Source organism: Hesperophylax consimilis, chromosome 17 (assembly GCF_061612785.1).
Source record: "Hesperophylax consimilis isolate HC1 chromosome 17, BYU_Hcon_1.0, whole genome shotgun sequence".
NCBI classification, from domain to species: domain Eukaryota; kingdom Metazoa; phylum Arthropoda; class Insecta; order Trichoptera; family Limnephilidae; genus Hesperophylax; species Hesperophylax consimilis.
In genome coordinates, this window is record NC_142852.1 from 16497762 (window position 1) to 16564906 (window position 67145).

General features: G+C 35.3%; 4 long non-coding RNA genes across 4 annotated transcripts; 2 read left to right on the forward strand and 2 right to left on the reverse strand.

Annotated features, from left to right (window-relative positions):
* Window positions 1-24526: 24526 nt before the first annotated feature.
* Window positions 24527-28075, reverse strand: LOC149416099 (uncharacterized). Its single transcript, XR_016303555.1, has 3 exons — window positions 27912-28075; window positions 25281-25596; window positions 24527-24606 (listed from the first exon to the last, which is right to left on the reverse strand). It is a non-coding gene; the product is annotated as an uncharacterized LOC149416099 (long non-coding RNA).
* Window positions 28076-30763: 2688 nt separating this feature from the next.
* On the reverse strand, window positions 30764-33443 carry LOC149416100 (uncharacterized). Its single transcript, XR_016303642.1, has 3 exons — window positions 33378-33443; window positions 32659-32820; window positions 30764-32138 (listed from the first exon to the last, which is right to left on the reverse strand). It is a non-coding gene; the product is annotated as an uncharacterized LOC149416100 (long non-coding RNA).
* Window positions 33444-39026: 5583 nt separating this feature from the next.
* On the forward strand, window positions 39027-42379 carry LOC149416101 (uncharacterized). The gene is made up of 3 exons (XR_016303510.1): window positions 39027-39090; window positions 41244-41559; window positions 42163-42379. It is a non-coding gene; the product is annotated as an uncharacterized LOC149416101 (long non-coding RNA).
* A 3316-nt stretch (window positions 42380-45695) lies between these two features.
* LOC149416102 (uncharacterized) lies at window positions 45696-53703 on the forward strand. Its single transcript, XR_016303644.1, has 3 exons — window positions 45696-45839; window positions 48024-48298; window positions 53282-53703. It is a non-coding gene; the product is annotated as an uncharacterized LOC149416102 (long non-coding RNA).
* Window positions 53704-67145: the final 13442 nt, after the last annotated feature.

Here is a 67145-nt window from a genome sequence, read left to right on the forward strand (position 1 = left end):
CTATCTGCACATATAGACTGAGCCACGGTAACGCGTGACGGGGTACAGCTAGTTGTTATAATAAATAAATAAAAAAACAGTTACGAATTCGTCGGAATTAATTAAAATTTAAACCTCTAACTAACCCCGTTATTAGAGTCTTGTGTCGCCTTACTCTATAGAAAGTTATAAACCTATAGAGATTCGTAATGCGGGGTCCTACAAAAAATTGCCAATTCTATCTATGATATAATGTCTTATTAAGAGTGTACACGACAAACCAGACAAAACCACGCGTTAAGAGGAAGCTACAAGCCAAAAATGTGTATATTCTTGGTATACCTTATATTGTAGGCAATAGGCTTGACAAGCGGAGTCTAGAAATGTTCGATTTCAAGCATACAACTGGTTTTTATTTATTTTGTAAATAATTGTATTAGAAAGCAAAAAAGTTAAACATGTGAAACTGTCACAGATAATCTAAGCTATAATACTGTATTTTAAAAAGGTTGTTTCCTTTTTGTTTTCATACGTTTCTATTGAAAAATATTTTTTTTAGTAGTTTACATTTATATTTTTTATTGAGTAAATTATTTTTTTATTTGTATTCTACTCAGGCGAAGTGATAGGAAAACCTTCAATTTATCTAAAAGATATTTTTTGTATTCATAATGTACACCAATCCGTTATAAAGATTAATCAAAATAGTGATTTGGCTTTAAGGTTCGCCTTAAATGTCCTTACTGCAACACTTACTCAAAACAAAACATTTTTACTAACCGCGCTTCATACATGTTTAACACTTTACACAATGAATTCGAATAATTTAACACAGCGCCTCGCTTTTTCACTCACCGCGCTTCATAAATGTTTAACACTTTACACAATGAATTCGACTAATTTAACACAGCGCCTCACTTCTTAATTCACCGCGCTTCATACATGTTTAACACTTTACACAATGAATTCGAATAATTTAACACAGCGCCTCGCTTTTTCACTCACCGCGCTTCATAAATGTTTAACACTTTACACAATGAATTCGACTAATTTAACACAGCGCCTCACTTCTTAATTCACCGCGCTTCATACATGTTTAACACTTTACACAATGAATTCGACTAATTTAACACAGCGCCTCACTTCTTCATTCACCGCGTTTCATACATGTTTAACACTTTACACAATGAATTCGACTTAGATATTTACCACAGCGCCTCACTTCTTCATTCACCGCGCTTAATAAATGTTTAACACTAAACAATGAATTCGACTAATTTAACACAGCGCCTCACTTTTTCAAACACAAAATCAATAACACACACACAATACACATTACTCAACATAGAATAGATCCATAACCCTTTTCCTTCCATTCTCTTTTTCCCCCCTCCCAACATCACAAACCAATTGGCTAGTATAACTTATTCAATACAAAAAATATGATATATCAGTAAAAACCTCTTATTGGTTTAAAAAAATTAATGATCATTGTAAATATCAAAACTGTTGGTTTTCAAAATTAGAAAAATAATCTCTCTTACTGGCCTAGTTATCCTTAACATGTTTTTAACACTATTTAGGTTTTAATTTTTTTTTGTTTATTTTCAGGCTTTCTTTCCCTTCCCTCCCCCGCATGGGTACGGGCCCCCACCGGAACTGCCGCCATGTGAAGACGGCCGTCCGGATCCTATGTTCTTCTTTTTCTTCTTTGGCCGGGGTCCAAACCGCCCCCCCTACCGCCCCCCCTGCCAACCAATAACAACTACTACGACAACAACTACGGCTGGGCCTTAAAACGCTGTATGTACATTTGTGAAACGAAGCGCGAAACGAATAAACCGTAAGCGGCATTTCGCGCCGTCAGCTCACAAGTGTATACGTAGCATAACATTTAGATTTTAGTTGATCAACTTTTATTGAACGACAAAAGTTGAACAAGATTTCTTACTAAAAACTTGATCAACTTTGTTGATAGAGGGTTAACACAGCTTGTCAATATAATTTTAAGCAAGGGCGGTTCTAGGCTTTTCATGTACTAGATTGATGAGCTCTCCACTAGCAAGCCAAAGGCTGTGGGTTCAAATTCCGGCGCGCGCAAGAAAAATATTATTTGATTAATTTAAGATTATATTCTAAAATTGATCATTTAAAATAATACATAGCACATTCCAGAGTGGAAGATACTCTCAGTATCGCCCTTACTGAGTTAATTGAGAATTGAAACGTTGGTTGAAACGATTTTGGTGACCAGATCTGACTCTCCAGGCTCCTCCCCACTTTCCTTTACCCCATCTCCTTCTCCTAAAAACTACCTTCCGCCTCACAACATACCCTAATTGGGGGATGCCATAGTCTCACTGGATCCAGACGCTTAAAAGCAGTTGGGACTCTTGTGCGGTTTCACTTATAAAAAACAGCCTCACAAATTAAAAAATCTTCATACAACAAAATTTAAATAAACAATAATTGCTAATTGAGAGTTGATCAACTAAATCTGAAGCGACTGGAAAAAATGTATTTTTATCCGTCTTATGTATTTTCCCCAGAGTAGCTATTAGCTATTTTTAGTCATAAAAAAATATATAATAAAGAAATACGAAAATATTCTTGTGTTTTTCTTGTAAATAGATAATACCGCACAAGAGTCTCAACTGCTCTCAACCGTCTGAAGCCAGTGAGATTATGTCATCCCTAATCACGGTATGTTGTGAGACTGAAGATAGTTGAGAGGGGAGGAGATGTGGAAGAGGAGGGTGTGGGGATCACCTGGCTATTCAGATCTGGTCTTCCACCAGGGCGATACCGAGAGTATCTTCCGCTCTGGAACGTGCGTAATTTGTGAAATAAAACAAATTATTCCGTTACATTATTTAAGAAGTCTTGAGCAAACGTACATGTGTTGTACATGTTATCTTATATTATTTACTTTTGATTTTTTTCAAAAACAAACTTTCCAAACAAAACTAGGTAAAATAACCTTTCAAACGTGTTTATTAGAAATAAACATTTTCATTTCTTAATAAATAGATTTTGGAATTTAAAATTGTAACGTTAAAGAATTGTGCAAGTTTGGATTGCCAGGGTAGTGCCCGATTATTGTTTTGTTGAGAGTTTTTTCGGGTGGCTGCCCTGCGATCGGTTGGACGAGCGGGCAAAATAACGCGGGTAGGAAGATCGGGGAACAATACGGGAGAGGACGATTCCGCGCTGGGCGTTGCGTTTTGCGAGACAAAATTGATATTGAAAATAATCGAAAAGAGCACGCGGATACCATGAACCGATCCTTCGGAGACTTTCCGTGTAAATTAACCAAAGATAAAAGAGACGTTTTGACTCCTGCGCGAGATCAGCCGGTTCTTAGTTTGAGTGTGGTTGTTCGGTGAGATTGAAATGTTGAAGGATACAGACTTTCCGTGTAGACTAACCAAACATAAAGCAAACGTTTTGACTCCTGCATGAGATCGGCCTGTTCTCAGTGGCGGATCCAGGGGGGGGGCCCCAGCCCAGGGGGGGTCATGACTACCTAGGTCCTGGGCCCATCCAGGACCTAGGTGGACCACTAATTAAAATTGTTAAACATAATGTTTTTATATATTTTTTGTCACAATATAAATTTTATTTAAGTACTTTCAATATTTAATTAATTTAATGTAATACTTTGTTTGACGGCAAACGCATTATTCGGGAACGAACGCATCGAAAATTCGAATGTTACCGCGTCACCGCGCACCGCCACCGGCGCGCGCTTCGGCCGCTACCTTTCATATTATTATGACACATTTCGTGTAACCACGTGTGACGCTTGCGCGCGCTTTGTTTCGACTAACGTCTGGCGTCTAGCAAAACCTAACCTCAATCGGAACGACTAAACTTTATTAATAAAGTTTTTACTTTTATTTGTTTACTAAGTTAAAAAAATAAGTTCCAATATAAGTAATAGTGTTCTTAAAAATTGTTGCTGCAAATTCAATTCATTACAAGAAATGGTAAGTAATCTAATCAGTTTCTTCATTATGCCAGTGTATGTGTGTTTAAACTCAAATGTTATTTGTTAATGTTCTAAGGCTGGGGTTAGACTAGTAAGTTTTTTTCCTGTAAATCGCTCTTGAAGGCGAGTTTGGCCAAATTCCCAATGTAAACGACACCAAAAGTCACTTAACGTAATTTTAGTAAGTTACAGAACTTATTCTTTCGGAAGTTTTTTGACAGGTCTGGACAGGTCTAACGCGCCCGCGCGAATTACCAGCCTTCCTATACTTCCTAAAGCAATTCTTAAGGCGAGACACAACCTCGTTCATCGAGGTTTTGCCCAAGGCTAACATTTTAATTTATTTCGGCGAAATTATAATTGAATTTAAAAAAAATAAAATTATGCCGCACGAGGGATGCAAGTTATTTATATTTTAGATGAATAAAACAATACCTTACAATTAATATATTTTACGTTCAACGATTTTAAAACTTTATAACCCGTGTATAACTATAAAGTTAGCGGACTTAGCGGTAAGTACCAGATTTTATTTTTCTAGATGATGAATTAATAACTTCGGAAGTGGACACATTTTTAATATTTGTAACAAATTCTTCAGAATCAATTAAAATGAAGGCTGAAGACACACCTGACACCATGTTATATTGTGGTGAAATAAGAACACGATTAATAATTGTAATCTGTACTGTATTGGTTGACAATTGACATTACACGAGCCTACGCCGCCCGGGCTTGCGGAGCAAAAGACAATCTTAATGATATACCTAGTGTTACCATATCCAACAATACCTACTTTTTACTTGTATATATTATTATCAAAATTAAATTATAACTTCTTGTAACTGTAACTGACCGGACCTAAGTCCTCCATCACAACACAAGCAAGCATTTTCGGCTTTCTGTGGTGGTGGTAGGAGTTATTGTTGGGTTATTCGTAACCCGGGAATGTTTGTCTTTCTTTAAAAAAAAAAAAAAAAACTTGACCACGACTACGTGACCCCCCCCTGGCGCCAAAGCTGGATCCGCCCTTGCCTGTTCTTTGTTCGAGTGTTGTTGTTTGGTGAGATTAAAATATGCAATCAGTTATTTGGATTAAAAAATGGTTTAATTTGTGAGTGTTTTTAAGTGTAATTCCTTGGAGACTACACTGGATTACCAAGCATGCTGTCGGGGTGACACAAAGATGAATCATCATTGTCCCGTTAAACGTTCAATGGAGGCTGATTAATTGAGGATGGCCTCGCGCACTCCTTCCCACGAACCTCTACCCGGACCTAACTCACACGGAGACCTGTCGTCCCACTCACCGCTGGCGGACTCTCCAAACACCTTCAGACATGATAACATGATCAAGGTTCTTCAATGCTTTCACACATTCTGCCTCCTTGCCTTAGCCCCATCATAGCCCTGGTGATTGACGAGGGTCCATGCTCCATCAGACGTGACAAAATGTATTTAGAATTTAAAAAAACATACATGTTTATTAATCCGAAAAACGTATGGAAAACCTATGAAACTTCACATTTTGAAAACACATTCCTTTTTAACATCTTTCATTTGTTAAACACAACAGAAATCTCTTATAAGAGCTTAAAAATGTTGAGATTTATAACTAGGCTAAACAGAAACATTAACAATATAAAGTGTATTAAATTGTTATATTTTGCCGATGTAAGAAGTCAACTTAAGTACAATTCTCCTGTCTGTAACCCACATTATATTATACATATACAAGCTGTTGAATTTTAAAATGGGTATTCCAGCAATTATGTTGAACTACAACACTCTGTTAAATTATATGAATATGCTCAAATTATCAGACAGAAGAATTTTCACTGACTTGGTATGAAATTCTAAATGATTTAGTTAATAGTGGAGGTATTGCTAAAATTGAAAAGCTTCCGGATTCGACAACGTAATAGTCAGGATTTATTTCCGTGTAGATATTCTGGGACTAACTACCATTTGTATTTCTCTTTCCCCAGAATACTAATGGAGGGAAACAATTATACCAAGTCAGTGGAGATCTTCAATTTATCTTATAGAATTATAAAACGTTGATAATGAAGCAATTCAGTTATGTACAATAAATAATTTATATTTATTTATATTCATATGTAAAAGCCCCGAAACAGGGCATTAATTAATTTATAAATAAATAATTAACTAAGTAGCGCACCCGAGAGCCTTATTCCTCGACTATGAAGGTCATCCTTAAAATTTTCATTTAAATCACTTTCACACCAATAATTTAATAGCTCAATGTGAATTAGGTAAGAATAATATTTTAATTTTATATGTATACTTTACCCGCTATAACACATCCCTAACGTGGCGGGCTAAATAATAAGAAAAACGTGTTTTCATTTTACAAACTTAATTACAGGCAAAATAATACTCTAATAACGGGGGTTGGCTCGACGCTCACATTCGAATTATTTCTGATGAACGTATTACTAAGATCGCAAATGTTTCTAGAGGAGTCTTGAGGAAGTTATTTATATTAAAGATTATTAAACAAACGACCTTCCAATACTATTTTTTTTATATAAAACGGTTTGAAAACTTTATAAAACGTTTCCCAACTGTTAAATTAGCGGTGAGCACAAGATTTTATTTTTCTAGACAGTGAATTAGTAACCTCCAAAGGGATCCCTCAAGAAACATTTAAGATTTAAGTAACACGTTCATCAGAAATGATTCAAATAAACCCTACGGAAAGATTGATTTTCTAGGCCTGCGGGCAAAGTCGACCGTAGGTCCTTTCGTTATATTCCGAATATTGATTTTATGCGATTTCATCACTTAAAATCATTCATAAATATTTATTCAAAACGAAGCATAACTGTTATGTTTCTTGTTTACTTGTATAACTAATAATACAACTGAAAATTTAATAATAAAAAGTTGGATTTGACAACAAAGAAAAAATCAGTAACTATTGGCATTTTATTAAAAAAAAATGTATTTACTTTGAAACATTCAAAAAGAACGTGTTAATTTCCGAACAGCAATTGAAATTAACCGCAAGTTTTTAAAATGTTGCCTCTCAGTTCAAAATTATCCAAATAGGTGCTACAGTAAAATACACCAATCCATCATCAATAGCCAACAAGATTTATTTCGGGCACACCATGATAATCAAATTGAATATGTGATTATACTGCTAAACTTTAATATTCAACCGGAGGAAGATGAGATTTCGTAATGACATTTTGTATGAGATGTCGTAAATGACATATTTTATTGAACATACCAGAATATGGTTACACTCAAATGTGAGTTTTAGTATGAAGAAGCATACTATAATTAGTAGAGCTTTTGTATTTGCATTCCAAGCACGTTAAAGGTTTTTTAGCAGTTTGGGTTTTGGTATGACGTACCAAATTACTTTTTGAACAGGAATTGTACGTGAATTCCAAGCACGAGAATGGGTTCTAGTATGAGAAACCAATTCTCTTTTTTGAGAGCACTTGTACGTGCACTCCAAACACGAAAATGGTTTTTCTCCAGTTTGGGATCTAAAATGAGTAACCATTGTAACCATATAGGCTTTTTGAGAGCACTTGAAAGTGTATTCAGAGCACGAGAATGGTTTCTCTCCAGCGTGGGTTTTAATATGTCTAACCCGATTTGTTTTGAACCCACTCTTGTAGGTACAAAAAGGGCAAGAAAATAATTTATTCGGGTGTTTTGTACAGTTAATGGATGTTTTGGAAGCGAAATCTGAAAATAAGAATAAAATAATAATGATATCGTGGTTGTAACAACGCACATTTTATCTCATTCTTTCTCTTTTGTAACTCTTAGCCACAAGTATATCTGAAAACATGACGGGTCGTTGTTATTTTTCCCTTTTCATGACAAAAAAAAAACAGAAAACTTCGCAAACCATAGTTAAAAATATATATATGTCAAAAAAGACAGGAATTCGAATCCATATATGCAAACGTAAAATCACCCTCGACAGATAGAGTGAGATTTGTAGAGGTCCTTTATCAAATGGTCAAAAATTGAATTAGCTGCCAATTGATAGATAAACCTAATAGAGGTCCATTAAATGGAAGACTTGGGAACCTAGGCATCGAGACCGAAGCTAGTGGTTTGAGTGCACTTCTGCTGAGCTGTTCCCGTCTGCAGTCTGCGGGGTAAACAAACCCACCGTTTGAAAGGGAACATGAAGAATAAGTTTACCTCAACATTGGTTAACTCAAGATGAACGAAGTATTACCTACTTATTATCAGGAGAGTCAATATCTATTTCAGAGTATGCGCCACATTCGTTCCTCTGTCGCTGGAGTCCCCGGTTCACACTTGTTGGCAGTAGCGTCTTCTGTCTCCTGTTTGACAATCCCGAACTGCAATATTTCTTCATAAGGGGATGTTGAACTCTCTTCTCCGGGGATTGTCTCCGGTTCGGACTCTATGACACCGACATCTGAGGCTACTAGATGCATTTAAGGAAAAACTGCTTTGTCAGCCTGATGTTAGCAAGATATTCTGGAAAACAAAATTGTCGTAGGTATGTCTAATTCACGTCGTACTCCTCAACTGAGTTGTCATGAATATTAAATCATGATAGTAAACTTAATTTGTAAGAATGCAAAATTGCTACAATATTTTAATATTTTACAATTTGATCGAATGAATATAATAATGTTATCTAGTAACTGTTATCTAAATAACTGTAAAATGAGTAATGGCAAGTATCTTTATGTATGATCGCAAGATTCAACTCGAACTAAATGCAATTTAGACAGCGTCTTTTTAGACTTGCAGAAAGGCAATTGATGTCGCACATTAAAAAAAATAAAATAGGTTAAATCTAAAAAGACGCTGTCTAGATTGCATTTAGTTCGGGTTGAATCTTGCGATCATACATAAAGATAGTTGCCAATAAAAATGTGCGGTGAAAAAATGAAGACAATGTTGGTAGTTCTTATTCGAAGTATGATACAGTTAAAAGTGACCGAGAGGGATAGGGTACCATTAGCTCAGTGGTAGAGCGGTGTCCCGGCAAGACAAGGGTCCTGGGTTCGAGTCTTAGATGTGACCGTATCCTTTTCTGATTTTCTGTTTCAGATTTTCGTTTAGTAATCGCTAATATTGTCTTCAATAATTAAATATTACAATTTAAGGTTTTACTCAATAAAGTTATTCCGAAAAATAAATTATTGAATTGAATTGAAATTATGTAAAATGTGCCTCGTGTATCGGTTACTTTTAAGCGCGGCTTGGTTAGAATGTCAAGTTTAGGACAGTTTAGCACACAATCAAATTGTGTATAAATATGATTTTAATATATGAAAATGCTTCTTGTTTTTTGCAAAACCAAACCAATGTCAACGTAAAGCTTTAAATATCAAAGAACGCAATTTTTTTACGCGGGTTGTACGACACAATTTTCGTAAAGGTTTGAGGGCACTATCCATATAATTATGACGACTTAAGCGTTGAAAACAAACTGTTTTTGCTTTGAAACTTTTAAAATGTTTCATATATCTGTGTGATCCATCTTCAATTAATATCATAGAAATAACTCATCGCTCATGAATCATCAAATACCACTATGTTTTAGTAATAATGTTCATGTCCTCAGATGTTTCCTTGCCTTCCGCAGTAATCACGACGGCATATTAGGGTTCTTCGATTTGTACCGTTCATTCTCTTAGTATTGTGGTTCATTTTTTTTACGAGTTATACCTTGTCATATCTTTTATTAGGAGATCAGTAATTTGTTCCTGGAAATTATTTCTAGGTTTCTTCTAACTCGTTATTTCACACTTTGGAATCCTTTACTGTAGTTATATTTTGAAGGTCGCTTTTTAAATTTTTAATTAACTTTAGAACGACCATTATGTGTTCAACTTTAGCTTAACTCTACAGGGAACAAACAAAAAACATAAATTTAAATATATAATCGTATATTTATTTAAAACGAAATAAAAGTGTTGTATTTCTTGTTTACTTGCATGACCAATAAACAAGAAATATAAACCTGAAAATTTAAGAATGAGGAGCTGGATTTAACAAACAAAAGTCAGTAAATATCTTCATTTTATTAAATACAACATTTTTATTTACTTTGAAACATTCAAAACGGACATGACAAATTCCAAACGACAATTAAAATTTCAGGTAAATCGTTTAAAATATTGCCTCTGAATCCAGTGATTTGATCCATCAAAAAAGTTGAAATTCTCCAAAATCATCCATGTAGGTGTTAGAGAAAGATACACCAATCCACCACGAATAGCACACAAGATTTCGGGCACGCCAGGATTATCAAATTGGATAAGGGAATATGTGTTTATACCGTTAAACTTTAAAATAAAGCCTTACGCAATAACTACATTTACCAGAGCATTTGTGTGTGCATTCCGAGCACGCGAAAGTTTTCTAAGACGTGTGGGTTTTGGTATGACGAACAAAATAGATTTTTTTAGTGGACTTGTACGTGCATTCCAAGCACGAGAATGGTTTCTCACCGTCGTGTGTTCTAGTATGAGAAACCAAACTGCTTTTATCAGAGCACTTATATGTGCATTTCGAGCATGAGAATGGTTTCTCTCCGGTGTGCATTCTAATATGACGAATCAAACGGTTTTTTCAGAGCACTTGTAGGTGCATTCTGCACATGAGAATGGTTTCTCTCCAGTATGGGTTCTAGTATGACTAATCAAATGGCTTTTTGTAGAGCAATTGTACGTGCATTCTGAGCACGAGAATGGTTTCTCTCCGGTATGCGTTCTAGTATGACGAACCAATAAGCTTTTTGTAGAGGACTTGTACGTGCATTCCAAGCACGAGAATGGTTTCTCTCCGCTGTGCGTTCTAGTAGGACGACGCAATAAGCTTTTTGTCGAGGATTTGTGTATGCATTTTAAGCACGAGAATGGTTTTTCTCCAGTGTGGGTTCTAGTATGAGAAACCAAATCACTCTTTTGAAAGCACTTGTACGTGCATTTCGAGCACGAGAATGGTTTCTCTCCAGTGTGGGTTGCAGCATGATACACCATACTGCTTTTAACAGAGCACTTGTAAGAGCATTCCGAGCACGAGAATGGTTTCTCTATTGTGTGCGTTCTAGTATAACAATCCATATTGCTTTTTGTAGAGGACTGGTACGTGCATTCTAAGCACGAAAATAGTTTCTCTCCAGTGTGGGTTCTAGTATGACGACGCAATAAGCTTTTTGTAGAGGACTTGTACGTGCATTCCAAGCACGAGAATGGTTTCTCTCCAGTGTGGGTTCTAGTATGAGAAACCAAAACTCTCTTTTCAAAGCACTTGTACGTGCATTTCGAGCACGAGAATGGTTTGTCTCCAGTGTGGGTTGCAGCATGATATACCATACTGCTTTTAACAGAGCACTTGTAAGAGCATTCCGAGCACGAGAATGGTTTCTCTCCGGTGTGCGTTCTAGTATGACAATCCATGTTGATTTTTGTAGAGGACTTGTACGTGCATTCTAAGCACGAAAATGGTTTCTCTCCAGTGTGGGTTCTAGCATGTCGAACCATGTTGCTTTTTTCAGAGGACTTGTACGTGCATTCCAAGCAAGAGAATGGTTTCTCTCCAGTGTGAGTTCTGATATGTGAAACCAGACCCCAACTACTCGCGCACTTGTACGTACAAGAAGGACAGGAAAATACTTTCTTCCTGGTGACAGATTGTTCTGAATCCCAGTGTTTTGTACCATTTATAGGTTTTTTCGACGAAACTAAATCTGAAAACACAGAAAAGAGTAATAGAATCGTGATTGTTGGACAGCTAAAGTTATTCATATTTAAAAATGCAACAGCGCTCATGTGACCTTAATGTACGAAATCAATTATTTTGCTTGAGACGGTAGCAAGGAAACTTTTCCAAGCATTTATACGGAAGATGTAAAACAAGGGCTATAGAAATATAAATCTACCATAGCATCTTTAATAACATCCTGGACAGGTAGGGTTAGAAAAGTAGAGGTCCTACATCAGATATACAAAACCCGTTTAAAAATATAAAAAAAAATAAAACTATAATAAGAATTAAATAACCTAGTTTGAATACCACTTGATTTGAGTATAATATATGAGCCAACCAGTATCGATTCGACCTGAACCTCAATCAGGGTGTTGAGAAACATAACGTTTATTCTAATTATTCTTATTAAAATTAAGTATACTCTCTCGCAGTGATTGCTTTATATGAAAAAAAATTATAATTTAACGAGTCACCAATTGAAATATAACTCAAATCACTTTATATTGCGCTGTTTCGGGCTAAACTTTGCAGGATAAACTAACCTCTAACAGTATATGCAACCGGAAAAATAAATAAATGGCTTACCAAGACTTTGGTCAATCCTTTCAAAACATTCCTTTTTGATATCAGGATAGTAAATATCTATTTCAGAGTGTGCGCCACATTCTTGCACATATTCCACTGCCGCTTGAGTTCCTGGTTCACACTTGATCGCAGTAGTATATTTGGTCTCTCGTTTGACTATCCCGAACTGCAATATTGCTTCATGATGTGATGTTGGACTTTCTTCTTCGGGGATTGTTTCCGGTTCGGACTTTATGACACCGACGTCTGAGGTCACAAGATCCATTTCAGGTACACTGCTATTCTGGAAAAGGATTGAGTGGCCGATTTATTATACTTAAATTTGAACGAGGATTGTCGTATGTAGCTAGGTTAGGGATAGCTACTGATATACCGGGCCTCAAAGATTGTGTGCGACGTCCTTTTTTGAGATGGGTACCAAACGTAGGACTAAGATCTAAACAACCGATTTTAGAATGTAAAGTCTTATTGTGATTACAAATCGTTATAGTGAATTGAATAAAAGGCTCACGAAGTTACAATTTAATCAACAGAATATTAATTTGTGATATATTAGTAGATAATTCGGCATTAGAAAAACGATGACAGGCAGGTAAAATAATGCCATAGAAAATTAACACCAAAGACAAAACGGATAATAGCGCATAAGTCAAAAGTACTCAGAAATATATATATGGCAGCACTCAAATCGTTCATAATTCTTTTAATGGCAAACACTATGTATTTGTTTATCATTATATTGCGGGTTCCAAATCATTAATACAAATTCTAATATTGAGGGAACAAATATTTTAATTACAAATGCGGTTGTGAAGGGTTGAATCAATCTTGGGATGTTTCCTTCAAGTTTGTACCTGTCACAGATGGAATTTTTGTCTGAGCTGAAAAACGTCGCGCAGTCCATTAATATCCCAAAATCTCTTTATTCAATGCATCATTTCAGATCAACGCAATTTATTTTTAAGGGAATTTATTTATTTATTAATCTTAAGATAGCTCACATCGTCGTGTGTGCTAATAGTTTCAGAAACATAAAAAACTAAAGTAATTTTCAAACAATGGATCTTTAAATGTTTAAATATAAGTATTCAGTAACAATTCACGTCGTACCTACAAAGCGTCGCGCTCTGTCAACCTATCGTTTTATACATGGAAATTTTTTTTTAATAATTCCGCCGGAAGAAAAAACTAAATCGTAGAAAAAAACAATTTAAGTTTATCACGTGGTAGTGTTCTCCCGTGATTTTTCTAACATTTAACCTTTGATTTTTTAATATTATAAACCATTGATCTCACTGTTTACATAACCGAAGTGTTGTGTGCAACGTATCAAGTGCGCGGATTGGACGATTAATTATGAGCTCTCTTCTCAAGGCTCCTATTGGTTGCGATTGTGCTGCGAATCTGTGATACCTATTGTTTACAATCGAAACTGTCTTTAATATAAATTCAAAAACACTGTCGCAATCTGAAGCTTCTGATGATGAGAACTACATCATCCCCTTGAACTCACAAGGAATTTTAAAAGAAACTGAAAATGCCCTCAAAACTTTACAAGATACCTTGGGAAATACAAAGGTTTCCAAGGAGTGACAGCTGAACATTGCCAGTAATATAGCCTGCGTCCTGGTATCTGTTGGACAACTAATTTTGGCGAGAGAAACTCTCCGAGGTGAACTCGCCTTAGCAAAAGCGCAAAATAAAGTAATGCTAGCAGAAAAAATGGTGGTAAAACAGGAAAATAAGCAACTCCAATCCAAAATTATTCAGCTAGAATTAGACCTAGGACCAGTGATGAAAAGAGTGGCAGATGCTACGGAAGCGAGTCTCTCTTTTGCAGAGGTTGCAAGTAAAAAGTGAACTTACCTCGACCATTATCGCGTTTGAACGTCCCCATAGGAAAACCGAGGCCATCCGTCTGTTTCTTTCAAAATTACCATCGGTGGAAGATAGCGAAGAAACAAAGAAAATAATCAGGGAAGCACTGAAGCCATACCAGCTAGGAGTAAGAATTACCGGAGTAAAAAATATACGAAACAAAAGAGTAATCATCCATACGGCTAGTGCTGCGGAACAAGAGAAACTACTAAGGTCGGAAATAGTAACCGAATCTGCGACTCTGAGCGCCCAACCCCTAACAAAAAGGCTACGAAGGGTCATCTTCTTTAACGTACCAAGGGAGTTGTCAGATGAAACTTTTCTTGAGTGTGCCCTAAATGGAATACAAAATATCGAGGAGACAAATGAAACCATAAAAAAATGTAAGCTTAGTCATCTAGCTGGCCCTCGAACTGGACCTGCATGCCATAGAATCTACGTGGTCCCCACATACCTGAGACATGCGCTGGTCAAGCAAGGACGCGTATTTGTTGATTGGACAGTTTGCGGTGTTCGTGATTTTATTGGATTAACTGTGTGCTCAAAGTGTCAGATGATAGGACATTCTTACAAGTTCTGCAAGGAGACGACGAGATGTGGGCACTGTGCCCGGGAAGGACATACCCGTGAGACATGCCCTTCTGCTACTGCGGAGCCAGTCTGCGCGACATGCACGAGATTTCACAAGCCCGAAAACCACCCGACCGGAGATAGGGTCTGTCCGGCTGACAAGGCAGCCCTTCAAAAGGACTTAGCTAAAATTGACTATGGCGTCTAATATTGATTTTGAGACCTCAGATATAGAATATGAACGGATTGAAAAGTTCGAAAACTGGACCCAATTCAAACATGAAACAGGCGATAAAGCAATAACTGTCGTTAATTTGAACATTAGGTCTATCTCCAAGTACTGGAATACATTCTTACTAAGTATTTATAGTCAACTAAATAAAATTAATATTATAATACTCTGTGAAACCTCGATAGACGAAAACAGTGTAAATCTATACAAAATATCAAGATTTAACTCATTCTATTATTGCCGAACAAAAAGATCGGGAGGCGGGATTATGGTTTATATTAAAGAAAACCATATATTCGAAAAAAAAGATATAATAGATACTACATTCGAGTGCGTCTATGGAACCTTCTCCGTAAAAAAACACAAACGCATACATCTATTTGCATTATATCGACCCCCGAACACGAACAAAAAAACCTTCCTACAACAGCTCGAAAATATAATACGAAACATTGATATTAAGGAAACCATCAGGATACTTGGAGACAATAACTTAAACCTATTAAATAAACACGACTCAATAATTCTGCAATACGAAAATTTAATGACTAATTACGGTCTAGTGAAATGTATATATGACATTACGAGAGAAGCGGTGGTAAATACCTACACAACTGCGACGTGTCTGGATCACATATATATTAGACCAAAAGAAAAGTGTGAAATTAACTCATGCGTATGTGAAACAAGGATAGCAGATCATTATATAACTGCCGTGTCTGTGTACCTTTATACTAAGGACAAAAGCAAAATATCGCACCATGAATACAACACTGTACTATCTGAAAAAAAAGAAATGATTACAAAAACTGATTGGAACTCAATTCAAATTCACACTGATCCGAATATCATATATCAAGACATTAAATCACACTTTAAAAAAATCTACGAAAAAAGTAGTATCACAAAATTAGTAAAAAATACGTATCGCTATAATCAAAAAAGTTGGATGAACGATATTCTCATAGAAAATATACAAACGAGGGATAAATTATGGATAAAATGGAAAAACATGCCAACAAACAAGAAATATGAAAAAGACTACAAAAATACAGAAATAATCTAAATAAGCAAATATTAGATGCAAAAAAAACATACTTCAATAACAAATTCAATAATTGTTTTAAGGATTTAAAAAAAACGTGGAACGAAATAAACAAAATATTAGGAAGAAAAAACAAATCCAGTTGTGACGCAGTTATATCTCAATACTTCTTGAAGACCAAACCGACGGATTAAGTTGCAGAAAATTTTGCTTACCTCTTTGATGAGGGTGTAAATGAGTTACTACACAAATGTGATGTCCGTGCGTCTCCATACCAGCTAGACGATTTACCGCATTCTATGTAACTACCCAGAGCTAGCGTAAAACAAATCGAATCTATTATCGGAATATTGAAAAACTCAAAAACACCAGGATTGGACCAAATACGTAAATGTAAATGTAAAGAAAACAAAATGCATGTATATCAGATCACCAAGTTTTAAAATGTGGAATATTCCCAAACTAACCGCACATAACTTTGAATGCATCCATAAAAAAAATAATATCTAACTGCCAATGTGAGAAAATTGATTTTTTCAACGAGTATACTTATCTGGGATTAAAAGTAGATAACACATTTAAATGGGATAAGCAAGTTACTAAAATATGTAACCAGCTAAGAGCTCTAGCAAACAGTTTCTATAAATTAAAATTTGTCTTGCCTCATAGCACACTCAAACTAGTATATATCTCATTAGTGGAATCTATTCTTAGATATAGAATTAGAAACTGGGGAAATACAAGCATGACATATATTAAGTTTGTTCAAAATTTGCAACTCTATCATCGAAAAAAATTGTATCACCTAATATGTATAGACAAAGACACAATGTGCAACTCTTATATTGTGCTGAGGGCCTGCTCCCTATAAAAGGTTTATTTTGGTTCCTTACCATTAAAGATAACTGGGGCGATAGTACTTATAAAAAAACCACTGGTACGTCATAGTCACAGCAAACGTCTTACAGAAAAAAAGGGCTGAAAATACCTAAAATAACAAATAAGTATGGAAGCCGAACGCTGGAGTATTGTGTACCAGTGATTTTTAATAAGCTCAAAAATAAATTTGTTTTTCCAGAAAATAAGAGTTTAAGCATGAAAACTGTAAAGATGTGGCTTATAAATGAAAAATCTGTATATCTATAAAAAAATAGAGCAAACAAAGAAGAAAAGGAAAGACATTATTTGAAAGTTTTAATTCTAATATAAATGTATGTATTTATTTTTTTTTTCACTAACAAGCTTTTTATTACAAGAAATATAAATTAAAATAAAATTTTTCCCTTAGTTAACTAGAATTATAATTCTATTACATTGTGCTACAGTACGATGTTATCCACTTTCAATGTGTGTTATAGTATATGTCTTACTTTTGAATGTGTGTTATCTGTGTGTTATATTGTCTTGTACTTTTGAATGTACGTTATCGTATTGTCATTCAAAGTGTTAGTGTACTTGGGACGCTTTAGTGAGTTCTATGATTGTATGTAAGAGTCTGTTATTTATTTGACTTATATTGTATTATAATTGTATATTGAGATAGAACCTGCAGACAAGCAGCCATGTGGCAGCTTCGTGGGACTATCTATACATTGTCTAAAAAAAAAAAAATGTAAAATTTTCAGTCAATAAAGATCAGACTAAGAAAAAAAAAATCTGTACTAGTATGTGGTTTAGCAAGATCGTTGTATGATCGAGACATTCTAGACATAGGATTAAAATATCCAGTGTTATTAGTGAAAATTTCAATCCAAAATATGTCAAGGTTTCTAGTGAATTTCGGCCGGCGTTTAACTTCATTTGATAGATTAAGTTACAATCTACTTGATTATTCACAGTTTTGTAAAGCATTACGAGGTCATTAATGTTTCGTCTTTTAACTAGACTCCCAAATTTGAAATGTTTTGTCTTTGTTCCTAATCGTCTAGTACTGGTGGATGGTGGACACCTGATTGATAAGACAAAATCCGTGTAAATTTTCTTTGGACAGATTCAAGTCTAGATACCTGTGTAATATAGTGTGGATTCCAGACTGTTGATCCATACTCAAAAACACTGCGTATTAACGAATTTAATATAATTATTAGGCTCTTATAATTCTTATTACAACCGAGTAATTTATTTGATTTACTTAACCCATATTTCGCTGACGTTGCGAAAACGCAACAGTTTGGTTGCTGGGTCATATTTTGAGAACTTGATAAGGATTCACCATTATTCTTTCAGTTACTTATAGAAAAAAGTTTGACTTTACCGTAAGAACTTAACAGATAGAAACATATTTGCTTCAGCGACTAAGTAGACGCCCCCAAAGTTGGACAAAATACGACGATCAGATAAGCAATTTTTAAATAATTATTATCGTTGAAATATGACCAAAATTCTTAATATATTTTAGCCTTTTTTAATACATAATCGATTCCTATTTAATAATATGTACACTTAAATTTTTTTTTCCAAATGTACTCATTTTACATAGTTTATTTAAGTGATGCGTTAACGCAACGTCAGCGAAACACGTGGGTAAAAACTTAAGAATTATTTTATTCATAATAACCAGCAACAATCGCTATTATTGTGTTTTTTCTTTTGAATAAGATGAATCCAAAGGACTTTTTTTACCATACAAGAGGCTGACGACTTTATCGCAGAGAATTGGAATATCGACGATGAAGATGACGAAGAAGATATTCCAGATGTGGTGGTTTTACCCCCTAAAGCCGCCGAAGTTACTGATAAAGAGGATTTTGATGACAATGAATTACACGAAGACGCTGCATTTAGCCATACGCTCAGGGATACGGCAGGAACTTTGGAAGTCCACTCCAAGGGGCTGATGAGTGAACCTTCAACAACTCCATCCCAACCCCAACCATCAACATCTTCGTCGTCAGTGCCAAGGGAAATGCGTTGGAAGTAATCGAAACCTAGTTATTCGCGAGTGCCAAATAACGTTGAGAACAGAAGAGTTGAATATGTGAAAAAATAATTGTGGGTAAATCTTATACCGAGTTCTTTGAACTATTTGTTTTATGGTGATCTCGTTAACTTAATTGTACAACAATCAGCCATCGTTCTCTCCGTACTCGAATGATCGGCATCCTGGTGATGATGGCTCACCAGGAGTCGTGTATAGGCGTGATCACCGTCCACTATAATGGGTGTCCACACTTCTTGGGGCACTTTACTGAGGGCTCGTAAACGTGGGTCCATCCTCAGTAGGCCGTCGGGTCCAAGAAAGGGGTTCAATGCTTTGAGCCGACTGTCACTTGGTAATGTAGCTCCTTTCTGGAGCTTATTTATCTCGATGGCAAATATTTCATTTTGACATATATTCACCCATCGGGCCTCTTCTTCTTATCTCATCGTTTCTTATGTGTTTATCAGGTTGTTCATGGATTTGGCCACGACACCTTTTGATAAAACGATGAACCCAGCTGGTAGTCCGGGTTGGGCGACGCCATGACGAAAATCGTTTGATTTCGGGCAGTGTCTATGCCATATTTGTAGTGAGACCAACGTAATGGGGCCTTATTTCTGATTTTATTCATTAAAAAACAAAATAAACACACCATTGACTATCAATAACATAAATAAAATTTACAGGATTTTTATTGTACCTACACTGATATCGATTCTACCGACAAACTTTATAAAGTTAGACCATGACCACCTTATCAAATAACATTTTTAAACAGCTCTGAATTATACGGCATGCGCTGTTAGTAGACGAACCAATGATCCCTTATTGAGGAAAGCATTAGTGTAAAATGTATATTCATGGCAAGCCTATCAAATTTGGATATAAGTCTTGGATTAGTCGTAGATTTGCGACAGCATCGAGGTCAAATAAAACAGGGAGTAGTGATTTTTAAAATAAAGGAGAAAATAGAAATAGATGTCGTATATATCATTCACAAACATATTATATGTGTTCAGAGTGTAATGTGGCATTGCACCATAAATGTAACAAAATTTACCATACCGGAAAATAATGTTTATTGTAATATTTGTGTATGCTAATTTCTTATTATGTCTTTTGGAAAGGTGCAATTTCTTACTTATTCCTACAATATCTTAAATTTTAGTAACTGTTAGTAATATGATTTATAAATTAATACAAAGAAATCCACTTTAAAAAAAAACTTATTTTGTTTCATACATTTACTTTTTACCCCCCTATTTCGCTGACGTTGCGAAAACGCAAAATCTCATATTTTAAGTATAAATATTTGCATTTTTTAATTTTTTAATTAGTTTATATGCAACATGTCCAAATTTCATCAAAATCTGACCACGGGAAGTGATAGCGGCGAAATATGGGTTAAATGTATTGAATGTGTTGGTTGAACTTTAGTTTGTTGTCATAACTTTGTACTTAGCAATATTCAGTTCCATTTTGTTGGCAACACACCAAGCACGTAAGGCGATAAGTCATTTTTTAACAGTTCACAATCTTCCATAGATTTAATTGCTTTATATAACTTCCTTCACATTGAATTCTACGAAAAAGTGTTTTTTGTTAGTATTATTGTTATGATTATGAGTTTTTAATTATATGGGGGTGGGTTTGTAAGCTGCTCCCCAACTGATAATGTCATATTGTAGAATAGACTTTACGTATGTTCAATATATTGAGTAAAAGTTTTTCTTTGACAAGAAATTTAAAATTCATATGAAATAATTTCCTAATTTTCATTTTTGTATGACAGATCTGATCTTCCCAATAGAGGTTTTTCTCCCACACTTTAACAGAAATGCCCGAATACGTATGCATGAAAATATATATATACAGAAACACATTCATACATACATATATGCGGTTGTATATGAGTATTTATATATATATACTAGGGTGTCCCAAAAAAGTTAAAGTTGTTATTTTTGAACGCATACCCTCTAATTTTGTTTTAATAATGACAAAACACTTATTAAAAAAATTTCGTTTACTTTGGACAACTGCAACCCGTGCCGACTTGCATCGAAAGATGTCAGTACTTGTACATTAAGACGCCAGCGAGCAAACGTGTTGATGAGCTTGTAGTAACTTGCTATTTTGTTAGTAAACGAAAATCACTCGTTCAGGCAAGATGTTGTTAGATTTGCGCACTTCTAAAAAGAGTTTATTTTTAATAGGAGTCGTAAAACACCAAATATCGGGTTCTAAACTGCCATCTAATGGACAAGTTCTTGAAGTTTTGTTCTACAATATCCGGAAAGTGAATTTAACTGTCAATATATACCAAATATAACCATATTTGGTATTAAAAGCTGTGTTTGAAGTAAAAATCAGTCAAGTGACTACAAGCCCTGACATACCACTCTTCAAAAAGTTAGGAGATAACTGTAAAAATGTTGATCCCGATAAAATTCAGTGCTACAGAGAAAATCTCACATTGCACCTAACCGCTTCCGAAATCGATGATTTGCTTGACTTTTACCGTACTGCACTGACAACAAAAATACTTGATGACTATTGAGAGTTTTTAGAGCTCTGTGTGATAGTTTTAGGAGGAGATACAGCGAGAAAATTTAAGATTCGGCCTCCAGGTGCTCGATGGATGGCAAAGGCGCTTTATTCCTTGAAAATATCATTAATTTGTGCGCAATTTAAAATTACCGGTAAGGATAAGGCGGCACTTTTAGACGTTTGCCTGTTCATAGTAACATCCTATGTCAAGCCATGGTTACAATGTATTATAGCAGTTAAAGCTCCTTACCAGGACTTGTGCTTTTTGAAATCGATGAAGGCTTAGGAAAAAATTGATGAAAACATCTCAATGGCAGCTTTATTTCTGTTCAGTAAGCAGTTATGGTATTTGACCGATGAAGGATCTATTTTATCGCTGTTTGACGCTGTGGATCAAACAACTAAATTAAAAATGCTCTAAATATCAAAAAAAAATTATTTATCAACCCATGACAAACGTTACATCCCATCGAAGGAAGATCTTGATGGTAAATTGTATGGTAAGTTTATTAAGTAGTTTAAATTATGTTTTGTATTGAGGTTGTTGTTCATATTTCACTATTTCACTATTCGTATTTAGGTGTGAGATGGTACAATATATTATTGTCCAAAAATAAAATTAGTGTAACCGAAACTGTGAATTATGAACAATTCAAAAAGTTAATTAAGTCCCTAAAATTGGATAATGATATATTGTACCCCTAATTTTCTTACACTTACTCAATCTGTAAAAAATATATATTAATTTGATTGTCTTTAAAAAAAAAACCACTTTTCTAAATTTTTCTTGATATATTGTACCCTTAATTTCCTCACGCTTACTTAATCTGTAAAAAGATGAATTATTTTAATTATCTTTAAAAAAACGATTTTCTAATTTGTGTACCTATGTTAATATTATGTTTGTATTTATTTCAAAAGTTTTTGATTATTGTTAAATCATTAGAACTAAATGTAAAGACTCCTCCCATAAACACGAGCTCCTGGAGCTCAACTTATGGAGAAATAGAATAATAATGAACAAATTATTTATAAGTCTGCATATTGTTATCATTTATAATGTTAAATAATAAATAAATAAAAAAAAAATAAAAAAAAAAAAAAAAAAAAAAAAAAAAAATATCATAATTTAGTGACTTTTGTTTCAGAGAAAAATATTTACGACTTCATTTCAGTCAAGAGCAAGAAGTCAGAAAGAAAGTGTCACCGCTGAGGGTAGTGAATGATACAGCTGAAAGAACTGTTAAGTTAATGCAAGATTTGCATGGCTTAATCTCACGGTCGAAGAGGAACAAAAATAATTTTTGTTACGATGCGTTCAGGAACACCGGAAGATTTATCCTGACTGTAAAAAACAAACTATGAAGAAAAAATTTAATCAATAAACCATTTTTAAATATAAAATACTACATAATTGAACATTTGTGCATTTTTAAATTTTATTTATCCGACAAAAATGAAAGTTGAAAATCCTTCCATATTAACTCTGTACCATATATTTGGCATAAGTCGGCACGGGTTTCCGGTGTTTAATCAAAATAATATTTATTATATGAGTTATTGGGATCAAATGGAATAAAATAAGAGGGTATGCATATTTAAATTCATGAAAAAAAATTTCTTCCTTATGTCCTGGGACACCCTAATATATACACACATTTACATCCGCATACATACATATTCAAATATATATATATCTAAACATACAATATCTAAATATCTTACATGAATATATATATATATATAAATATATATCTATAAACACACGAACCAGGTTCCACCGTGAGAACAGGAGTGAATTTTAAGTCGTCCGTTTGTAGAAAATGAATTGTTGCAGTTGGAACATGAGGAAGGTTTTTCTCCACTGTGGGTGAGCATATGGCTCCTTTGATGGCTTTTTCGAGAACATGAAAAGTTGCATATGGAACTTGAAAAAGGTTTTTCTTAACTATGGGTCAGCATATGTCTCTTCAATTTTTTGTTTGAAGAAGATAAAAAGTTGCACTCAGAACATAAAAATGTTTTTCTCCACTGTGAGTTAGCATATGACCCCGTAGAAGGCTCTTTTGAGAACATGATAAGTTGCATGTGGAACATGAAAAAGGTTTTTCTCCACTGGGTCAGCATATGGCTCCTTAGATTGCTCTTTTCAGAACATGAAAAGTTGCACTCAGAACATGAAATAGGTTTTTCTCCACTGTGAGTTAGCATGTGGAGCGTCAGATATCCCTTTAGAGAACATGAATAGTTGCACTCGGAGCATAAAAATGTTTAATCCTTATTGTGAGTCAAATGGCTCTTACGAGAACATTAATAGTTGCACTCGGAACATGAAAAAGGTTTTTCTCCACTGTGGGTCAGCATATGTCTCTTCAAATGGCTTGGTTGAGAACTTGAATAGTTGCACTCGGAACATGAAAAAGGTTTTTTTCCACTGTGATTTAGCATGTGGTGCATCAGATATCTCTTTTGTGAACATGAATAGTTGCACTCGGGACATGAAAAATTTTTTTCTCCACTGTGGGTCAGCATATGTCTTTTCAAATGGCTCAGTTGAGAACTTGAATAGTTGCACTCGGAACATGAAAAAGGTTTTTCTCCACTGTGATTTAGCATGTGGTGCGTCAGATATCTCTTTTGTGAACATGAATAGTTGCACTCGGGACATGAAAAAGTTTTTTCTCCACTGTGGGTCAGCATATGGTTCCTTAGATTACTCTTTTGAGAACATGAAAAGTTGCATATGGAGCATGAAAAAGGTTTTTCTCCACTGTGGGTCAGCATATGGCTCCTTAGATTGCTCTTTCGTAAACATGAATAGTTGCACTCGGAACACGAAAAAGGTTTTTCTCCACTGTGAGTTAGCATGTGGCGCGTCAGATATCTCTTTTGTGAACATGAATAGTTGCACTCGGAACATAAAAATGGTTTATCCTTACTGTGAGTCAATATATGGTACTTCAAATGGCTCTTACGAGAACATGAATAGTTGCAATCGGAACATAAAAAAGGTTTTTTTCCACTGTGAGTCGGCGTGTGGCTCTTCAGATGGCTCTTTTGAGAACAGAAAAATAATGGTTTTTCCACAGGATGCGTCTTTAGATCTGTCGACAAATTAGGAAAAAAATACGTATATAGGAAGCTAAACAAGTCTTATAATCTACGTACAGCGTAAATAGGCTTAGTAAATTCGTTAAACATATGTAAATAAAAATAGTGACCGGATAAATCAAAACACTGACGATTTAACACACATTTTAAGTGATATAAGTTAAGTAGGTTAGGTTAGGTTGGGTTTTTTTTCATCGTTTCTATTTACTTTATATCACTTTTAAAATGTGTGATAAATCGTCAGTGCGTTGATTTATCATGGAACCAAAAATGCTTGTACTAAGCGAAACCGGTAATTTTAAGAAAATAAAATAAATAACTTGTTTTTCAAAACAAGCAGCTGGAATTATTAAAACTAACATAGAAACGTGGTTTGATCTGCAGTCTGGGAAATGCTTTCAAAACGTTCTAAGTAGTTTTTTTTAACATCGCGAAGGCCACGGAAATTTATACCCCTTCATCTTCTCGGGGTACAAGATCCGCCTTGATGGTTAACGCCTTTTTTACAGGTTGTAAATTTACGCAAGGTCGAATGGATGGAAGACGTGCAAACCATGTCATCAAAATCGAAGTTAATAGCTCAAGTTTACTTCTTCCGAACTTTCTGCAGGGTTACTAACTCAAATCAGTTAAGAGAGGGAACTGGAAGAATATCTCAATTGCTTACCTAGACTTTGGTCGATCCTTTCAAGATGAACGAAACATTCTTTTTTAATATCAGGATAGTCAAAATCTATTTCAGAGTACGTGCCACATTCTTGGGCATGTTCCTCTGCCGCTACAGTCCTCGGTTCACAATTGATCGTAGTAGCGTCTTCTGTCTCCTGTTTGACAATCCTTAACTGCAATATTGCTTCACAAGGGGATGTTGGATTCTCTTCTTCAGGGATTGTCTCCGGTTCAGACTTTATGACACCCACATCTGAGGTCACAAGATCCATTTCAAGTAATCAGATTTGTAAATCTTATGTTAGCAAGATATTCTGTAAAACAAATAGTCATAGGTTTTCAGCTTATTGTGGTGGTAGTAGGAGATTTTCAAATATTGTCAGGTTATTCGTAACCCGGGAATGTTTTTCTTTCTTTTTAAAGTTAAAATTAAAGTATGTCAAATTCATATCGCGCTTCCCAACTAAACTGTCGTGAACATCAAGCCGAGACAATAGACTTTATGCAGTTTCAATGCAAAAATGCTTCTAGATTTTAATGTTTTACAGTGAATAATGACCAAAGACTACAACAGGCGTTTATTGATGGCTATGCAAACTTTAATCATAATTTCGAATTGTTTGAAATTTTATTTTATTGAAGTGAAACTTCTTTAGGCGCGTAATGAATTTTCGGGGACGGAGTAAAACCGAGTCACGATCGAAACGAAAATGCGGGTACCCCCACCACCGATTAAAGTTCATTTGATCTAGTCAAAGTTTTGAAGTAACATATAAATGCTTCTTACCTCATCCCGACAACTGGCGTTGGTGGTGTAATGGTCAGCATAGTTGCCTTCCAAGCAGTTGATCCGAGTTCGATTCTCGGCCATCGCACATTATTTTTTTGTTTTTAACGCCTTTTTCATTCAATATCTTATTTTTTAGTAGGTCAGAACATTTTTTAAAAGAAAATAATATTGCAAAATAATAAAAACACTTATCTCACTGTGATAAAACATTACTCCGCTAGAGCGCGCTTTGCGTTATTGTGTTGGATTAAAATTATTATCTAATCCGTATATTATGATAATTGTATTACATTTATTTAATTAATTTATTTATTTTGATAATATGTAATAATTTTCAAAGTTTTGAAGTAACATATAAATGCTTCTTAGCTCATCCCGACAACTGGCGTTGGTGGTGTAATGGTCAGCATAGTTGCCTTCCAAGCAGTTGATCCGAGTTCGATTCTCGGCCATCGCACATTATTTTTTTGTTTTTAACGCCTTTTTCATTCAATATCTTATTTTTTAGTAGGTCAGAACATTTTTTAAAAGAAAATAATATTGCAAAATAATAAAAACACTTATCTTACTGTGATAAAACATTACTCCGCTAGAGCGCGCTTTGCGTTATTGTGTTGGATTAAAATTATTATCTAATCCGTATATTATGATAATTGAATTACATTTATTTAATTAATTTATTTATTTTGATAATATGTAATAATTTACAGAAAAAAAAATTAAAACTATCTCCCTCTGATAAAATATCCGTTCGCTAGAGCGCACTACGCGATCTTGTGTGGGATTCTATTTCTGTACATTGTACATTATTTTTAAAAATATATTATATTGAAGTGAAACTTCTTTAGGCGCGTAATTCGGGGACGGAGTAAAACCGAGTCAGGATCGACACGAAAATGCGGGTACCCCCACCACCGCTCACCGTTCACTGTCCCTCTCTCACCATATGCGCTTGTTGAGGTGGGGGAGCCGCTCACGAACGTTCTCTCTCTTCTCTTCTTTCCTCTCTCTCAGACACCAGCGAACTGCGCCACGCCAAGCATCAGCTGCTTGGTTAGTATACTGCGTCGTGAGTGTAATACGAGTGAAATACGTAATTGATTGTGGTTCATACGGTTTAACAAAAGAAGTTTCACTTCTGTCTTGCGTAGGCTTGACACACCCACTTTTTTTTTATTATTATATTATTACCTTTAAGAATCTTTAAGCTTTAAATAAATATGCCAGTATAATGTGCCAGTTTAGCTGATATCAAGCAAAACATGTTTCTAAGGCTCTATACAATAGGTGATTTTAAGCGCATCTTGAATGAAATGTTGAGTTTTTGTTCACGTTTTGTTCATTGAAATTCGTTCGTAGGTCGCATAAATATCACCAATATTTCATGTTTTTTTATAAATATGATTTGAATAGAGGTACTGGTTTATTTTTCGTCAATCAATCAAAACGCCTTTGTATTGTCATCGCGATGTTTCAGAGCGCCAACGAAAGAAGTTCATTATTAAGCCGGTTAAATTTACGAGTTGATCATATGTTAATTTTGGTGAGATGAAAGTAGGTATCCAATTATTTACGTAAATGTCAAATTTGACATGTGCCACTGCAAACGCCTCGACTATTTAGATCGTTCGTAGCGAAGAGTTTCGTAATTAGCGAGATACGGAGCAACTGATTTACCAAGTCTTGATTACGTTTGTTTGAGATTTGACAATTTTCTTTGAAACTTTGAAGGTAGGTACCAAACAACCCATTCCAGAAGTTCAGTAGTTTAGATTGCAAATCGTTAGGTGAAATAAATAAAAGCCTTACGAAGTGACAACTCAGTAATATTTCACTTACATCTTATATGGCTGAATAGAATTAAACATCAGATTATATGTTATACGCACTTTCTTATTAGTACTCACAACACAACCATGCTGGTTGCCGTTATTTTTCAACTTGAATTATTTAAAATAATAATATTTTACGTATTTTTCAAATCCAATAAATATTATCCTTATAACAAACGATGACAGAAGTAAAATGATGTCATAGACAAATAGTACCAAAGTCAAATTAATAACTCTATGGTAAAAACGTTGTAGATTGCATTCATTAAATAATTTAAATTCGTATTAAAATATCCATTCACGGTAAACGGAAAGTTAAAATGATGTCAAATAACACCAAAGACTCACCAGCAGAGTTGCCAAATCGATTTTCAAAACAAAGCCAAACGTCACCCGAATAGGAACTAAAAATAGCTGAAGTATAAATGAACCTCTCACTAGATCAATATCTTCCAGTTTTTTGTACTGAGCCCATGGGTCCTAAATTTTTCCATAGATAAGCCCATGATAAGCCTATTCCTGCGAAATATACGTCACCACACGTCATACTCACCATCGACTAGGATAGAAGAAACTATAAAAAAATGCGTAACCATAGACAATATAATTCTCGTTCGCAGCCCACCCCATTCACTAGCCTAAAATCTTGTTCTGAGAAAAACAATCAACCTGTCGTAAAAATAAACGAAAATGAACTAAAAAATAAACTAAAATGCACCCTTTTCTCCAATTCATTAATGTCAAGTTTCTGTGAGGTGGGGGTCTCCGAGGCTGCATTAACATATGATTTTCTGGAAATGGGTGGAGTCAGTTATAGCTAGGGAAGGGTGATCTGCTGATAGGCCCTTTTGTACCAGGATGGCCTCAGAGAAATACTTGCGCGTGTGCTATTGCCGCAGTGTATGAGGATTTTTTAAATGTCATCCAGTTGATCGAGATATGACGTCCTGTCTTTCTAATTAGACTTCGTTTTCCCATTCACGATTGTTCTTTTAATTTTACTAATATTTATCAAGAAAGGAGTGAGGGTTCCATAGTTAAAGAAGCTGTCATCACCGCTGGGGAAAGATTCCTCACCTCGCTGCCTATTGCGATTTGCCTGGTTGGGGGAGGTTCTTGTTTTGTTACTTAACTCTATCTCAATGGGACGGGTAGGTTCCTGAGGTGCCTCATTAATAGACCCATCCTCCAAATTCGATGCAGCCTAAAGTAATAAGTTACCATGGATACTGATGTAAGGTGAAGCAGGTCGCTCCTGAGATTCGGTGGGGGGGGGTGGGGAGACAACTGTAGACATTAGATTCTAAAATGCTGTTAACCTTTGAGAACCTTTTCCCTTCCCCTTGTCTTTACACTTATTCGTTATTGTTTTTACTAGCCCTTCCTCGAGTAATCATCATCTTCCGCGTCGTGCGAAATCGTCGGGAGAAAAAAAACCCGACTAGATGAGTATAATTACTGCCTAATGGCAAGGAAAATAATAATAAAGGAAGAGTACAAAAGCCCGGCCGACCCCGGTGATGTTAGCTTAGAACGAAGCTCTGGGCAGAGAGCCGCTCAGCTCGCTATCGAGTCGGGCCCACTAAAACCAGCCCGACTTGCCACTCTTGCTAGCTTCCAGCTAATATTCTGACAAAAAATGGAGATGGCGTTAGCTTTTCAACAGACCTAAAAGAGACTGCCACCATATGAACTGACCTATCTGGGGCCTAGACGTATCATAGAAAACTTCTCAGCGGGAAGCAAAGATTGCGCTATCTACACCATCTAGTTGGGGGAGAACCCCACACAGCCTTAATCTAAATATGTATACACCTGTTTGGGGCCTAGGAATAAAATGATTAATCAGATCCAACTTTTTTGCTGGTGGCACAGATGCGCTATCCGGATGGGGGGTGATCCTCACAGATTTTTGATTAGCAAAACGACAAACCTTCTTGGGGCCGAAGATACTTACGCACATGGGTTGATAGGTATAAACCGATAATATTGTTCGGGTTGGCTGTACAAACACAAACAAACACTTAATTTAAATAATCGATGGACTGAGAAGCGAAAAGAAAGAACCACTACCGACGTTTTGAAAGTTCTAGAATGTTCTGGAAACTTCCAAAATATTTCTCATTTAGAGTAAGAAAGGCCCTCCACACTACTGATCATTTTTTCAATATTTTTTAAACACAGATTATGGTTTTAGTTTTTGTGGTATTGAAAAAAATAATTGAGTCTAAATTTAATAAAATTATTTAATTTGAGTTTTAGCAAATTTCAAATAATAATGACTTAAAAACTAAATTTCACCAAGTGGTGTTCAAAAATTGGGAACTAAACCTCTTAACGGGGTTTTTCTAAACGCACTCTCGAGTCTTGTAAATAAAAGAGAAGTACTATAAAAAGAATTTCATAGTTTTCAGGATGATATATTGGAATACAAATAACCGGCACGAAGCATTGGGGAAAACATGACTGCTCTAAGATAGAGCTAGTACTGATCTGATCAATGACATCACTAGCAGCCACCGAGAGGTGAATCAACTCCAATAATAACGACCCAAACCTCCGCGCACTTTTCTTCACGAGTGTTCCAGGCTGCACGACTCCCTTTCAGAAAAATAAGTTACCTAGTTTCAATAAATTAAATGGTGGTGATTTGTTTCTTATTTCACTAAATAAACCTTCAATCAGTTATGAATATTGTTGTATTAATAGATGCCATTCCAGATAACTTGATAGCAGACCACCACAGATTGTCCAATGAAGAAGTGCAGTGAAAAGAAATGATTGTAGACCGTAGATTTGATAACAACTGCCGACATTTTATTGAATAAAACATTGTTATTTAATTTGAAATATCCAAAAAGTGTTTATTTCAGAACCAAATTTGACATTAGTCTTATAAACTTTTGCCTCTTATCAGGTTTCAAGAAAGTTTGGAAAGAGTTCTTACAGTAAAATACATCAATGCACCACTAATCGCCCAAAGGAAAATTTGTACTAACTATGATGGCCAAAGTAGGCAACAGAATATTTGCTTGTACCGGTAAATTTTAAAGTTCATCCTGACGACGAGAAAACTTTCATGTTAGGGCGGTTTTTCTTCAAATGATGGTGTAAAGATTTTGTTTATTAAACCAGTAAGTGCATTTCGAGCACTAGAAAGGTTTCTATGAAGTGTGAGTTCTAGAATGACGAACCAAACTACTTTTATAAGAACACTTGAATGTGCATTCCGAGCACACGAATGGTTTCTCCCGGGTGTGGGTTCTAGTATGATCGATCAAACTGTTTTTTTGAGAGCATTGGAACGAGCATTCCAAGCACGAGAAAGGTTTCTCTCCAGTGTGAGTTCGAGTATGAGAAACCATACTGCTTTTGACAGAGCATTTATACGGGCATTCCGAGCACGAGAATGGTTTCTCTCCGGTGTGGGTTTTGGCATGAGTAACCATATGGTTTTTTTGAGAGCACACGTATGCGCATTTCGAGCACGAGAAAGGTTTCTCTCCAGTGTGGGTTCGAGAATGAGATACCATACTGCTTTTAACAGAGCACTTGTAGGTACATTTCGAGCACGAGAATGGTTTTTCTCCGGTGTGGGTTTTAGCATGAGTAACCATATGGCTTTTTTGAGAGCACACGTATGCGCATTTCGAGCACGAAAAAGGTTTCTCTCCAGTGTGGGTTCGAGTATGAGAAACCATACTGCTTTTATTAGAGCTCTTGTACGTGCATACCAAGCACGAGAACGGTTTCTCTCCGGTATGGATTCTAGCGTGAGACACCATATAACTTTTTCGAGAGCACTTGTAACTGCATTTTGAGCAAGAGAAAAGTTTCTCTCCAGTGTGGATACGATAATGAGAAACCATACTGCTTTTAACAGAACACTTGTACGGGCATTCCAAGCACGAGAATGGCTTCTCTCCGGTGTGGGTTCTAGTATGATCGATCAAACTGTTTTTTTGAGAGCATTGAAAAGAGCATTCCAAGCACGAGAAAGGTTTCTCTCCAGTGTGAGTTCGAGTATGAGAAACCATATGACATTTTTGAGAGCACTTGTAAGTACATTCTGAGCATAAGAATAGTTTCTCTTTAGTGTGGCTTCTAATATGTTTAACCAGATTGGATTTAAACCCACACTTGTAGTTACAAGTAGGGCAGGAAAATAGTTTCTTCGGTGTATCAGATTTTTTTTCATTCGAATATTTTGCACAGTTAATTTTGGAAACGAAATCTGAAAAACAGAAAAAAAATTATGGTATCAAGGTTATTCAACAGCTGAACGTTCAGTTAAAAGTTAAGCATGTTATGTGAAATTTGGAATTATGAATAAAAGCGATTTCAATTCTATTTCTAAATTTCACGTTTTAACTTTGCTATGTTAATTCGATAATTAAAAGCACCATCACCGATACCTACACATGTAAAGAAAATACACACACGTGAAAAAATGACGGTTCGTTGTCATGTTCTGTTGTTTGACATAAAAACCTAAAATCTTTGCAAAGCACTGAAACGGGAGATTTTAGAGGAGGGTAGAGGTGCTTCATGAAATCACTAAAAACTGAACTAGCTGCTAATTGAAAGATAACCCAAATTACTTTCTGAAGGTAGATTGAATAGAAGAAGTACGAACCATGGCACCGAAGTTAAGTTAACTAGTTCACTTCTGCTGAGCTGTTCCGAGCTGCGGTCTGCAGAATAAACTAACTGCTGAGAGGAAAGGGCACTAGAAGAATACGTTAATTGCTTACCTTTAGTTTCATGAACGACGGATACGTTTTGAAAATCGGGAAAGTCAATATCTATTTCAGAGTGTGCGCCACATTCTTGCGCATGTTCCTCTGCCAGTAGAGTCCCTGGTTCAAACTTGATTGAAGTAGCATTATTAACAGATATTTTCGACGAAATAAAATCTGAAAACACAGAAAGAATTAATAATGATATCGTGGTTATTCGATAGCTAAACGATATGTTTAAAGAAAAGCGATACTGAAAAAATGCAAATTCAATTTCATTTCATAAATGCCCGTTTAACTAATTGTTAACATTGAGTTGCTCATTCATAGCACTTCTGTTACCTTGAGCGAAAACCATATAGACGTGAAAACAGAAAAAAAATCATTGTTATGTTAGTCTATTTCATGACATAAACAACAAGAAACTTTGTGCAGCATTGATAAGGAAGATTAAATAAAGATAACTCACAGTTATCCATGTGAATCTACCAATTCAGGCCTTATATAACTCTGGGCAGATGAAGGTGAGAATACTAGAAGTCCAACATCGAATGGCCAATAATTGAACTAGCTGCCATTGGAAAGATAAACCAAATCACATTCTGGCTGTGATATGTATAGAAACCGAGGTTACTGGTTTAAGTTATTTCTCTTGAGCTTTTCGGGGCGGCAGTCTGCGGAGTAAACTAATGTCCAGTAGGAGAGGTCATCGGAAGAATAAGTCAATATCTTACCAAGATTTTGGTCGATCCTTTCAAGATGAACGAAACGTTCCTTTTTAATGTCAGGATAATCAATATCTATTTCCGAGAATACTTGGGCATGTTCTTCTACCACTAGAGTATCTGGGTCACACTCGATCGCAGTAGCTTCATCTGTCTCGTGTTTGACAATCCCGAACTGTAATATTTCTTCATGAGGGGATGTTGGACTTTCTTCATCGGGGATTGTCTCCGGTTCAGACTTTATGACACCAACATCCGAGGTCATAAGATCCATTTCAAGTAAAACGACTTTCTGATTTTGAATGTATCAAAATATTCTGGAAATGAAACAGTTACCTATAGGTATGTCATATTCATATCACACTCTGCAACTACACTGTCGTCAACATCAAACCGAGACAATGGACTATATCGAAGTTTGAAGGCAGAAATGCGTCAAGAATTTCATATTTTTCAATTTGATAGCATGAAACATAATGTTATTTTTTATTTGAATACCGCACTTGAGTCGCAGCTGCTCCCAAGGGTCTGAAGCCAGTGAGACTTTGGCATCACCAATAAAGTTCAACACTTCTATTAGAATGGGGCTATAAGCAAGGACACTAATTGTTAATAGCATTTGTTTTGCTGGAGTCAGTGCACTATCCATAAAATTATGACAAACTAACCGCTGAACACAAACTGTTCTCACATTTGAAACCTTTAAAATGCTTCATATATCTTAGCCGACTGCTTTAGATGGAGAATAATATTTTATCAATTAATATTAACGACCTTATTCATTGTTCAATTCTGATAAAAGTAGACAATTTGGTGGGATGAAAGAAGGTACGCGATTATTTACTAAAATGTCAAATGACATTACACCGCTCACGCCTCAGTGTTTAAAAACAGCACTGCTTTGCGGCTTTTATTACTGGTATACCGGACCTCAAAGTTTTGACTACTGATAGCAGCCCTAAATAACTATCCAATTGTCGAAAATGCACCTAAAATATTGCATTAAATATATATTACGCAAATATGAGTTATCTGAGTTGTGAGTTGTGTTGAAAAACTTGTACTTAAGTATAATGTACCAGACTAGCAGTTTACAAAATCAAAACGTGTGTTAATAGTCTGGACTACATTTTGTTTGAGATGCGGCATTTTTATATAAGACTAGGGGTGGGTACCAAACCTAGGACTGAAATCTAAACAAATGATTTTAAAATTTTAACCGTCTTGTTGTATAGGCGAATTGTCATGGAAAATTGAATAAAAGCCTCACGAGGTGACGACCTTATCGATATATATTATAAAAGTCAGTGTACAATGTTCGTGCTGCTAAAAGTCAGAACTGAGTGCCGGTACGATCAAGGGTAATGTGGTAGCATCCCCATCCGTGAATAAGGTTCCCGTTTTTAAATGAAGAACCTTCTTTTGATGATAGTATCGCCCTCCGGAATTTTTTAGAAAATTCGAGAGTATTCGAGAGCATTCCACAACATTCCAGTACATCTCGGAACATTCTAGAATGATATGGTATGTTTGGCAGTAACCTGGAACGTTTGGGAACCTCCAAGATCATAATGAACCAAAAGCAGGATTACAGGCCGTTTCCTGAAAAACTTTTAGTGAATTCGTAATTATGACAATACATTGGTATCTCTAAATACTATAAAACAAAGTCACTATTCTCGTCTATCTGTTTGTGCTCTTAGTTCTTCTAAACTATGCAACGGAGTTTGATACATAGATTTTATATTTATTGAAAAAACGAATAAAGGGTTTTTGAAGTGACAGCTTAGTAAATTAACTTACCGCTTCGACTGGTTGGTTAGAATTGGACATCGGGTTATTTTATATTATTATTATAAGTACTTTTGCATTAGTGCTGACGACACTACGACGCTGGTGGGTTTTATTTTGCAAATTTAATTATTTAAAACCAAATATTTGAGAGGTATCGTGTATCTAGTTACCGTTAAATCAGCGTCAAACGATGACAGGCAGTCAGGTAGGTAAAATGATGTCATAGACAAATAATAGCAAAGACAAAACAGATCACGGTTCGACGCGACAGTTAAAAAATGTCAGAAAAATTATGTGATGGTGCTGCGAGTTCATAATGCTTTGAGGATTATTTTTTCAACACGATAATAAAATCATGAACCTGTTAAAAAATCTGATAAGATTATAAATAAATCGCTGTATGTTTACCAGAGATGGAAAGGCTGACAGATATATCGAAAAAAGGTTAAAGGCCCGTTTATAATAGGAATAAGCGGTAAGAATAGGCCGGTGCCGTAATCCGTTATCCGTATTATTTTAGATCGTCGTTTATAATTGAAATAGGAATAGAATAGAATACGTCCATAGAAGTGACTATGCCGCTGTCACTTGTCTATGTCAACTGTCAACCGAGAGTATATTCTTCCTCCATCTTATAAAAGTAATATTGTTTTATATAAATAAATATTGAAACGATGGATTCATCAGATATTGTTTCATGTGGAAATTTTTTGTCAATTCTGGGGCTAGCATACGCTGCAATAGGAGACACACAGTTGACGAAAAAAATAAGGAAAAAACGACGTTGGAGTGTGCGTCCTATTAATCATAAAAGGAAGAATCTATTTGACGGCCGGCATAGTCCAGTGGTAACGCATTGGACTGCCATTCCGAAGGTCGCGGGTTCGAACCCGGCGTGCGCAAATAAATTTTATTTGATTGATTTGTCTTATTTCACAATTAATTAATTAAAATAATATATAGTATATTTGCGGCACGTTCCAGAGTTGAAGATACTACCAATATCGCCCTGGTGTAAGACCACCATTCAGAATTGAAACGTTGCTCCAAATGGCTTTTGCCGTGTTTAGTGACTACATCTGAATAGCCAGGTACTTCCCCACCTTCCTCTCTCCCTTCCCCACTTACCTTCAGCCTCACAACATCCCCCAATTGGGGATGCTATAGTCTCACTGGCTCCAGACGGGAGCAGTTGGGACTCTTGTGAGGTATTCACTATAACAAAATAAAAAAATATATTAACTCCACGTAAATACTTGTTCACAAAATTATTATTCGATTGTCAATTACATAAATAAACCACTCTTGTCAAATAGTAGATACCATAGAGTATCAATTGAAAATACATAAATCTCGGTATATATCTCAGCTTTCTGTAATCCGTAACCGTAAAAGATAAAGTTGGACCATCTTTTCGGTTATGGAAAAAAATAAGAGATTATTGCCATCTATTATAAACGGACAACACAGGTTTCCTATATTCCAACTTCTACGGCCTAGGACTTTACGGCTTATTCCTATTATAAACGGGCTTTTACGCAGGTATTTAATAGGGTTGCCAGATATCCGATTTGGACCGGACTGATCGGTTTTTTGAACGGCTGTCTGGTCTAGAAAATTTTGGAAAACCGGACAATAGAATGAGCGTTTTTTTTTTAAATACTTGACATAATATATATCTCACGAGATAATTTACATATCAAAAACCGTGAGCGATTCTGGCGGGTGGTAGCAAGACTAGCTCAAATCTGTTGAAAATGGTACAATATGTGTGCAGTGTTCCCGTTTCCAATGCCTTCGTAGAAAGAGTTTTTAGTGTAAAGGGTAATGTATGGATTGACGAAAGAAATCGACTAAGTTTGAATGTTTACTTATCTGGCAACCCTAGTAATTAATGATGGGGTGACGCTAGCAAAACATTGTCTAAAGAAGCGAAGCTAGCAGTCCACAATGTAGTGCTAGTACCTCCCTTGATGTATGGCAGTGAGGCATGGAACTGGCAGAGGAAGGATGAAAGTAAAATGAATGCTGTAGAAATGAGATCCCTGAGGCACGATCAAGTGAAACAGATAATTGAGTCAAGCCATTTCAGGAGTCAGAATAATAGAAGATCATTTATGAGACGATGTTTGAATGTGAATGAGGCAAGGAGTGTGTGCTAAGACCGATTAATTAATCTAATTTTAATCATTATTCCCTTATTGACATTCAATCAATTGATTTCAATTCATGTTCCTAATGTAGTCACACGAACTAAAAGTATATTTCATTCCAACAATTACGTCAATACTAATTCGTTTTGTTAACTTCCTTTAAACCATGCATAAACAGTTTAGGTTACCAATATGCAGAATTATAACAAAATAATTTCGAATATTTTAAAAAAAACGGAATGCGTAAATGTTTTGTATTGTTATTAGTAAAAATGTTTTATTTTCTATTTAATTTTACCTGTGTTGCATTAAATAGTAAATAACTTGCTGTAATTATCAATTATTCACAATCACGTAGAAACTGTACTCAACCCAGAAGAACCCAATCCCTGGAATTGCAGTGTTAAAACATATTGTGGTGTTGTACGTAGCACTGCAATTACAGCGTCATCAATAGGTAAAAATGTTCATTTTTCCTTCGAATATTAACCACAACTAATTAATTAAAGACAAAATTAAAATGAAGTATTGTCTGCGCTTTGTATTTAACGAATCTCGTCGGCTAAGAGCGATTACTTTGTGGATAGTTAACTTTTTTGTAAAATTGACTTATCAATAATCGAGTGCTTTTAATAAAGGACTTCATTCAAAAGAAAAATTCAATATTTAAAATACAAATGGATTTAAGAAAAGAGAATTTGTAAAGAATACGTGATTACTTAATTTGGTATTTTAGTAGATCACGTTTGACTCGTAACCGACGAATCATTTATCTATTGAAATATAAACGGCACAACATGTGCCATTAACATAAATATAAATATAAAGTTAAAAAGTACAAGATATAAAGTATGAATAATAATTAGTAAGTTTTTGAATAATTAAGTCAGATAGATACTAAGAACTCGTAATTATTTGTAAAGCGCCCGATCTTTCACAAAAACGGATAAAACTATACAAGTTATCCAATCATTATCTCTATACAGGTTTAAATTCTTAGAAATTTCCTGTAATGTGCGAATTTTTTATGAATTGGCAACTCTAAAAGCGGCTGTCAGTTACGGGCTGGTGTTGCAGTTATATAAATAAAAATAATTAATTTATTATTATTGTCTTTAGTACCTATTTTTATTGATTTATTACTTCATGAGATGATGTATGATTTGATGTTTTGTGAGATAAAACCAGATATCAGATACGCCTGAGAGGTAAACAAATAATTTCCTACATTTGAAAGATTAAGATAATCAAAATATACTCGTTGAAAACTTTAAAGTTTTCGTCTGTTCGAAAATTCCCTACGTTTGTGCAAGTTTAAATAATCCAATGTAACATAAGTGAATTGAAATGTTGCTTGGTTTAGCTTTAGCCATGTTTGTTGAACAGATCGTTACCAATTTCCACTTCCCTGTCTCTTTCGTCTCCCAAATACCTTTGACCTCACAACATATTCCATTTAGGGATCCCGTGGTCTCACTGTTGGGTACTAAAAGCAATGTTGTGTAGTAACATGATGAACAAAAAGACTTTGTAATAGACATACTTTATCAGGATGTTTCATAAATAATCAATCCTGGTATTGCCATTGAAAGCATAATGAGCGACGGCAGCACCATATTATGTTTTCTAAGCACTTTTTGACGGTCATACTGTAATGTCTTTACTGTTATTTGTCTATGACATCATTTTACCCACTTGGTTGCCTATTTTCGTTTATTCTTACGCCAATTATTAAATATTTTAGTAATGTATACTCAACTTTTCTCAAATATTTGGTAAGTTTTCAGTAAATAAATTTTCAAAATAACGGCTGCCAGCGTCGTAGTATCATCAGCACTTAAACCAATATGCAAATCTCTAAATAGTACAAAATAAAATCTATCTGTTTGTGTGCTTATTTCTACTAAACCACGCAACGGATATTGATGGGATATTTACTATCATTAAGACAATTTCTTCCAAAAGGTTTATATTTATAATACTTGCATACTATATATATTAAAAATAGAGAAAAGTTTTGTAATCAAGTCGATCAACTGCTCCCGTCTGGAGCCAGTGAGACTATGGCATCCCCAATTGGGGGATGTTGTGAGGCTGAAGGTAAGTGGGGAAGGGAAAGAGGAAGGTGGGAAAGTACCTGGCTATTCAGATCTAGTCACTAAACACGGCTAAAGCCATTTGGAGCAACGTTTCAATTCTGAATGGTGGTCTTACACCAGGGCGATACTGGTAGTATCTTCCACTCTGGATGAGATACATCAAAATAATGTTCCACGGAATTGTATATCTTGAAAAGGCCTACAGAAAAGTCTTGCACGGTATATGTCTATCTCCTAAAGATACACCCTACCAACACCAGGTAAACGTCAGCTAGTAATACATAATCCGATATCTACTTCTAACCAACCAGTGGAAGCGGTAAGTTCAATTAGTATAAACTTGTCACCTTGTGAGCTTTTTATTCATTTCACCATAACGATTCGCAATCACAAGACGGTTGAAGTTCTAATATACTTGATAAACCTCAAAGCAAATTTATTTTTAGTTGGCGAGGCGTTAGCAGTGACACCTGTCAATTTTATTTATTTATTTACGCCCTAATGGGCTTTTACAAAAGTAGTTAACAAGTAATACAGTTGTGTTACATAGTTTACAATAAATTATGATTTTTGATTCAATGAAGGTAAATTCAAATTAATAGTGTGGATTACGGAAAGCTAAATATGTATTATGGAACATATAAATATAAAAACAAAAGAGTATTCACTACGGAGTAGTTTTGACACTCACGTAAATAAATGCATACCTAATCTCATTTCATCGGAATTTACGTAAATCGCCCACTTTTACCGGAATGTACTTCGATGGAGCGAACGAATATCGATAATATTAATCTTCTATAAATATAATAAATGTAAATATAAATGTATAAATAAATGGTACAAATGCATAGCGATATATCTAGATTTAGCTAAAGCCTTTGACTCAATCTGCCACAATTCACTTAAAAAAAAATAGAAAACATGGGTATCAAAGGCAAGGAATTCCAACTATTAAAATTTTATATGAGTAACAGAACACAACAAGTCAAAATTAACAACCATACTAGTAAACCACTGCCGATTACATATGGAGTTCCACAAGGAAGCATACTAGGGCCCGTTCTTTTGCTATTTACATAAATGAACTTTGCAGCATGAAATGACGGTGAAATAGTTAGTTATGCTGACGACACAGTTTTACTCTTCAAATCTAAGGATTGGAATAATGTATATAACACAGCGAATTAGGAATCTCGCAAGTGAAAACATGGCTAGACTCAAACGAACTCACATTTAACATATCTAAGACAAAATTCACAACATACAGTACAAATAACATGGGACAGCCAAAAAATAACACAAACACCATAAAAATACGCGATGTTTAAGCATCAACATCTGCGATTGCCCTCCTCTAGAAAAAACAGAACAAATAAAGTATCTAAGAATCGTAATTGACCATAACCTTAGGTGGATACCTCACATCAAACAAATCACAAACAAACTTCTCGAAACAATACACATTCTCCTAAACATAAGAAACATATATAAAATAAAACAATTGAAAACAATATATTTAGCACTTTGCCAATCAATTATAGAATATGGAATTATTGCTTGGGGAGGAGCAACAAACTCGACTATCAATTACATAGAAATCGCACAGAAAGCGATCTTAAAGGTAATACCATAGACATATGAATATTAGTAGACCTGCCCTAAGTGATTAAAAGCGTATTATCCCCACTCCCCATACCGGTTCCATTGAGCCGGCTGGGCTCGCATATGGCCTCGATAAAGTCCATTGTCTCGGTTTGATGTTTAAAACAGTTTAGTTACGGAGTGCGATATAAATAAGACATACCTAAGACTATTTCTTTTTCCAGAATATCTTCCTATCATAAGAATCAGAAAGCAGTTTACCTAAAATGGATCTTGTGCCTTCAGATGTCAGTATCGTAAAGTCCGAACCGGAGACAATCCGTGAAGAAGAGAGTTCAACATCCCATTGTGAAGCAATTTTGCAGTTTGGGATTGTCAAATAGGAGACAAAAGAAGCTACTGCGATCAAGTGTGAACCAGGGACTCTAGCGGTGGAAGAACATGCGCAAGAATGTAGCGCATCCTCTGTAATAGATATTGACTCTCCTAATATTCAAAATAATACTTTCGTTAATCTTGAAAGGATCGAACAAAGTCGAGGTAAGCAATGAACTTCTCTCTCCTATTGGAGGTCAGTGTAACAGCTCAGCAGAAGTGAAATTTAATTAGTTACCTCGGTTTCGATGCCATGGTTCGCACTTCTTCCATTCAATCTACCTCAACCTAAGTTCAACGCTTCTCATGTTGTCCACACAGAGTTTTTTAGGCATGCATGGGTAAATTCACATTTCTGTCATTGTTTCTACTTTATTTAAATCTTCTGCTTCAATGCTTTGCAAATATGTTAGATTTTTATGACAAATATCAGAATAGTCAAAACATAAAAAATGTTAATAATAGATAAACATAAAACATGCAAATTGTTAACCTCGATACAGACTTAGTCCTAGTGAGGTTAATTTTTATGTAAAAAACGTCTTTTATGTATAATGAGATGCAATTAATAAATAAAATAAATAACAACGAACCGTACTTTTATGTGAAGTGCTATTAATTAGCAAATTAAAGTAACAAAGTGGTCAAACGTGCAATTAAAAAATAGAACTGAAATAGCTTTTATTTATTATTTACAAAAATAGACTGACATAATAAGTTCAGCTTTTGACTAACCTCGAAGCCATAATTTTTTTTTCTGTTTTTCAGATTTCGTTTCGAAAACATCTATTAATTGTGCTAAACATCCGATTGAAAAAAAATCTGATGCAACGAAGAAATTATTTTCTTGCCCTACTTGTACCTATAAGTGTGGGTTTAAAGCTAATCTGGTTGTACATATTAGAACCCACACTAGAGAGAAACCATTTTCGTGCTCGGAATGCATGTACAAGTGTTCTGTTAAAAGCATTATGGTTTCTCACACTAGAACCCACACTAAAGAGAAGCCATTTTCGTGCTCAAAATGCACGTACAAGTGCTTTCAAAAAATCCATATGGTTTATCATGCTAGAACCCACACTGGCGAGAAACCATTCTCGTGCTCAGAATGCACGTACAAGTGCTCTCAAATAAGCCATATGGTTCATCATACTAGAACCCACACTGGAGAGAAACCATTCTCGTGCTCGAAATGTACATACATGTGCTCTGAGAAAAGCAGTATGGTTTCTCATACTCGAACGCACACTGGAGAGAAACCTTTCTCGTGCTCAAAATGCGCGTACAAGTGCTCTAATAAAAGCCATATGGTTTCTCATGCTAGAACCCACACCGGAGAGAAACCATACTCGTGTTCGAAGTGCACGTACAAGAGCTCTGTTAAAGGCAGTATGGTTTCTCATACTCGAACCCACACTGGAGAGAAACCTTACTCGTGCTCAAAATGCTCGTACGTATGCTCTCAAAAAAGCCATATGGTATCTCATGTTAGAACCCACACGGGAGAAAAACCATTCTCGTGCTCGGATTGCACGTACAAATGCTCTATTAAAAGCAGTATGGTTTCTCATACTCGGACCCACACAGGAAAGTAACCATTTCCGTTATTGTAATGCACGTTCAAGTGCTCTTAAAAAGCAGTTTGGTTGATCACACTAGAACCCACTTAGGAGAAAAACGATTCTCGTACTTGGAGTGCACGTATAGGTGCTCTGTTAAAAGCAGTATGGTTTTACACACTCGATCCCACACTTGACAAAAACCATTATCGTGCTTGGAATGCAATTGCAGGTTCAATAAATGGTGTCGTTTATTTCATGAAAAACCGCCCTTACAAGGAAAAATTCTCATCTTCAGGATGATCTTTATAGTATATCAGTTCAAGCTCGTATTCCGTCGCACTCTTCGGTAATCATAGTGCGCATAAAAAAGTAATTAGTTTTGGATTCATGTATTTTCAAAAGGTCTTCGTAGAATTTATATCAGTAAGTATATCAACAAATATAATTTAACAAACTGTTTAACTCTGCTTCCACTTATTTATATAATCCGAATCTCATATTTTTCCTTCTTGCGTGACGGAGTATTTTGTTTTTATGTGTTTTGCCTGCTTAGTTCTTCTTTGTGTTAAAAATAATAAACATTTTATTTACATTTAAACCCAGCTGGTTTAAATCTAAGCAATCTAATTTTACTGTAACAACTTCCATTGTATACTTGGGTGATTTTTAAAATCACACCTTTGAAACTTTTTTAAACTCAGAAAAAGGCAACAATTGAGGCAAAAAAATGCCAAATTTGAACTGTGTGACATTAAAATTGAAGGTAAAATCGTGACCTTCGCTGACGATACAGTTCTTCTGTGTCAAGCAGCCACATGAAAATATGTATTTATAATAGCCGAAAAAGGCTAAACAGTAATACTCTTACCATTAATACAATTAAAACAAAATACATCACACACAGTATAACACAAAGAGGCCAACCTCCAACTAGAGGCAGAAGAAGCTACTGCGATCAAGTGCTACAAGAATGACAATTGACCCAATTCAAAAAAAATCAAAAAGCGATAATTAAAATAGTCCTAAAAGTACCATTCGACACAGAATCAAGCGAAATTTACAAAACATTAGAAGTCTTGTCAATTTGACAACTTTATGCCAAATCTGCATTACTACACCTCCTCCAACACAAACTCCATATTCCAATTCAACCAAAAACCTCGTTAAAAACCAGATCCTTAAATAAAACACTAAACATACCGATAACACACACCACACACGGACAAAGACACTTTCAATACTGCGCTACTAAACTGTTTAATTGTATGCCCATTACTCTGAAGCAACTACTAACTGCAAATACATCCGAAAACATTCACAAAAAACATATCACAGCCTGGATCAAAAACCAAGATATTTTATTTTTTCAAAACATAATAACTCCAAACCAAACATAACTAAACCATAAAGTGTATAATAAATAAACACGTTTTTCGAGATTTTACCAACTATACTCACACTAGCAATACAAATATATGCACTTACATATATGTTAATATATATTAATATTTTTTTAACATATTTATTATGAATATTCAATTTACAAAAATCATTAAAATTTTATGAATATTCAATTTACAAAAATCAAAAAAAAATAAAAACACAAAAATTAAAACTTATAAAAAATAAAAACTTTCTTCTACAACACATAAATACTTGTCACACCTATATATAACCACGTAAACACCTCAGCACAGGTTCTCCCAGTGAGGTGTTCACGAAACATAAAATATTACCACATACAGTTTCACCTTCTCAAACCTACCTTACACACAACGTATTATAGTTATAAGCTTGAAATATATCATGTACAAATATAAATTATTATGTGAACACTGTAAATATTATGTAGAAATAAATAAAATTAAAAAAATCATCGATTTTACTCTACTTTCTGTACATACAATATGCAGATAATTTATTTATAAACCTTCCGAAAAAATTCTCTAAGTGATAATGAAAGAACTAATTGCACAAACAGACAATCGCGGATAACAACTTTATTTAATACTATTTAGAGATAATGAACTCCGGAAGGTTTCCAGCTCCCACAAAAATTATATCTGTTACAGGTGCAAACTCATCTTAAGAATCACTTGAATCAAATTCATCTTAAGATTCACTTGACCCTTCAGATCACCATAATATGTACTTTTTGAAGCGTCTGGAGCCAGTGAGACTATGTCATCTCGAATTGGGGTATTTCGGGAAGCTGAAAGTAATTGGGAGGGTAAGGATTCATTTCAGATGTCACCAAACACGGGCAAAGTCATTTCAAGCAACATTTCAATTCTGAATTGTGGTCTTACACTAGGGCGATACTGAGAGTATCTTCCATTCACGAACTTGCCGCAAATATTTTTATAAGTTTGCATATACTTATAATAATGCCGGGATTAGAACCCGCGACCTTTGGTTTTTTAGTCGAGAGCCTTACTCTTCGACCACAAAGGCCGTCAAATTAATTAAATCACCACCTTATATTTCTCATTTATTCGCTTAATATTAGAGTCAGGATCAGTAATTTGGAACGCGCCACATGATGTTAAGTTTGGTAGATTAGAAAAAATATATTTTCTGAACCTGTTAGATTTGAAGTCTTACCAATAATTGAACTACTTACAGCAGTATGAACGATTGCAGTGTAATCATATTATTTTTTTGCCGTTTCATGCTCTAATGTGTTTTGTCTATGGTCTTATATGTCTTTGACATCATTTTACCCATGGACCTATCTGTCATCACACATCTCTCAAATTTCGATTAGTTTTTCAATATTTAAATTAGATAAATACCCGCAACTGGCGATTCATGCTCGTCAACACAAATTCGAATGTGCATATATATAATGTGATGTCTAATTCTAACCAATCAGTCGAAACGGTAAGTGCAATTACTTTTATGTTGCGACCTCGTGAGACGTTTATTCAATTCACAATCTCAACAGGACTTGAAACTCTAATACCGGTTGTTTTGATCTCATTCCTACGTTTGGTACCCACCTCTAGTCATAAAAAATAATCCACATCTAAAACAAACGTAATTGAGACCCGGTATATCAGTAGCTCCGTATCCTCGCTAAATTCGATATGCATCACATAATTTTAAGCAAACAAAATCGGCGGCTCAATCCTTGAGCCGCAAAGCAGTTCCATTTTAGGACCCCAAGCCAATTGCAGTGACACTTGTTAAGTAGATATTTAATACATAATACCCGTACATAAATAATACCCGTTTTCTTCGTCTCACAGAAATTTACGTACATTGCCTACTTCTAACATTATTTTTTTTTTTTTTTTTTTTTTTTTTTTTCATGTTCTCCATGAAACGGTTATACTCCAATATATCATGGAGAAGATTACAAATTAAAAGGTTTACACAGGCAGTTTTACTATTTTGTCACATGCGTTATAAGATAGTTACTGAATTGTCTGTAGGTGACATTGAAAATGTCGATGGCTAATGCAGAATCGTTAAGCAGTTGAGTCGCTCTGTGTATTGGCGCGTTCTGATAGGCAGAAGTCCTCGCTTTCGGAGCATATAAGAGTGCATGGGATCTCCCTAGAGATTATCAAATTGGATGCTTTATTGAGCTCAAACTCATTCTAAAACAGTCCGGTAAGGTATATGAAAGATTTTGAAAGTTCTAATGTGGGTACCGTACGTGTGCAGCGGTTAGATTTTCATAATCTTATTGATAGTACCCTGACTCCAGCAAAACAAATACTACATAATTATTACTACCTCGTAAATAAAACCGGCGTAGAATAAACTGCTTTCGGTGACATTTCGAAACATCGCGATGACAGTTCACAAGAGTTTAGTTTTGCAAAGGAAAATTAAACATGTACCTCTTTCAAAATTATGTTTTTACAAAACGCGAATTTTTGGTGATATCTGTTCTAATGACCTATATATGGATTTCGTAAGCTCGACATTCCAACCAAACCGCGCTTAACCCTTTTATCCCCAGTGTTAATTTAAATTAACACAATCCTTGTGTTTCTTTACCGTCACGGTAGTGATTTAGAAAAGCCATGTTTTTTGTTTTCTTATAGCTTGTAATCTTTTCTGAGACGTCTATTTTTTCGCTCGATCCTTATTCCCACCACAAACCCGATAAAAAATTTGACATCTGCTGATTGTGAGTTTCATCGAATTTCTGTCGTCATTGATTACTTCATTTTAGGTGAGATATCAATATTTTCTACTCGAATTACAAATATTTTAATACATAAAGACGTGTTCTATAATAAAAACAACTGTTCGATTCACTGTTCACAGTAATTAGCCAGAAAATCGTTAATGAATGTCAACGTTCATTCAAATTAAAAGAAAAAGGGTGAAAGGGTTAAAAGCAACCGATATTTACACACCTTTTTACATGTGATAAGTATAACGAAAGCATTAAGCAAATTAAACTCAGGATTTGTTAATCGAGACAATACTGTTTTCAATCAGAGGGGCGAGGATTTCATTTATTTTATTAAGGAAATCGCGACAGCAATAAACATGAGTTTGGTTTTGCAAAGATAACAATACACGTTTCTCTATGAAAATCTCATTTATGAAAACAACAATATGTTGGTGATATCTATAGAACTTATATACGGATTATGTGCCTAACCGCGTTAAAAAGCCACTGATATACCTAGCATCAGACCCATTTTTGTACTTGATATCCGCTTAACTAGCACATCATACATACAAGTATTTAAAGCCCAACTAACTAAATAGTATAACAACAATCAACGGTTGGAAAAATAAACTGAATTATGATAAATGTTTGCAAAACCTGTCCATAAATAAGCTTATTGCATTTTTTTGTATTTTATGGGTGTATGATTTTCAATTTTTTTTTGTTATTTATAGTGCTCATCTCACTAGATAAAATTATATTTCATGCTATCGATTTGTTATAAATTACAATCTTCCAAACTTCAATAAAATCCATTGTCTTGGATTAATATTCACGATAAAGTAGTCATAAAGTGCCATAGTAATATGGCATATCGACGATTATTTCGTTTTCCAGAATAACATGCTAAAATCAGAATTAAATTGCAGTTAACCTGAAATGGATCTTGTGACATTAGATGTCGGTGTCATAAAGTCAGAACCGGACACTATCTCCCAAGAAGAATGTCCAACATCACCTTTTGAAGCACTATTGCCGTTCGGGACTGTCAAACAGGAGACAGATGAAGCTACTGCGATCGAGTGTGACCCAGGGACTCTAGTGGTAGAAGAACATGCCCAAGAATTCTCGGAAATAGATATTGATTATCCTGACATTAAAAAGGAATGTTTCGTTCATCTTGAAATGATCGACCAAAGTCTTGGTAAGCTATTCACTTATTCTTCCAATGACCTCTCCCATCGGACATTAGTTTACCCCGCAGACTGCCGCTCCGAAAAGCTCAGGAGAAATAAAACAAACCGGTAACTTCGGTTTCGATGCGTATCACCGCTAGAATGTGATTTGGTTTTGATGATCTTCTGTTGGAATTCCTAATTTAAAATTAATGAATCTAAGGAACTTATACTGCACTCTCTCAATTTTTAGTTGGAGAAAATTATAAAATGGAGCCCAAATTATTGCATTATACTCTAGATTACTTCTCACTAAACCAATGAATAGCAATTTAAAGAAGTTAATTAGTTTTAAATCTTACACCGTTCTCAAAATAAAACATAAACATTTCATAGCCTTGTTAATTATTTCATTTTTATAAGAAATAAAATATAATGCACTTTCAAAATCAATCCCAAGGTCCTTATTTTGCTCTACTCTTTTTAGGAAATTTTGTTAATGCTAAATTGATGCAATATGGGATTTTTGATTCGGGCAAAAGATATTGTTTGACATTTTTCGATGTTATGAAACAGTTCATTATGGGTGCAACACTCATGTAGCCATATAAGATTTAATTTTTATACGTGACAGTCATGGAGATTAGTTATAGTTTTGTAAATTTTAAGATCGTCTGCATATATGAGTATTATATATATGGAGTTATAACTCCATCAAAAACGGTTGTTATGTTGTTGATAAACATGGAAAACAATACTTGACCCAAATGTGAACCCTGTTGAACACCGGTGAAAATTTGAAATTAGTGTGAATTGTGTTAGTTGAGTTTGACTGATATTTTTCCTTTTATTCCAAGGATTCTTAGTTTATGTATAAGAATTTTATGTGAGACTTGGTCGAAGGCTTTACTTAAGTCAGTATACACTACGTCTGTTTGAAGACGCTTGTTCATGTTATTAAAAAGATATTCCTGATATATCATTAAATTTATAAGAGTCTATCTTTTGCCATGAAACCATGTTGTCGCTGTGAAATCACTTTATTTAGCGCGGGCGAGAGTTTTAAGAGAAGAACGGTTCGAATAATTTAGAGATTAACGACTATATACATATAGGTTTATAGTTAGAAATATGTGATTTGTGCCCTTTTTTTAAATATTGGTCAGAAAAACTTGTTTTTCATTGTTTCGGTAAGGTACCACTTTTTAAAGACGAGTTAAAAAGTTTAGTGAGAGGAGAAGTTAAGACTGATAAACATTTGGATAAGAATATTGGAGGAATGTTATCGGGGCCTGCCGATTTGTTAAGATCAAGGGATTTTAGTTTAGTTCTAATATCACTTTCTTCAAATATACATCGATTAAACTCGATCTTTTTTTGTATTTAAAGCTGTTGTAGTGTCGAATAATGGAGACTGTTTGAAGTATCATAGACTTTGCTGAAGAATTCAGCAAACAGATTCACGACTTTTTGTGGGTTATCGGCCATTTAATTATCTAAATACATGTTTGAAGTTATACTTGAATCATTTTAATCAAGCATGTTTGAAAATTTATAAATATTCTGATAACTGACAGAAGTCAATTCTTCGCAGTTACAGATGCATTTTTTGTAACATAACTTCTACATTTTTTTGTAATCTTTCTTAGTTCGCAAAATTTTGCATAATCATTAGCTTTATGGTTAATTTTTAGTCTCTTATTACTTTAATAAGGTCGTTACTAAACCATTTTGGGTATTTATGCAAAATAATTTTAGACACGGGTTAATACAGATCGATAGCATTATTAAGAATAAAGTAAAATTTATCTACCACTTCTTTGACGTTTTCTTCAAAGTCCAAAAATTCCAGTGAGTAGAAGACAAAAGATTGATAATTTGACTATAGTCTGTCTCAATATTGTTGATGTAGACCAGGGGTTTCCAACCTTTTTGTACTCTAGAGCACATTCTAAAATATCGGTAGGGTGGCGGGCACCACTTATTTTTTATTGACAAACTCGGGGCAGCAATCGCAATCAAAATGACAACAACGCGTTACCAGGCTTGGTGTAACTATAAGTGACCAGATCAGGTACGGGGGCTCCATCGAAGTCAGATTAAATTTAACCTCTCGGAAGCCGGGCGTACTGTACAGGGCCCGCAAATACTTTAATAGTACACAACTGCTGACCCTGTACAAATCGCAAGTGCGCCCTTCTGTCGAATTTGGCAGCCATCTCTGGTCCGGAACCCCAAAATACTTGAAAAAAACCCTTGAATCTGTGCAGAAACGGGCGGTCGATTGATAGATTCCCCAATCTTAACAAACGGACTGCAATCTTTAGAGAACAGGCGTCTGGTAGGTATGCTGTCCTTGTTCTATCGGTATTACAATGGAAGATGCTCTAAGGAACTAGCGTCATGATCCCTTTGGCACCGGTACGTAGTCGGGATACACGCCAAACGCGCGCTCAACATTTGTACACGGTTGACATTTGTCACATGAGAACGGGTCGCTTCTACGATTCGTTCTTAGGTTCAACAGTTTGTGGAACGAACTGCCGGCCTGTGTGTTTCCTCCCTCCTACAACTTGGGACTCTTCAATACCCGTGTTCACTCCTTCCTCTCCACAAAAAGACCCTCCACACAGCATCCCCAAAGATGAAACCGGCCCTGAGGGAAATTATTTTCTTCAGGGCCTCCTGTGTGGAGTTAATATTAAAAAAGGCGGGGAATGCTTTTTGCACATCACTCCTTGTACACTCCGAAAACCCGAAGTGAGCCGATGATCGCCGAATCGATCGAGACGGTACGAGCACGTGACTACTGTCAGTTTGGCTGTCGGGGCCATGCTTATTGCTTTCATTGACAGACAGAGCTGGCAGAGTCATGTGCCATGTGTTTTGGCGCCTTCGGCGTTCATCGGCTCAGTTCTTGGCGTTCGTTCACTTCGGGTTTTCTGCGTGTACAAGAAGTAATGTGCAAATGGAACTCCCCATTCGAGACAAGCGTGAAGAGTGCAGTCTGGCTCGCTGCTAGACAGGTTGCGCAAGTACTGTCAGCAAAGGAACCACTCATACACACAATATCGCAAACATACGATCGTATTTAATGAACCTAGGCACTAAAAAAAATTAAAACTCTAACAAATATATAAAAATAATTCACATTTTTAATTAATGTTTATGAAAAATTTATTTCACTGTCGAATAGTGGCGGGCACAAAGGAATCGTTCCGCGGGCGCCATGGTGCCCGCGGGCACGGGGTTGGGAACCCCTGATGTAGACGGATGTTTTTTGATTATTGGACTGTAGAATTCAACCGTTAGAGGGGGATGATAGTTTTTGATTGGGAGAATGAATTCGTAAGATGCGGATACTTTAACGGGGGAAGAATTGGAAAAACACAAGATCGAGAAGACGAGAGTTTGCATTGTATACATAGTTTAACTGCCAAAGGCTAAGAAAATTTGACATTTCGATTATTTATGAGAAGCATGATTGATGTTGTCCGTGCACAAAGTTTAATTGTTTTCTATGTCCATGTAACATAAGCAGATTATAGTCTCCTGTCGAGATCATAGTGGCACCAGGAAATTTTCTTCGAAATGTTTCAGCATCTAGGTAGTGGTCTTTATATAGTTGAGCGTCGGAAGATGGGGGAATATAGATACATCCGATTATATTTTTTTCCTTTTTGGCAGACACCATGATGAATAGTTGTTCTAGATGTGGATTGATGCATTTGAGTTTTCTTGAATTAAATTTGTTATGTATGGATACTAACACAACACCTCCTCTAACTTTATTGCTAGTACTTCTATCTTTTCTATTTACGTATGTTTCTCTTTATTGTGTATGTTTTTATTTATCCATGTCTCAGTGAAGGTGTAAGAGTCGTAGTCCAAGTAAGGGAAGGTTGATTTCAAGTCCTGTAATTTGGTTCTTAGTCCACGTACGTTTTGATAGAAATTTTTTATTATTGATGTTATTTTTTTGGATACATTTTGACAATTGTTGGATTATTTTCCATTTATTTTTTGTGATGTCCGTTTCGCCAGATGTCTTTCTTTTTTCTAGTTCGTCTCTTAGGTCAGATAACTGCTTACGCTGTAGAATTGTTTGATCATGTTTAATTCATAGATTCACAGTACACGGTGTTCCGACGAGATAGGGACCGTATACTTACTGGTAAGATGGACGGAGGCGGTGTGCTAGTAGCAGTGCGCAAGGAGCTCTCAGCTTCCCGTCTCGATGACTGGGAAAAAAATCAGATTGAACAAATCTTCGTATCTATTCCAGTAAGGTCTCTCAATCTCATCATATGTGCTGTATACATACCTCCTGTCTCGCCAACAACGTTTTATGATATTTTCTCCAAAAACCTGGAATCCGTTTTTTCATCAGAACCAAATAATATATTTTGTGTTCTAGGAGATCTGAATCTACCTACTCTAACATGGTCATTTTCTGAAGGCTACAATCATGGTCTTGCCTCCTCGAACACGGCTACATCGCATACTTTGCTTCAAACAATGGCATTGATGAGCTTACTCCAATATAATAGTATACCAAACCACAACGATATATTCTTAGATCTTATATTTTATAGTTGCGAAACAAAAGTTACACATAGCGACGACCCTCTCCTTTCAGAGGATAGACACCATCCAGCCCTGAAATTCGAAATATCCTGTCTTATTTTGTTTATAAATATGTTTCTTGCTAAGTAAGATTTTCTGCCACTTTGCTTCTGGAAAGTCGTCCTTAATTCCTCTCAGTTTGTCAACATTCCTTTTACGCAATCTGTAAATTTTTAGGTCTAGGTTTGTTTTATTTATTGACGCCTTATTGGGCTTTTAAGTACATAAAAATTACAAATTTCATTTTGACAACATTATAAAACAAATATTAACAGTATAAAACAGGTTGTTGTTGAAATTTCAATGTCAACATTTTTTTCTTGACAGATGTTATGTTTTGCTGTCAAATAACGACGATATCATTATTAATTATTTCTGTTTTTCAGATTTTGTTTCATCGAAAATATCTGTTAGTGATACAAAACACCCGAATGCAAAAAAGTCTCTCAAAAGAAAAAACTTATTTTCCTGCCCAACTTGTAACTACAGGGCTAGGTACAAAAGTGTTCTGATTAGGCATATTAGAACACATACCGGCGAAAAACCATTCTCGTGCTCGATATGCACCTACAAAAGCTCTACAAATTGTTCTATGCTTTCTCATGCAAGAACCCACACCGATGAGAAACCATTCTCGTGCTCAGAATGCACGTACAAGTGCTTTCAAAAAAGCAATATGGTTTCACATACTCGATCCCACACCGGTGAGAAACCATTCTCATGCTTGGAATGCACATACAAGTGCTCTTATAAAAGCAGTTTGATTTCACATACTAGAACCCACACTGGAGAGAACCTATTCTCGTGCTCAGAATGCACGTACAAGTGCTATATTAAAAGCATTATGATTATACATACTAGAACCCACACTGGAGAGAAACCATTCTCTTGCTCGAAATGCACGTACAAGTGCTCTATTAAAAGCAGAATGGTTTCACATACTAGAACCCACACTGGAGAGAAACCATTCTCGTGTTCGGAATGCACATACAAGTGCTCTATTAAAAGCAACATAGTTCGGCACACTAGAACCCACACTGGAAAGAAACCATTCTCGTGCTCTGAATTCACGCACAAGTGCTCTGTTAAAAGAAATAAGGTTATTCACACTAGAACCCACACCGATGAAAAACCATTCTCGTGCTTGGAATGCACGTACAGATACTCTTATTAAAGCAATATGATTTTATATACTAGAACCCACAGTGGAGAGAAACCATTCTCGTGCTCGAAATGCAAGTGATTGGCAATTTAATGACAATAAAAGTGTCATTTGCGCCATATATTAAAAAAAAATGCCTTTGTTAGAAATCGTTCTCATGGTTGGATGAAATTTTTAGTTTGATAGTTTTATTTTGAAAAGCCAAAAGTTTTAGAGTTTGTATTGAAATTCGTATAATTATTAAATCAAAATTTTCTGACACAGATATATTTTACGCACATTAAAAATATACCGTCCATTCGCATGACTAGCTTTGTTGCAACGAATGGCGAAAGTCTCAAAGATTAATATTCCAGTCAATCTAGACAAAAAATCGACCTTAACTAGATAAAACTAGGCGAACGCTGAATTTTAGCAGGTGAGTAGTACCTCCTCCAGGAAGTATTTTCACAAAAGTCCCTACTCTTCCCACTATTTCTTCCTCACCTGCGCTACCCCGACCATTTAATTTGAGGGTTCTACTTAAGCCATTATATCTCCTAAACTAAACAAAATTATCAGTTAATTGTTTCCAGAAACCAACTTCTTTTAAAATTACCTTAAAATAGTGTAATATTTTTTTTATCTGCAATAGTTAAGACATTCTGTGCAGTGAAAAGTTGAGCGCAGGATTATGAGTAAATACGAAGGTAAAAAGTGCAAGAATGGATACAATTTTCCATTACGTTGATGTTCTCTCTCTCACTTCTATATTCCTAATAATATATTGTAACTCTGTGTTTGATTTCATATGTTTTTATAAACTTGATGAAGGTTCAGAGTGAACCGAAACCGATTGGTTTTATATGTTGAAAATATATGCAATAAAGTTGTTTTAAAAATTAAGTTATTTTATTATAATTTTGTATATTCACAAAGTGTATGCTATATATGAAGGGAGGGGGAAAGGGGTGGTCTACAAGGGTTTTTAATCAATTATATTAATTACATATTTTGTTACTAAGTCGTTTTAGACTGTCGATATCTAATTATTTTGGTATTTCCAGTAGGCTTATTACCAGGGGTTTGTAGTTTGTTTCAATATTGTTCAGGGAAAAACCTTACAAGTAATACGAATTCTTAATGACCGAATTTTATGTTCAAATCGTTATTATGATACATGGGATTTCTTTAAATTATTTTTTGTTGTATTTTGAAGGGATGTGTTTACATTGGTATAGGGATGGTCATTATATAAACTATATACATATTTTAATTTCAGAATTGTTATGAAAATTATAATGGATTCAAAAGCGGAGACAAATGATTATAATTGCTTATTCATTACAATTTTTTTAGTGAAGCGGGTAATTTCAAAGGATTCTGGTTTGTCAGGTTTATGACCTGTATTACAAGTATGGAGAATTTTAACGTCTCTGTCTTTATCAAACGAATGTTTGTTTTATAATGATGAAGCATCAGACTTGCGTCCATCAGGAAGTGTTTATGGAGTCTGTGTGTTATGTAATCTTAGATTGTTTTTTGATTTTCGATATACTTATTTTCCATGAAGGCCGAATCATTTAAATTTACTGAATTTAATGTTAATGTTCTTTATACAAATAGAACGGCGTCATATGAGCCTCATATTTTTTTCCTCATGTAGATGTTAAAAATGTTACCTGGCTATTATAGACTTAGAGCCCTTGTGTTTTCTCGATAGGGAAAAAAATTGTTACCTAAAAACCTTAATAATCTAAGGTTGATGTGATTTTTGATGTTAGGGATTTTTTCGTAATCCTCTAACTGGCAAGGGCTTATAACAATACCCTTTTATTTTTCTAACTAACTAGTACTGCGCCCCATTTGGCCTTATAACTATTACCATCGAATGTTGTACTTACTTGGCTGAATTTACCTTACATTAATGAGTTTTATGAGGAAAAATTCTTAACTGGATTAAAAACCTTATACAAATGACAGGGAAAAGAAAAAACAATAAGTTCTGAACTTTTTACTCTACTTTGCCATTATGATTTACTCAATGTAAGTTTATCATTTTTTCATCTTTGGGCTGCGTCCTTTTCGCTTCGGTTGTCCTGCATATCTACATGATAGAAAAAAAAAACGTTTGGGAGAATAACATTTTGTGACATTAAAAAGGATACATTGTCAATAATTTTCTTCTTCTTCTTCTATTGCCTCGCTGTCGCTGTATCATTCTCATGGAACTTCATGATGACTTGTTTGGGCATCCTATGTTTGTAGTTGAAAGCGAGATCCGTTGGCGAGTTGTAATTACCCAGCGCTTTAAATAACGGATTATCCGGATTTAGTAATCTAAGGTTGTGGTGAAGTGTGTGCTTATGTATGAAGATGCGATTCCGTGTTGCCAGCTCCAACCCTCTAAGAGCTGACTTTCACATATAATTTTAAAACAGTTTTCTGCGTTTAGTTCTGGTGTAGCCGTCAATTACCTGATACCAAGAACTAATGAGCTTAGCTCCATAGTCTCTATTCTATTAATATTTACGGTATTTTTATGAAATTCAATTGCCTCGAAAAAGATATGGGTTCAACATTAGCAGATTTTTTTTTTCAATATTGGCAACAGAATATGAGCACAGTTGCCTGTGAAAGGGCAGCGCAGATGACTGTTGGACAATCACACTATCCATTATGGCATAACTAAAGGTATGCTAGGATTACCGTATCTAAGACCCATGAAGCTTCTCATTGTCAAACCATGGAAAGCTACAACGTTGAGAGCATTCTAGGTTCTAAGCTAGTAGACACTAAGTTTCTCAGGCCTGGCAGAATTCTAGAGGCTGAAGTATTTAAAGAACTGTAGCAAATACTTCAAATAATGTTTGAGAAAAGTGGCCTTACTCTTTCCAATCTGCATTCTTTTTTTGGTGCTTCTCCAGACAATTGCGTAGTAGAAGTCAAATGTCCAATATATATATGGCCTCGCCATGGAAAAACCCAGTGATAGATACATAGCTCTCATTCAATATGTGTAGCAAAGCCTGACTTTGGAAGTTCAAAAGATGTTTTTGTGTGTTGCATAGAATATGATTAAAATTACTGCCAATGGACAATTGCTTTACATTTTGGTCCCAAGCTATTTATAAGAAATCAAAATTTATATAGTTTCAAGCGTTTAAATAAATTTCTTTTTTATCCCGTTTTTTATCTCCTGTGATGATTTCTGTAGTGTTAAATAAAAAAAGTACAAAAAGATAATTTCCACCAGTCTTTTCGTCAAATGCTTTGTTCATAATGTTACTCTTTTCATTGGTTTTTCCCTCAGTTTACATTGTAAGACTTATCAGAGTCTCTTTGTTTATCCACGGTAAGGAATACATTGCAGTATCCATCACAAACTATAATAATATTGTAATCAATTATGGAAATGTGATTTCGATCAGTGATGCATTCTGAGCATTTGGAATTCTCTAAGTCTACTTATGACACGCACACAATACGCAATGTGGCAATTCTTTTGGACTGCTTCACTTCTTCGCGGCTAGAATGAATGTTTCCACAAACACTTGGTGAGCGAATCAGTTTTCAGTCCATCTGCCGCAAAATATGGGGAATATTTTTAAAACCCCAAACTAAAGTGAAGTGCAAGAATGGCAAAAGAATCGTCGAACCTAATTTTTTAAAGTGCAATTAATACATTAACTGTTTCTGTAGGTACCTTTGCAACTACAATTGAAATAATATGGTACATTTCCTTAAGGATTCCTAAACAGAATCCATGCTCTCTCTCTATGACTAGGATGGAAGATTGTCTCATGGTCAGATTTAAAACTCCAGTATCAATCTCAGAGGGAGTGTGGTCTGAATCATTGTTCACGGAACTAGTGGAGATAATATCTATGTTATCACAATGAGTAGGCAAGCCACCTTTGACAGAAATAGGCTTTGCGGTAACGACTTCAATGGGGAGAAAGCTGTCAGGTATGATTTTCACGGCCAAATGTTTATATTGCTTTTGGAGTATTATGCCGTGTTGCACTACCTCCTTCTTTATCCAAAGTTTCGGACAGTTTGCAGTGTCCATCATCAGGGCAGATGTGTAATCTAAGGTTGACTTTTTTTTTGATTTTATTGATTCTTTCGTAATCCTCTTAAATACCCTTTCATGTTTCTAACTGACTAGTACCGCGGCTCATTTGGCCTTATTACTATTACCATCTGATGGTTGTATTTACTTGAATGATTTTACGTTACATTCATTAGTTTTATGAGGAAAAATTCTTAACTGGATAAAAAACCTCATTTATAAGGTTGACGTGAAATGTGTGTTGAATTATGAAGATGGGATACCGTGTTGCCAGCTCCAACCCTCTAAGATCTGACATTAACGTATATTTTCAAGTGGTTTTTTTGCGTGTAGTTCTGGTGTAGCCATCAATTACCGAATACAAAGAACTACTGAGCTTAGCTCCATCGTCTCTATTAATAGTTACGGGATTTTTGTAAATTTTAATGGCATCCGTAATCAGCCGTGCTCTATATGTGTTGGGTCTCCCCAGGTCTTCAGGAACAAATCCAAAGTAATGCCCGGTATCAATTAAATGCTCGGCAATTGCCGATTCGTCAGGTTGGCCGAGTTTACAAGCTCTAAAAGGTTCAAATATCCTACTGGAGATTGTCCGTTCCGTCTGACCTAAATAAACCTTGTCACATCCGGAACAGCTAAGTTTATAAACTACATCTGTTTCCAGAGGAAACTTAGTTTTTGCAGGCCTTAGTAAGTCCTGTATTTTAGTTGTGGTTCCGAAGACAATTTTGATGCTTTCTTTCCTTAGTACCTTAGATTAAACATTTGCCCTGGTGATGGACACTGCAATGCTGTCAGAAACGTTGGCTAAAGAAGGAGGTACTGCAACACGGCATAAAACCCCCAAAAAACAACCCACAATAGGGAACAAGCTGTGTTTGTCATTGTTGGCATAGTTGAAGTAGATTTACTTCTATAGGTAACGCGACACCGATTATCTACTTGAACTGCCTTATAAACCATTTAATGACTGCAATTAGCAGGTTTCAGTGAGCGGCTGTTGAGTGGAGGGCTCTGGCTCTTCCATTCTCATAGCGTCTTTTACTAACTCGGAACGCAATTTTTTTTCATGTTTGCCTTAGGATTGGTAAAACTTTTTTTGATATGCAAAAATATGTGGGATCACATTTTTTTAAGCTGATTTTGCATTCCATTATTTTGAATTATTACTGTTAATTTTTTATAAATTTTCAGACGGTCTTCAATTTTAAGAAGAAACTGTTAGATTCTATTCTATTTTATATATGTGTGTAGTTATTGTTTTTGTATTTTATTCGTAGAATTACATTTTTTTTAAGAAATTTAATTCAAATCAAATTTAATAACATACTTATTAAGTTCTGCAAGTATGTTTTGATTTTTGTTATTGTTACAGATGTATAGGCTTTCAAGGCCATTTTCAGACCGTGGTTTAAGCCACGTTTAGACGACTTATTTATATGATTCTATACTGTATTCATTGTATTTTATTTATTTGACTCTATACTGCTACATCATTACTAAACAATTAAGATAACATTAATGTGGGGAAAACAGACTCTAAAATACCCCGACAGAATATGAAATCTATTGTCACAATTATATTATCAGTAAATCGGTTTAACCGATAATAAATCATTTTAAATTGGGAGGGGGTAAAATAGAATCATATAAATAAGTCGTCTAAACGTGGCTAAAAATACAGTTTGAAAATGGCCTTGAATGCCGAAACAGCTGTAACAATAACAAAAACCAAAAAAATTCTTGCAGAATTTAATAATTATACTATATAATTTGATTTTAATAAAAAATGTATATTTATATACCTACAAAAATATATGTGTATATCAATAAAAATTGACCGTAAACGAAGTGTGAGATTGCACTAACCTCCCCTCATCATAGAAAAATGCTTTTACCGTAATTATTTAACTTTACTAATTTAAGCAATAAAATAAATGTCAATGAACAAATTCACTCAACGTCAACATAACTTGTTGGACGGTATTTCACCGCCACAATTTTTCTTACACATTTTATTATCATTATTTGTGAACCTTTTATTATAGAGTAATTATTTTGTCTTTGGTATTATTTGTCTATGAAATCATTTTAGTTCTGTCATCGTTTGTTAAAAGGATAATATTTATTGGATTGAAATATATGTTAGATATTATGTTTTGTAATCATTAAATTTGTGATATAACAGTCACCGGAGTCGTCATCTCGGCAGTACTATCACGAAAGTGCTTAAAATATAATCCGATGTCTAATTCTAACCAACCAGTCGAAGCGGTAAGTTCAATTACTTTCAGCTGTCACATCGTGAGGCTTTTGTGCAATTCACCATAACTGTTGGAGTTCTAAAACGGTTGTTTAGATCTCAGTCCTAAGTTTGTCACCTCTAGTCATCCCACGTCTAGTCACATCTCACACAAACGTAGTTAAGACTTTGAGGCCTCGTATTTTCCTAATAGTTGCGTATCCTCGCTAATTACTGATATTCAATCTACAACAATCTGGTAAGTAAAGGAAAATTTTGAATAGATCTAATGAGAACAGTCTTAATCCAGCAAAACTGATGTTTTTTACAATAAGTAAAACGAGAGGAGAGCGGAAGGAGGTCACCCTCGCGGATATACAAGATCGGCTAGAAGGCACCCGCTCGATAAGTCCGCGATGGTCTTGTGCAATCTGTTTTAATTTGATAAGGGGTGTTGATTCGCGACGAAGGTGATGTTATCTTAACAAAAAATACGCGTGGTGTATGTTTTTATTAAATTCCCACTGTGGGATGTGATTATTCTGTAAAACTTGAGTAAAGAGGGTGAAAAGTGACCGTGAAGCCATGTTCTTTTCGAGAACGTCGTGCTGAAGTGAATCGGAAAACGTGAAAACCGTAATAACGCTAAATGCGTGATTATGAACCACTTGCCCGCTTCGCTCCTTACTATAAAGAATATAAATTATATCAAAAAAATTCTGATAAATAGAATTTAAAAATTTAAGAACTTCATGTAAAAAAATGTCTAAGACCTGTTACCGTAATTATATCAGTGAAAATCAAAACTCAATCATAAATAATGTTAGTTATTTTTGGAAATACTCGAAATCTCTTAAAGAAGGTGATTCTGATTTCCCGAGTATTATGCACCTTTATAGCAGCCATAGCAATAATACTGATGGTATTGTTAATTTGTTTGCAATTTTTTTTAAAGTGTGTATTCAACAGATTCTAATAATGCTCCTGTTCCAAAAACAACTCTAGATGAAACTCTTGATATTTCACTGTGTACCATAAGTCTTTCTAATTTAATTACTAAAGTTAAATCCTTAGATATCCACAAATCTGCGGGTTTGTATAATATCCCAATAATATTTATCAAAGAATGTATAAAAGCAATTGGTCTTCCACTATCCAAACTTTTTAATCTATCTTTATCCAGTGGAAGTTTTCCCGATAAGTGGAAAATTAGTTATCTGACTCCGATTCGGTATTTCGGTGTTTCGGTAAGGTACCACTTTTTAAAGACGAGTTAAAAAGTTTAGTGAGAGGAGAAGTTAAGACTGATAAACATTTGGATAAGAATATTGGAGGAATGTTATCGGGGCCTGCCGATTTGTTAAGATCAAGGGATTTTAGTTTAGTTCTAATATCACTTTCTTCAAATATACATCGATTAAACTCGATCTTTTTTTGTATTTAAAGCTGTTGTAGTGTCGAATAATGGAGACTGTTTGAAGTATCATAGACTTTGCTGAAGAATTCAGCAAACAGATTCACGACTTTTTGTGGGTTATCGGCCATTTAATTATCTAAATACATGTTTGAAGTTATACTTGAATCATTTTAATCAAGCATGTTTGAAAATTTATAAATATTCTGATAACTGACAGAAGTCAATTCTTCGCAGTTACAGATGCATTTTTTGTAACATAACTTCTACATTTTTTTGTAATCTTTCTTAGTTCGCAAAATTTTGCATAATCATTAGCTTTATGGTTAATTTTTAGTCTCTTATTACTTTAATAAGGTCGTTACTAAACCATTTTGGGTATTTATGCAAAATAATTTTAGACACGGGTTAATACAGATCGATAGCATTATTAAGAATAAAGTAAAATTTATCTACCACTTCTTTGACGTTTTCTTCAAAGTCCAAAAATTCCAGTGAGTAGAAGACAAAAGATTGATAATTTGACTATAGTCTGTCTCAATATTGTTGATGTAGACCAGGGGTTTCCAACCTTTTTGTACTCTAGAGCACATTCTAAAATATCGGTAGGGTGGCGGGCACCACTTATTTTTTATTGACAAACTCGGGGCAGCAATCGCAATCAAAATGACAACAACGCGTTACCAGGCTTGGTGTAACTATAAGTGACCAGATCAGGTACGGGGGCTCCATCGAAGTCAGATTAAATTTAACCTCTCGGAAGCCGGGCGTACTGTACAGGGCCCGCAAATACTTTAATAGTACACAACTGCTGACCCTGTACAAATCGCAAGTGCGCCCTTCTGTCGAATTTGGCAGCCATCTCTGGTCCGGAACCCCAAAATACTTGAAAAAAACCCTTGAATCTGTGCAGAAACGGGCGGTCGATTTATAGATTCCCCAATCTTAACAAACGGACTGCAATCTTTAGAGAACAGGCGTCTGGTAGGTATGCTGTCCTTGTTCTATCGGTATTACAATGGAAGATGCTCTAAGGAACTAGCGTCATGATCCCTTTGGCACCGGTACGTAGTCGGGATACACGCCAAACGCGCGCTCAACATTTGTACACGGTTGACATTTGTCACATGAGAACGGGTCGCTTCTACGATTCGTTCTTAGGTTCAACAGTTTGTGGAACGAACTGCCGGCCTGTGTGTTTCCTCCCTCCTACAACTTGGGACTCTTCAATTCCCGTGTTCACTCCTTCCTCTCCACAAAAAGACCCTCCACACAGCATCCCCAAAGATGAAACCGGCCCTGAGGGAAATTATTTTCTTCAGGGCCTCCTGTGTGGAGTTAATATTAAAAAAGGCGGGGAATGCTTTTTGCACATCACTCCTTGTACACTCCGAAAACCCGAAGTGAGCCGATGATCGCCGAATCGATCGAGACGGTACGAGCACGTGACTACTGTCAGTTTGGCTGTCGGGGCCATGCTTATTGCTTTCATTGACAGACAGAGCTGGCAGAGTCATGTGCCATGTGTTTTGGCGCCTTCGGCGTTCATCGGCTCAGTTCTTGGCGTTCGTTCACTTCGGGTTTTCTGCGTGTACAAGAAGTAATGTGCAAATGGAACTCCCCATTCGAGACAAGCGTGAAGAGTGCAGTCTGGCTCGCTGCTAGACAGGTTGCGCAAGTACTGTCAGCAAAGGAACCACTCATACACACAATATCGCAAACATACGATCGTATTTAATGAACCTAGGCACTAAAAAAAATTAAAACTCTAACAAATATATAAAAATAATTCACATTTTTAATTAATGTTTATGAAAAATTTATTTCACTGTCGAATAGTGGCGGGCACAAAGGAATCGTTCCGCGGGCGCCATGGTGCCCGCGGGCACGGGGTTGGGAACCCCTGATGTAGACGGATGTTTTTTGATTATTGGACTGTAGAATTCAACCGTTAGAGGGGGATGATAGTTTTTGATTGGGAGAATGAATTCGTAAGATGCGGATACTTTAACGGGGGAAGAATTGGAAAAACACAAGATCGAGAAGACGAGAGTTTGCATTGTATACATAGTTTAACTGCCAAAGGCTAAGAAAATTTGACATTTCGATTATTTATGAGAAGCATGATTGATGTTGTCCGTGCACAAAGTTTAATTGTTTTCTATGTCCATGTAACATAAGCAGATTATAGTCTCCTGTCGAGATCATAGTGGCACCAGGAAATTTTCTTCGAAATGTTTCAGCATCTAGGTAGTGGTCTTTATATAGTTGAGCGTCGGAAGATGGGGGAATATAGATACATCCGATTATATTTTTTTCCTTTTTGGCAGACACCATGATGAATAGTTGTTCTAGATGTGGATTGATGCATTTGAGTTTTCTTGAATTAAATTTGTTATGTATGGATACTAACACAACACCTCCTCTAACTTTATTGCTAGTACTTCTATCTTTTCTATTTACGTATGTTTCTCTTTATTGTGTATGTTTTTATTTATCCATGTCTCAGTGAAGGTGTAAGAGTCGTAGTCCAAGTAAGGGAAGGTTGATTTCAAGTCCTGTAATTTGGTTCTTAGTCCACGTACGTTTTGATAGAAAATTTTTATTATTGATGTTATTTTTTTGGATACATTTTGACAATTGTTGGATTATTTTCAATTTATTTTTTGTGATGTCCGTTTCGCCAGATGTCTTTCTTTTTTCTAGTTCGTCTCTTAGGTCAGATAACTGCTTACGCTGTAGAATTGTTTGATCATGTTTAATTCATAGATTCACAGTACACGGTGTTCCGACGAGATAGGGACCGTATACTTACTGGTAAGATGGACGGAGGCGGTGTGCTAGTAGCAGTGCGCAAGGAGCTCTCAGCTTCCCGTCTCGATGACTGGGAAAAAAATCAGATTGAACAAATCTTCGTATCTATTCCAGTAAGGTCTCTCAATCTCATCATATGTGCTGTATACATACCTCCTGTCTCGCCAACAACGTTTTATGATATTTTCTCCAAAAACCTGGAATCCGTTTTTTCATCAGAACCAAATAATATATTTTGTGTTCTAGGAGATCTGAATCTACCTACTCTAACATGGTCATTTTCTGAAGGCTACAATCATGGTCTTGCCTCCTCGAACACGGCTACATCGCATACTTTGCTTCAAACAATGGCATTGATGAGCTTACTCCAATATAATAGTATACCAAACCACAACGATATATTCTTAGATCTTATATTTTATAGTTGCGAAACAAAAGTTACACATAGCGACGACCCTCTCCTTTCAGAGGATAGACACCATCCAGCCCTGAAATTCGAAATATCCTGTCTTATTTTGTTTATAAATATGTTTCTTGCTAAGTAAGATTTTCTGCCACTTTGCTTCTGGAAAGTCGTCCTTAATTCCTCTCAGTTTGTCAACATTCCTTTTACGCAATCTGTAAATTTTTAGGTCTAGGTTTGTTTTATTTATTGACGCCTTATTGGGCTTTTAAGTACATAAAAATTACAAATTTCATTTTGACAACATTATAAAACAAATATTAACAGTATAAAACAGGTTGTTGTTGAAATTTCAATGTCAACATTTTTTTCTTGACAGATGTTATGTTTTGCTGTCAAATAACGACGATATCATTATTAATTATTTCTGTTTTTCAGATTTTGTTTCATCGAAAATATCTGTTAGTGATGCAAAACACCCGAATGCAAAAAAGTCTCTCAAAAGAAAAAACTTATTTTCCTGCCCAACTTGTAACTACAGGGCTAGGTACAAAAGTGTTCTGATTAGGCATATTAGAACACATACCGGCGAAAAACCATTCTCGTGCTCGATATGCACCTACAAAAGCTCTACAAATTGTTCTATGCTTTCTCATGCAAGAACCCACACCGATGAGAAACCATTCTCGTGCTCAGAATGCACGTACAAGTGCTTTCAAAAAAGCAATATGGTTTCACATACTCGATCCCACACCGGTGAGAAACCATTCTCATGCTTGGAATGCACATACAAGTGCTCTTATAAAAGCAGTTTGATTTCACATACTAGAACCCACACTGGAGAGAACCTATTCTCGTGCTCAGAATGCACGTACAAGTGCTATATTAAAAGCATTATGATTATACATACTAGAACCCACACTGGAGAGAAACCATTCTCTTGCTCGAAATGCACGTACAAGTGCTCTATTAAAAGCAGAATGGTTTCACATACTAGAACCCACACTGGAGAGAAACCATTCTCGTGTTCGGAATGCACATACAAGTGCTCTATTAAAAGCAACATAGTTCGGCACACTAGAACCCACACTGGAAAGAAACCATTCTCGTGCTCTGAATTCACGCACAAGTGCTCTGTTAAAAGAAATAAGGTTATTCACACTAGAACCCATACCGATGAAAAACCATTCTCGTGCTTGGAATGCACGTACAGATACTCTTATTAAAGCAATATGATTTTATATACTAGAACCCACAGTGGAGAGAAACCATTCTCGTGCTCGAAATGCAAGTGATTGGCAATTTAATGACAATAAAAGTGTCATTTGCGCCATATATTAAAAAAAAATGCCTTTGTTAGAAATCGTTCTCATGGTTGGATGAAATTTTTAGTTTGATAGTTTTATTTTGAAAAGCCAAAAGTTTTAGAGTTTGTATTGAAATTCGTATAATTATTAAATCAAAATTTTCTGACACAGATATATTTTACGCACATTAAAAATATACCGTCCATTCGCATGACTAGCTTTGTTGCAACGAATGGCGAAAGTCTCAAAGATTAATATTCCAGTCAATCTAGACAAAAAATCGACCTTAACTAGATAAAACTAGGCGAACGCTGAATTTTAGCAGGTGAGTAGTACCTCCTCCAGGAAGTATTTTCACAAAAGTCCCTACTCTTCCCACTATTTCTTCCTCACCTGCGCTACCCCGACCATTTAATTTGAGGGTTCTACTTAAGCCATTATATCTCCTAAACTAAACAAAATTATCAGTTAATTGTTTCCAGAAACCAACTTCTTTTAAAATTACCTTAAAATAGTGTAATATTTTTTTTATCTGCAATAGTTAAGACATTCTGTGCAGTGAAAAGTTGAGCGCAGGATTATGAGTAAATACGAAGGTAAAAAGTGCAAGAATGGATACAATTTTCCATTACGTTGATGTTCTCTCTCTCACTTCTATATTCCTAATAATATATTGTAACTCTGTGTTTGATTTCATATGTTTTTATAAACTTGATGAAGGTTCAGAGTGAACCGAAACCGATTGGTTTTATATGTTGAAAATATATGCAATAAAGTTGTTTTAAAAATTAAGTTATTTTATTATAATTTTGTATATTCACAAAGTGTATGCTATATATGAAGGGAGGGGGAAA